At 39.3% G+C, this 58922-nt stretch overlaps 1 protein-coding gene across 1 annotated transcript; it reads right to left on the reverse strand.

Moving 5' to 3' along the window:
• Positions 1–397: 397 nt before the first annotated feature.
• DYNC1LI2 (dynein cytoplasmic 1 light intermediate chain 2) lies at positions 398–51028 on the reverse strand. The gene is made up of 13 exons (XM_036749466.1): positions 50910–51028; positions 50061–50134; positions 48253–48369; positions 43347–43577; positions 34314–34483; positions 24819–24912; positions 22546–22681; positions 16489–16600; positions 14930–14989; positions 11341–11382; positions 10569–10686; positions 8882–8998; positions 398–3575 (listed from the first exon to the last, which is right to left on the reverse strand). The coding sequence occupies exons 1-13, from the start codon at positions 51014–51016 to the stop codon at positions 3472–3474; spliced, it is 1482 nt and encodes a 493-aa protein (XP_036605361.1). The 5' UTR covers positions 51017–51028; the 3' UTR covers positions 398–3471.
• Between the last annotated feature and the right edge of the window lie 7894 nt (positions 51029–58922).

Consider the following 58922-nt stretch of genomic DNA (forward strand, 5'->3'; position numbering starts at 1 on the left):
AACAAGAAAAGACACCTCCAGCACTGGAGAGGGCAGCCAGGGATGTTGTGTAAGTCAGATTTCTGTGACTGCAGGAAGAAGGAATGTGACAAGAGGGATGGCGTGTGGGAATTCAATTTAGCTGGTAATATGGTAATTGTTCTGGAGGTGAAGTCAGAAGTCCTGGGCTCAAACAACATCACCAATTCCATGTGAGATCTTAAAGCAGGTAACAGAACTCTAGGCCTTAATTTCCTCATTTTAAAAATGATAAGAACTAGATGATCTCAGTTACCTGCTTAGGTGTGGGTGGGGCTCTATGACCTCTGAGAGTCCTCTTCTAACTCTAGAATGTTATTCTCCTATATAATCTTACTCATCCCCAATCAGATATGCAAGAAACAAAATCACAAAGTAATGCCAGCGGTCTGGATTCGTGTTTATTGAAGCCAGTAATTAGAGACATCTCCATTTTGCCAGCACTAGAAAGCGAGATTCCACATGACTGCATACTGCACCTGGTTAAAGCCATACAACTGGATTAAGATTTGTGGCTGATAATCTGCCATTCTAACTGTAGGTTAAAAAAGATTGATGAAACTTAGTGTACAGGACAGTGAATTACAGCGTGTATATTGTTAGATTCATGATGTACAGAGCAGTCACTTCCCCCTTAATTAAATAAAATATGACACTTTAACGTTGGTTTTTAAGATGCCAATCAGAAACAGCGCAAGCTTTAAGTGAAAAATAACAAAACTTACGCATCTTGTCTGCAGCGTTCTTGTGACAGGCCAATTCTAGGCCTTTCTCTATGACTCATTTTCAGCTTTAAACAGAACAGCAGATGTAACCACTAGAATGCGCATGTGTAAATAGTCACAGAAGAATTTTTAACAGTCTACCACACAAGCATATTCTGCAGAGAAAATAAAGTAAAGGCTGCTTGCTACTTGGCCTTTGGTTCCAATGTTTGGCGATACCCAAAACAGGAAAACAACAGGAACAAAAAATACTTGGCAGTTGTCCAAAGCTGGCTGACTCTGGCAACCACCGAGTACACCAAGTTACTGACAAGTTTCTTCTGACACTAGGAGTAACTCACTTGCAACAAAGAACTGGCATAAAACGGTTCCATGAGAAATCTTCTTTTACAAGACTGGGACAATAAGAGCTTTTGCTCAATATTTTCATCAATCTTATGACAAATAATGAAGATACATTAGATTGATACAGAAAGTGCTTATCAGTCAAAATGACAAATAAAAAACCAAAATACCATTGTGCTAATTTTAAAAACCATACTGCAACAATAATAAACATATGTATTTCCAATAATTCCTTCTTGCTGCTAAAGTTTTCCAGATACTGCTGGGACAGGAAGTAATGACTACTCCTGGCATGGTCAGAGCCTTTCCAATATTCACTTGCTCCCAGCATGTAACTCTCTGGAGACATCCTACATCAACCTTCAACCCACAGTCAGTTCACAAGTGTTTACCTAGGCAACTTTGTAACTTGAGGCCACAGTACAATTTTTTTAAATGTTAAAAAAACAAAAACAAAAAATATACTGTATTCCCAACAATATAAATGGCACAAGAAAAAGGCTTTTAGGTTAACATTTGTCAAAGAGGCAAGTAAATGCTCTTAGTTTCTAGTTAGCAGTGTTGAGACAGTTACAAAATACAATAAAGGTAGGTCTCCTGACAGAACAGGATTCAAAATTATTCCTGGATTCCTATTAGTGGTCAATATAACATGGAAGGTATAAGTAATGATATATATGCATATATATATATATATATATATATATATATATATATATATATATATATATATATATATATATCACACACACACACACACACACATATATATACATATATATGGATCAAGGATGTTATGCTCAGACATTGTAAAAACTAGTAAGTTCATCTCCATAAAAAGTAAACGCAGCATAATTAAAATTGTGGTTTTTTTCCCCCTTCAGTCAGACAACAAAAATGCTTTGTCCATGGAATTCATGGTAGTGTTTTTATATTTAAATGATCCTTATCACTCATGAAATCTGAAGACTGTAGGCCATCTCCTACGTCACAAATGATGTTGTAATGTGATTATGGACTTGAATATCTCTATATACACACAAACACAAACATATTTTTGTGTGTGTGTGTGTGTGTGTGTGTGTGTGTGTGTGTGTGTGTGTGTGTGTTTTATGTTGGGAGATAACTGAAAGCCATCTTTCCATAAGAAAAATGCTATGTTTTCAGGAAAACACCAAAAAAAAAATTATCTCCATTTCCAATGTGCAATATTCACACAGATTCTCCATCTTAAATAGCTGCAGAGCAGACTAGTGAGTTGGGGTGAAATCTTTCAAAGAAAACCTTTGAAGGTTTCCACTAACCATAAGGCAGGAATCCATGCTAGCTTGGTAGCCAGAGTGCAATTATTAAAAATCTCTCTAAGACATTCTGTAGCATATTTCATTATGGGAAAATGATATGCCACCCATTAATCTATTAATAGGCCAGCCTGTTGGTATTTAAAAAAAAATAAAAATAAAATAAAAAAACCAAGGCAGTAACTATTAGAAAATACAATTTAAAATTAAATAATTCCATAATTATTCACTTTAAACTAAAGCCAAACAGTGACTGTCTGCATTACAGTGCACATTAAGTCCAAGTACCTTCTAAGCCATCCCACAATGTGCCAGGCACTTGGATCTAAGCAAACTGGAGTAATTTTCCCCCTGCATCAGGTACACTGAAGGGCAATCCCACATTTTATACATCTTTTAAAAACTAAAGACATGATTCATGACAAGAATAATTCCCAAGATGTTTAGTGTTTAGTTTAGACTTTTCTCTAATTTATCTTTAACAATGATTATTAGACTCCTACTGAACACACAGGGTTTGGTAACACTGACTGTCCTTCTGTATTCCTCCATCTCATCCACATTCGGTTTTCCTCCAGGCATCCATTCTTGTCCTCTCTCGTTAGGCCTTCTTCTCCCTCCTGGACTCTGCTGCCACCTGCACCTTCTTTCCAGGCACAAAGGAATTGGTTAACACACAAGTGCTTGGACTCTAGCAACTATCTGAAAGTTGGTCCCTCCTTCTGTCCTTGCACATCACCATTAGCTTCACTTGGATAGAAATTCTGCAGTTAGTTCCTTGGTGTTGCCCACGTCAAAAAAATGTAGCTTCTCCCGCTTCCCACCAAGGCTATCCTATCTGAACTCTAAAGGGTTATCTGAAACAGAGGGATTTTTCTAGGCAAACTTCCTGAATGTGCATTTTACACTTGGACAAACCAAAGAAGTTGGTTGGTTGTGTATATGTGGTTTTTTTTTTTTAAGTTCAATCTCCCCTGCCCCAAGAAAAACTGATAGCATGGGCTGTATCAGAAAAAATCCTGGTCTTGTCAGATCAATATACAGAGTTATTTGGTCATTAACACAGGTATGTTTAAGTACTATCAAGCTTCATTTTCTGTCGATGAGTTTGCTGTTACCACAGAGTCAGGCTTGCGAGTCATTCGGTCCAGCTCTTCTTGAACATTTGTCAAAACAGTCTTCTGTCCTAAAAAGTAATGAAAATAAAGTATTTTAAGTTACTATTTTAAAATAAACAACAAGTATAACCTTGGAGAGGAAGAAAAAAAGAAATCATAAAGGGAATTCTCTTCTCCTAACAGTCTTTGGTAATGTTAATAGGGAAGATAAGGAATCCTAACTCAGCTCCCTCTGAATTCTAATCCCAAGGTAGTTTCTGCTCTTCACTGCCGCCAATGACACAATGTCTTCTTTTTTTTTTTTAAGTTTGTTCAAACATCTTTATCATCAGTTTTCACCACATGTTGTCATGTCCTTTTCTTATCAATGGACACTGAACACCAACTCCATCCACATTATCAGATGCTCAATATGAGGCCAGCTAGAAGAGTATAATAAATGCCACAAACGCTGCCCTCAAGAACCCAAAAAGGAGGCTCTGATGTGTATACCACTTAGTGTGACACAAGGCAGACTGTCTAAAAAAAGCAGGGTGGTATACATTCCAGAGGCCCTCCTAGATCGTGCAAACAAAGCATTAGAACTGAGGAGAGAAACACAGTTGCACTTGCAGCTGCTCACAGCTTGCCTTGGATGCTGTTTCCCTAGCATTTGCTCAGTACGGGCTGTATCAACCCCTCCTCTTCTCTCTACTTCACCTCCATTCTTCCCTCTGCCTGCACCTGCAGCACACTGGACAGTTAGCACCTCACAAGCTCCCCCAACAATCATTCCCTGCCCAGCCACATGCATCCAATGACCTGTTCCTGTAGCAGCGGCAGTACAAACCTCAAGTGTCCTCTGTCTCAGGCTCTGGATACCTAGTCCCCAGGGGTAGCCCAGGATGCCACAGGGACAGGCAGACACTCCCTTCCTGCAGAGAGAGGACCCTGCCTGCACCTAGTCCTCAGCAGAGGAAGAATGAGAGTAATGGTTCCTGTGCACCTAGCACCACCCTCAGAAATGTGGAGAAGCTCAGGCTGCAAGGTGAAATGCCTACTTGCCCAGAACAGGAATTCTTTCAGGGCCTCATCCACAGGGGAAGATGGAGGAGATGTTTGTTCCACAACCTGGGACAGACAGGACATGCCAGGAAGAATTATAGGAACGGGGAGAGGTCCTCCGTGGGCCCAGAGAGCCAGGCAGGCCCAGGAACAGGGAAATGCTTTTTGGAGAAGCAAACTCCATGGCCTCTGCCAGAGTCTCTTTTGCACTGCCCTCAGGAGAACAAAGGAGACTAGTGCTGGGCCTAGGAGGAGTTGCAGCAAAGTGAGTTCAAGAAGAGCAGGCACAAAACAACCGGAAACTGAGGGGATGCTCATCAATTGGGAAATGGCTGAACAAGCTGTGGTATATGACTGTGATGGAATATTACTGTATTATAAGAAAGGACAAGCAGGATGGCTTCAGAAAAACCTGGGAAGACCTATATAAACTGAGGCAAAGTAAGTGAACAGAAGGAGAACACTGTACAAAGTAAGAGCAATACTGTACGATGATCAACTGTGAATGACTTAGCTACTCTGACCAGGACAATGATCCAAGATAACTTCAAAGGACCATTTATGAAAAATGCTATCCGTCTCCAGTGGGTACAGGGTGAAGCAGGCTTTTTTTCGCTTTATTTTTCTTGCCTTTTTCCAATAGGTTTTGCGTGCCTTCACATGTATGACTGACACAATATCGCTCGCCTTCTCAATGGGTGGGGCAGACAAGAGGGGTAATTGAGAACTCCAAACTTAAAAAATAAAGAACGCTGAAAAGAAATAGTTTTGGAGAGACAAGAAGCGCAGACACAATGGCTGCCAAGACTAGTGGGAACCAGCACGAGGAAGGGGCAACAACCGCCATCAGCGAGCTGGGGGCTCAAGGAGCCGTGCTTCAAATATGCTCCTGAGATTCCTTCCCCCTCCACCCTCTTCCAATCTGACAGCTACCCAGAAACCTCACCACCCATCTCGCAACTGCCCTTTTCTCCCCGAAACACTGGCATTGGGGGATCCAGGCTATGACCTCCAGGGACCACGTCCCTACCGCCCAGACATCAAGGAAGATGGTGATTTACTAGCCTAATTGAAGCAAAGCCCTTTGCATACTGTGAATGGGCCAATAAGGCAATTCTTCCATCTGGGGCTCCATGTCTTGGGGAGATATCTTTTTTTTAAAAGCTATAACAGCTATTAAAAGCCAAACATAAAGATACACTGAGTTTAGAACCTGACCTTGAAACCAAAATATCACAGTGTTAAACCAAGATTTTTAAAAACTTAAAATATTTCATTGTTGTCTCATCCTTTTACATTTCTATTTTTATAAATGTTGTATAAGACACAAAATGTATTTGTACAGTAGTACTTGTATATAATTTACGTGTAAATATACGCCTCTGGTGGGTGTACAAAAAATTGACAGGGGTGTTTGGATTTCACTGGTAAAGGTCACAGGAAAAAAGGAGAGATCCAGGCAAAGTGTTTGAGGAAAATAGGAGGAGGGAATAATCACTTTCATTGGTGAATATGTGTGTAGGGGGGAAGGGGAACATGTGAGGTTTGGTGGAAAAGGTGGCAGATGAGAAGTGGGCCTTGAGGACTTAACTAACAGAAATAAAGAGGGAGTGTATTCCAAGGAGGGAGCAGGAACAAGATCTGGAAAGAGCTAGGAATCATATGGGTAGAATGAACAGTGTATGAAGGGGAACAGTTAGGCTAAATAAGTAGTCTGTAAACAGTCAGTGGTGGCCCTTAAATGCCAAAGGGAGCTATTTTATCTCAGAAGCAACAAGAAGCTAATGGTAGTTTTCTGAGCAAAGGAGTTATATGCTCAAAACCGCACCTCCAAAGCCTATTTTGGTAGCTGGGCAGACAATGAATTGGAGAAAGGAGACAGCGGAGGCAGGAGAACAGAGACATATACTTGCCCAAGCCTGAGGTGGGGCACCTACTTCTTTCTCCCATTAATGTGGGTTCAGCATACACTGGGCTGCTTCCCTCATTCCCTTGGTCTTGATCTGCTTCCCAGGCCTCTCAAGTTACAATAAATACATGCTAAGCAAATGAATAATCTAGAAATGCTTCTGTTTCAACACCAAGAAAAGAATGACATAAACAAAAAAGGGGTTGTCAGATGAATGAACTGATATAATGGACAGAGCCCTGGACTCAAAAGCCACATGATGAGTCCTAGGCCACACTCAGCCAATAACTAGCCACGTGGCCTTGGCACACCACTTAACATTCTTGCTCTATTTCCTCTTCTGTAAAATGGGTGCCCTGGACTAGAGAATTTCCAAGGGTCTCTTTTAGTTTTGACATCCATATTTTATATCCTGTGGTTCTATACTTTGATCTTCAAATATTCTTCAGGATACCAAATAAATGGAATTACTTACAAACCACCCTATGTCTGTAATATGCTATTTGAGAAAACAATCACTTTTAAACCTAAAAGGTCGTTATCATTAATTAATAACTTTTTCCCTCAAAAATGTGATTTTGGTATATGGGTTTTAAGTTATGAGAAGGGAATAGCTGTTATGATGCCCAGATCGCAACAGATTCTACTGGGGAAGGTACAGTAGTACAATTTTTATGTGCAGGGTCAAAAATAATACAATGGCAAGCAAGTTTCGAAATGGCTCTTCCGCTTGTAAACTACACATGTAGAATAAGCCACTTTCCTTCTCTGAGCCTCAATTTCCTTTCCTGTAAAATGAGGTATTTTTTTTTTATAATTTACCATTTGTTGCTGGATTAGAAACAACTGGCTTATTTTAAATAATTACTTAAAAATTAAAGATCATAGAATTATCTTTAACTTTAAACAAAACAGCTTTTTAAAAAAGGTCAAAGAATTTAACAAGCATCTGTTTTCCAGCTTAGACTTGTGTGTGAAACATTAGAGGTGGATTTTTTCCAGGAGACATGGTGAAAACATTAAGACTAGTCTGCTGAATTTCAAATGCTTTTTCCAAAGTAAACAGACAGCAATTTATAAAAAAGAAAAACACCCCCAAAACTTCAGTGTAGACTCTTCTACCCAAAAAACAAATGAAAATAGGTACAAATCTTGGAGTATTATAGTGGATAAAGAGTGCCTGAGTTGGACCTGGATTCACACTTGAGCACCGAAACCTATTATCTGTGTGACCTTTGGCAAGTCACTTTCTTTACCTGTGCCTCAGTTTCTTCATCTGCAAAATGAAGGGATTGGACTAGATAGTTTTAAAGTTCCTTCTAGGTCTATACCCCAGGAGACTACGAAAGCATCTTTAAAACCTTAAAGCATTCCAGTGATATGAACTATTATTATTACTTAAAACTGAAAAGAAAAATGATTACATATCCAAAAGAGTACTCAAGATTATTTAAATCTGCTTTCGGGTACAACCTCCTCAGAAGCTGCTGCTTTAAGGGAGTAATAAAGGGACTGCTGTTTTCCTTCCTATCACACTCTTTTCAAATGGTTTCTGTCAGCAAATACCTAGAGATGTAATATATTCTATTCCCCTGATGAGAATAAAACTTTTTTAAGATTTCCAGAGATGATTCCACTACTTCAGTAGCTGCTAGGATAAGGTGGCTTTTGTTAAAGGTGTATCTATCTCAACTAACCCAACAGGTTCATTCTTGAGAAGATAATGTAAATAGCATTTCAGTGATTAAAATCATATTTCGGGGCAGCTAGGTGGTAGGGGCAGCTAGGTGGCACAGTGAGTAGAGCACCAGCCCTGGAGTCAGGAGGACCTGAGTTCAAATCCGGCCTCAGACACTTGACACATGTACTAGCTGTGTGACCTTGGGCAAGTCACTTAACCCCAATTGCCCTGCCAAAAAGCAAAAAAAAAAAAATACTTAAAATCATATTTCAAATGCACCCAATTTAGGTGCAATGTATTGTAGTGGAAAGCATTCTGAGTTAGGAGTCAAGAAAACCAGAGTTCAAAGCTCAAAACTCAAACTGTCCTTTATTAGTGTGTGGAAAAGTCACTTCTCTGAGGACCTCATTTTCCACACTGCTATAAAACAAGAAGTTGTAGTAGATGATCTCTAAGATTACTTTTAGCTCTAAGTCCTCTGATCTATGGTGAATAATTTTATAAAAGGCATCCTTTAAAAAAAAACAGGACTAATCATTGCCAAATTAATCATTTTTGTTAAATTTGGATTTTTCTTATGTTGAGTTTGTGTAAAACATAATGTGTCACTGAACACATACAACCGGATGTGGTCCAAATAAAACACTAAACACTCAACGAAACAAAGCCCGACACCCTCACACCAAACCAACAAAAATAGCCCAACCTCAAACCCCAGATAAAAGGAGACCCTTTGGTACCTGACTTTTTGGCTGTGCCTTGGACTCCCCCAGCTCCAGGACTCCCAGGAGAGCCAGTCTTTTTACTCAAGAGGCTATTAAAGAAGCTGGCCAACACTCCTTCACTTGCAGCATTATCTAAAGAAATTCAAACAAAAAACCAGAGAAACCTGTTTTTAGCTTGGAATTTAAACATCTGAATGTACAAATTCTTTAAAAGTCCAGTTCTGATCTATGTTACACAATATGTCTCCTAGTGCGAGAGCAAATGCATATTGGGAATGATTATCAAATGCCTTCTGTGTGGATGGCTACCTGTTTGTTGGCTATGAGCAAAAGCAGCTCTTGTGACAGGGACAGACAGAAATGTGGCAGGTATGTCAATTCTTTATTGGTTTTCACCAACAGCCAAGCACAGCCAACACTGTCACGCATAGGAAGCAGGGCTTTTCGATCTTCAGGAGTTCTAATGCCCAATCATAATTGGATTTTGCTAAATTCTCTTATGTATGACACAAATGCACACACAAGGAGAGGCAGTGATGGACAACAGAGAAGAACACTGAGTATGGAGTCAGTGTCTGAGTTCTATTTCTGCCATCTATTAACCAAGAGACTTTAAACAAGTCACTTTGCCTTGAGCCTCAGTTTCCTTATCTGCCAAATGGGGATAGTGATATTTGTCCTACCTTCTTCAAAGGGGTATTTTGAGACTCAAATCAAATTGTCTGAGCCTACTGTTCTTATCTTTACAAGGAGGATAATAATGCTTGCACTATCTATCCTTATGGGAGTGTTGTAAGAAAGTGCTTTGTAAATATAAGCTATCATCCTTCTATCTGACCTAGGGCAAGCTTCATTACAGCCCGGAGGTGATCCTGGGCTAGAAAAGGTTGGAGTACAGGTCTGACAACAGACTCTGTATTTGTCGTCCAAGGCACAATCTAGCCAGTTTGGAGAGCCTTGTTCTTGTAATGAATTTTTTGGTCATAACAACATATGAAAGACACCTTAACAAGGCATAGAAGGGTACTGATCTATATCCATAGAGCAAGCAACCACACAAACGAATGCATGACCTTTGAAATCTGGAAGTTGGACTCCTCCAACAAAAAATTATAAGGGTTCTATCGCTATGCTATGAAGCTCCTCAGCATTTCTTCTGCAGCCAAAAGAACTGTATATAAACCATATGATCTTGTCTCCAGTCCCACATAACTAGTCTAGCATTAAGCAAATTTGGCTATACTGTTGATTACCAATAAATTCATAACCAAATATTAATTATTATCCAGTAAGGTGTTGCTGGGCATGGCCATGTACACCTATAATCCCAGTGACAAGCGAGGCTGGGGCTGGTGGGTGGACCTCTTGAATTGGGAGACTGAGTTCCAGTGGGCTATGGAAACTGTGCTTCTGCATTAAGCTTGGCAACCATCTGGGGGGCTTCAGGGAGTGAGGAGCAAACCAATTTTCTTATCACATGAAAGGCTGAATTATTCCAGGATCTTCCAGCTACAAATACTATGAATTAGAAACAATATTTTGTTTTCAGATTAAATGTTTAAGGCCAGCATAAAAATGCAGCAGAAAATGCATTGGATGTGGAGTCAAGAGACTTGGGTGTTAAGTCCTGCTCTTCTCATTTATGAAATGAAAGGACTGGACCAGATGGCCATGAAGGTCTAGCCAATTCTGAAATACATACTTTTAATATTTGGATCAGGCTTCTTGACAGATGTGATTGGTGAGGCACTGGGGACATTGGTAGGTCCAGCTCGGCCCTGTGTCCTTGGAGAGCCTGCAGGTCCTCTAGCAGGAGATTCCTTAGACCAAAGAGAGGTTATTAGAGTTAACAGAACTTTGAAAGGCACAGAGATTACAGAGAATGCAAACTCTGAAAATGATTAATATTCTTTTGCATTTTAATTTTGGAAATTATACTTCCTATGGGATTTTAGTCAAATCACTGATCCTTCCTGGGCCCCAGCATCCTCCTCATCTGTAAAATGAGGAGGGAGGAATGGACAGCCTTGGAAGTCCATTCCTGCTTTAGAGCAATGATCCTGCAACAATGATTCTATAATCAATACAAAAAAAGGTCATTTTAAAAGGAGGTGTTTGTTATGTAGTTAAAAGAGAACAGGACTGAGAACCACCAAGTGACCTGAAGTCTAGTTCCTGACCTGATTCTAATTAGCTGGAATTAAATTTTCTTATCTGCCAAATGGGAAGAATAAAACTTGTCTTACATAGCTCTCAAAGGAATATTGTGAGGATCAGATCAGATGAACATGAAGGTGCATCAAAACATTGTTAACTCCTAAATGCAAAGTATCAGAACTAATGACAAAGTCTGAAAAACCTAACATAATAATTCACCTGATCAACACCCTTACCTGTAATTTTTGTACTATTTGTCTACTGTTCATCATATTATACAAAGGATTTTTCTTCATTGTAGCAAAAACAATACTCACTGATGCTCTTGTAGGAGTGGCTGGCTGCTTGGCAAGGAAGGACTGCAAAGAGAAGGACTTTTCATAGTTTACTATCAAACTATGTTGCCATTTTAACATAAATAAAACAAGTTAACTCCTAAGAAATGTGCTTAAATGAAATACATTGAGCCCTGCACTGGAAATTCAGGAGAGCTTTGGGATTCTAGTCTTGGCTCTGCCTCCAGGCAAGTCATGCCCCTATTCTGAGCCTTCGTTCCCTTTCACTAGATAATTCTCGAGTCACTGCCAGCTCTGTCACTGGGTCAGAGACTTGCTGGAATTCCTACAGGAGCTGTACTCTTCTTGTTTCCAACTACAAACAGTTTCCAAAGGAAAACAGTAGTAATGAGGTGTGAACTGCACCGAATCAGGAGGCCAAGGGCCAGGACTGATCTCTTCTCATCTATAATACAGAGATGACAGTATCACCCTCTATTTCACTGGGCTGATGAGAGGAAACTGTTTGTAAACTAGGAAGCACCATAAAAAGATGAGCTGTTTATTACTACTTTAAAACAACACACAACCTTCCTTTATCCATGTGAGAAGGACAGCTGGAGAAGTCCTCAAGCCAGTTTATCCAGCAACTACCAGTAAGCAACATACTGCAAGTATCCTACAGCAGATTCTCATAAGATAAAGGGAGAAAACCAGAAGGAACTCTTTCCAGTTAATCTCTTTGGGCCATATGTTTTTGACTGTAGACTCTAAGTTTTTCCTAAAGGGTTAGTAATCATACATAATGCCTTCTTTCTATTACAAGTGGAATTTAAAGACTGAGCAACTCAGAGCCTATTTATACTTCATAATTTATGCCTGGGATCACTGATCATAGTAGTTCAATACCCTTTTTAAAGTGGTTGCATATCATATAAATCATTAAAAGGCAGCATGGAATAGCAGAAAATATAGTGGTTCTGGAATCAGAAGTCATGGGTTATAGTCTGAGCTATGCATGACACCAGGTGACCTTGGGAAATCTACACCTTCCTTCAAGGACTCTTGATTTTGTCCTTGTGGGTTTTGTCCCTCCACAGAGAGATAGCAGTGCTGATGTACAAATCTTAGCAGATAGTCTTCCTAAGCTGCTATAGCTGGGATAATCCACTACTTTGGGGTCACCTCTGCACTAAGGAGCCTTGCCTCCAAACTCACATTACCCTGGTTGTCAGAGATAGACACAAACTACTTGAAGACTTTCCAAGTAGGACTTGCCAGACCTTACAGCTTTTGGGGGCCCAGAGGCACCTCCACACTAGAAGAAGGGCTTGCAGAAGGACTGCTGGAGTGGAAAATTTTGAGAAAGCAACAAGATTGGATGATTATAAATGTCAAGTGTAAATTATTCTAATGGGATATACAAAGCCTTGAGCACTTCCTAATACTAACTTCTAGAAACTGCATTCAGGACTTTATATATGTAAAATTGTACTGTTCGCCCTCTGCATAAGCCAGACATTTTCTGGTTTCTTTTAATGCTTAATTTAAAAAGTTTTAAAATATTTAGTTTTTGATTTCTCAGTTGTTATTTGAGTTTCTTAAATATATAAGCATAACAACTTGCTAACTTATACCACAAGACAATCACAAGTAGTAAAACTGAAGTTTTCCCCTTTATGAGGGTTAAATCCGAAAAAAAGAATGAAATAAACACCAATCTTAAAAAGTTGAATGATAATGAAGTCAGTGCTAATTTAGAAAAGCACTCAACCTTAACTTACAAGTCTACTTTGGTAAATATTAAATCTTTAACCAGAAGGACTCATTTTACAAGTCAGATCCTTATTGATTTTTTAAAAGATTCTTCCTTCCTATTGTTGGCAGGATCTATATCAGGTACAGGGTTTAGATAAAGATAGAAAAGGCAAGGGGTATGTAAAAACTTAAATTCTCTCAAGTTTCAAATGAACTACGAGTTCCTAATTTGATGGTCTTCTTATAGGTTTGCTCGATAGGATTAGAATCACATAAGGTTTGACCTGGCTTTCACCATATGAACTAATTATTTGAAAAGTAAAATTTAAGTGACCGTACTAAGCTGTATTGAGATCTGTTTTGCAAAAGATTTTAGCAGAGACACCTAAGAATCTCTACAAGTTAACCAGAACCAGAGAAGCAATCCCCTTCAGAGCTGCTCTGAGAACAGGCCCATTCCAGATGTCCAAGAGAAGAAACCAGACAACTACATAGGACATCTGAGATCCAAGATGAAATGTGCTAATTAAATGGATATTTAGGGTGGGTTACCAGGATACAAGGGGACAATGTTAATTAATGCTGATGATCATTATTGTATTACTTTGGCTTTTTGCTTCACAGTATCTATGGTTGCTGAGTTTTCTTAGTTACCTTGGTGACATGCAAATCTCCCTCTAATATTACTCCATGGTTTTAAATATTCTGACTATAGCTTGAGTTTTGATTAATCAATCTTGCTGTTCTTATATTAACCAGTCAGGGAAAACTGTGACAGACCTACAAAAGATTCAACAAGTTATAGCAGAGACACAATTACTCATTTCAAGTGATCCAGTGGAATCTTCTTGTTCACATGGCTGTAGGGGAACAGCCTGTTACCCACCTTTGGTAAATGGGCCCTTTTTGCCCTGTCTTATTATTCTTTTTAGACTTTGAATTAGTTGCTGTGTTAAAGCCAGTTCTGACCTTGCACCAGAAAACCTTGTTAGTGAACCCTATTGGTAACAATTATGTTAAAGATCTTACAGAATCAGCTTATAGATAAACGATCCGGGGGAAACAGGTCTTCCACTGAGCAAAGGGGAGAATTGAGAAAAATCAAACTGATTCTGATTCCATTTTGTAATATCTGTATCACCCCCAATATAGTGTAAAATTGCCTGAGCCATGCTTCTTTTTCTCCAAGTTCAGAAGTTCAGCTTTCTTATCTGAGCTAAACTGTCCCATAAATCATCTTAATTCAAAGGAATATATTGTCTCTACATATCTTATTGCCCATGTAAAATTAAGGGAGAACTCATCTCACTAACAAGCCCTGCAAGATGCAGGTGAGCACCAGAAAGTCTGCTAACTCTGCAACACTGGCTGTCCTTCACGAAAGTCTGGACTGTTATCGCTGTGACTCTACCTAACCATGCAGTGGGATTTCTACAGCCACAAGGTGAAAGGAGTTATTGCTATTCCTGCATTCCTGACTTTCATCCAATCACACTGTTTTCCACCATCTATGATACTTCAGATTTTGTAACCAGTCATATTGTCTTATGCTTACTGTTATTTGTTCCCTTGTACTTCCCAAAACTATATGAAGGCTAGTAAGCCCTACCTCACAGTCTTTTGACTGACTGAGGTATTGAGAGACCCTTTTATTGGTAACTGCTAGCCTTACCAATAGATTCAATATGCTCAGAACTCTCTGCCTCAGTTTACCTTAATTTCAATTGTAACAGACTGTGTAAGAATTTCAAGGGTATAATACTGAAAATCATAGATGACAGTACTCATGGCCTCTACACCCCAGGGAAGTTGTGAGCTACAGAAGGTGACTATAATGCAAGGCCAATTGATTTAGAACTCTCAGTGCCATTACCTGCTGCTTCATTAGAAATACTTGCTCATCTTCTGCTGCCAATTCTTTATCATGGACCAACTGGGAAAAAACATGTTCCTTTTTAGTTAAAAATGCATAAAAATATTAACTTAGTATCACAGAATTTTCCAAAAAGAACACAAAGTTTAAGTCTTACTATGCATCTGGGAGTCACCTTACACATAAAGAAACTCATACCTTCAGCCAAAACTTACAGGAGCTTCTCAAATGAAATAATCTGAAGGATGCCAGGAAGCTGAAATAATGGACTTACCAGTAAAAAACGGCAATGTGGAGAGAGTAATGGAATCAGGAAGAGCCAGGTTCAAATCCCAACCACGACCAGAGGCAAGCCTAAACCCATTTCCCCATCTCTAAGACGAGGATGATACCTGCACTACCCACCCTTGTGTTGCCGTGACAGTCAAATGAGGTAATATACATAACGTGTGTTTATAAACTTCAAAGTGTTATCTAACTGATCGCTATTATTAAATTCACGAGAGCTGCTAAGACTGAAAAGGTCTAACACATTCTGGATAAAACATTTACATTTTATGCAATATCAGAGAATTTCATTTATAAATTTTTTAAAATTCTGAACTTAACCAACAGTAAAATGAAATTAATATTTCCACATACAGAAAGAGGAGAGTACATCAAACTGCCAACCTCTCCTGTATACAGCTTGCTGAGAATTACATTAACAAAGCTACAAAAAAGAGCTGAGGCAAGCATGAGTGAGCAAAAATTAAAATAGGTTTTTCTTTGGTGCAAAATTAAACATCGGAAGAGCTCCAAAAAAGCCTAAAAGACTCACTCCCAGATGCTTTGGGAGGCAACAGCATGATGTGGTGGAAGAGTCCAGAACTTAAAGTCCAACGGTGACTAGCCATGAGGCAGAGACACCTTCAGGTTCCTCGCCTATAACATGATGAACTCTTTACCTTTCACTCTGCCTATCTCAGGAAACCATCAAGGAACATTATATAAAATTCGAGCTATTGCTAATGACAAGAATCAACTTAATGTTTTCTGTAGTCATATGAATGAAAGAATATTCAAAGCATTCAAAAACTTGTCAGAAATAGGGCTTCCAAAAAGCGTAATACTGATAAAATCTTGTATTACCAAAGTAAACATCCTAATGTTAGCATAGAAAAGGCCGACTATGGAGCTCCAAAAACTGGGAAAACAATTTATCCTGCAACATATTTAAGCACTGTTACTCATGAGAGGCCAAATGTATTTCAATACTAGTTTGAGTTTAAATATTTATTTTTATATGAAGTAATTGTGGCTAATGATTATGACCTTGAGAATATATCTGGTGGGTGAAAATACTGAATAATATCTCCAAGTTCAGATTCTAATTAGTAATTCAATTTATAACTGGTACTGAAGTCCAAGTCTTATTTAAATTTCTTTTGAAAACAAATCCCACTAATTTTATTCCATAACATCACAATGTATAAGAAACCAAAAACTTAGCAGATAAATTTCTTCATTGAAATATTTCTTTGACACCATGCAAAACTCTTTAAGATAAGTTTTAGTACCTTTCTTACAGGAGGTTTTACAATGAAGTCTTCATATGTATCATCTGGTTTTACTGTTGTGAAATTTTCATGTAAAATAGCTATTTTCTTTTCATTGTCCCAACCAGCAGGTCTAAAAGGAAAAGAAATAGGGAACAATTTGCTGTTTTGGACATAATTTAACATATTAATGAGATTGAGAAACATTATATAAGATTCAAACTCCCAGGACTAGTACTTGTTACCTAATAATCACTGAACTTTTGATATTTTTAGGAACCAGAGAGAGTATTTTTCAGTTTAATTCAACAAATATTTATATGGCACTAAGGAAATAAAGACAAAAATGATGTTGTACCTGCCCTTGTAATTATATGAAAGCCAAGTTCCTAACCAAATGGGGCTTTGCACCCTCAGAGGACAGTATTTTACAGCGTAGCCTATATAATACAACCTTTGGAGATCAAGTCCAGGCTCTACCTTTTACAGAGGTTTGAACTGAGGTCCAAAATGGTCATGTGACAGCGATGGAATCCTAGGGTTGGAAGACAGCTTGTTCCATTGTGAAACGGATTCAAGTTTTTGGCACTTTTTCCTTATACTAACTGAAAAGCTTCAATTTTAAAATGCCTCCTACATCTCTGGGAGAACAAGGCTAATCATTCTTTCCCATCATAGCGATCATATCTCCCCTAAGTCTTCTCTTTTTAAGCTTAAATAACCTCAAGTTCTGTCAGCCATCAGCCATTCCAGATCCCTCAAAATGAACATGGCAGGTGTTTTGTGTCTGATGTTACAGAAAATAATGTTTTCTCCCTAGGAGGTAAACTAATGACACAATAAGTTTCTTCACTTCAATGATGAAAGTTAAGGAATGAATTACCAAAAATTACCAAAAATCACACAACGAAGGCAATGATACAAAAACAGCTTTAGAATTGTGCATTTAAGGTGACAGGTTAAGACTTGATTGCACTAGTGTGATTTCCTATGCAAGTTACAAAATCACTCTCCTTGCTTAGAGGTTTAGGAAGACCTTTACTTATAATCTTCCAGGTTGCTCTACAGACATAAGCTGTGACTTCTTTTTGAGACAGCAGTACGGTTTGGCGGAAAGGACACCAGAGCAGCAGTCACAGGACCCAATCATTAACCCATGAGGGGCCTCAGTTTCCAGATGATCTGTAAGGTCTATTCCAACTCTAAATCCTGGGATCAAATGCCTTGTTCCAAATCACATATTTCAAAGGTATCAGGGTTGGGCACAGACTCAAGTCTGAGTCCCAAGAATGGTACCAGAGCATCTCCCTACTATTCCATGATTGAGAAGTACGATGCCCTGAAGTGATAGCAATATAGAGACCCTACAAACAAAGAGTGACCCATCTAACCAGACTTAGTCAATATCTTGCTGATGGGATCAAAGGTAACAATATGAAAATTCATACTTACAATGGGCTTAATAAGTAATTTTCTTACTCTTCAAAGAAATGAGATACTATTAAACAAGACTAGACCGGCCTAACTGGTCCTCTGTATTAGGCTTTCATCTGTCCTGTGGTAGATTAGGGCAATTTAAAGGAGGCAATTGCACTTAATAATTATGTACCTTTGCTGTGGACCTGGAGAGATTTTATGTCTACCTTTTCTGAACTACAATTTTAAAAATCAGCCCAGAAGTGAATACTGGAGTGTAACTAGATTCATTTCAATGCAGACTGTCAATTAACGTTCACTAATGTAGGTGCTACTTGTCTTGCCTGGCACAGGACCTGACATAATGCTGTGTATATAAAAGAGTTTAGTGCATTTTTGTCATTGATGGTAGACTTCAAAGAACACATGAAAACAAACATAACTTACTAAAATGTATGAAGTTGTTAGGTGGTCAAGTAGATACAGAAGTAGGTCCAGTTCAAATCTGGCCTCAGACACTTCCCAGCTGTGTGACCCTAGGCAAGTCACTTTACTTCTGCCTGCCTCAGTTTCCTCAACTGTAAAATGGGGATAATAACAGCACCTACAGGGTTGGTGTGAGGATCAAATGAAATATTTGTAAAGTGCTTAGCACAAGTAGGTGCTTAATAAATGCTTATTCTCTCTCTTTCAAGGTAAGACACAAATCTCTCTAGAGGACTATTTCATTTTCATCATAAATATGCATTAAGTATCAAGTGACCCATGCATAGCCCTACTGAAGGTCCTAACGAACCAGGGAGAATACCTGTAAATCCTATCAGCCAGGACTGTACAATCTGGCCTGGACAGCTCTCAAATAAAAGTGCAAAAAACCAGATTAACTAATACTCAAAGAATCAAAACCATACATGACCCAAAGGGCAAGGGAGAGATACAGGTGGAGCTAAATAGACCACACCCTATTACTAATGACAACTTGTGTATATGAACACACTAATATATGACTGAATAAGAAACCCAGTAGTCATTGTGACGGAAAATAGATAGGCAGTCCAAATGCTGCAGTGGTGCTTGTGAAATATTAAAAGACCTAGAGAAAGGCCTCCATAGTCTACAGAGAATTTATGGGAGAGAACAGAGACAAGAACTGCATAAAATGAGATACACTCAAATACAGATAGAGGAAGAGATTTTGAGATGGATAAACAAAAGACAAACACAATCTCCAAACTTCATTTGTACATATTCCATCTCTCACTTCTATCATTTTCTATCAGCTGTCAGAAAGCAACAAGTAATTTAGTCAATTTTGCTCCCAAGAATGGAAGCATTTCTTTAAAAGGCTTAGGGAAGAAAAGAATGACCACTTTGTAATCTGTTTTAAAGTCTGGTGGTATAAGATCACCCCTACATTTGCCTTTGTTTCAGCATGGTTCAGAATCATTTCTCTACAAAAATTTCATTATAACTTAATTCAATTCTATGAAGAGTCCTCACAGTCCTTTTTTGGGGGAAGAGGGGATGAAGAATCAGCAACTATGATTTCATCAGTATAGGGAATAACCAGTTAAGAATTTCCTTCAAGTGATAAAGATCAGAAGATGTAGAAGACTGCTACCAACCTTCTACTATGCCATGCTCTCTGTAATGGATACTGCATTAAATATGTAAATAAATTAAGGGGACATAGTCATTATTAGTGCATTGATGAACACTGAATAGTCCTTCAGTTATTCAGTTCTTACTTTATTTCAGTTATCATCATTTTGTAGTCATCCTTATACAAGTTATAGATCTCTAGCCTGAGGAGGCTCATTCTCATGTTTCATAGATTTTTTTTTAATAGGAATGATTTTTGTGGATTAATCATATATCCTATAACACTGCAAAATTTTTTCATTTTCTCTGCGAATTTTCTGGCCAAGATAACTGGATTGACTAGACATGCCATTACATAACCTGCAAATAATATTTGGAGCTTAATTTTACAATGTTAATCCCTTATTTTTTCCTGTCTTATTGTAACTACTAGCACTTATAAAATCGCCAAAGAAAAGTGGTAAAAGTAGGTATCCTTGTTTTTAATTGGAAGACTTTTAATGGTCTTCCATTAAACATTATGTCAACAACTGGCTCGGATCTCTTATTATGCTGAGGAAAAAAATCCCTCTTTTCCTTTTCTTTGTGATGTGTTTTATTTTTTATGAATGATGTTGACTTTTTATCATAAGCTTTTTTCTATTGATAGAAAAGTTCTGAAAATATTATTTTGTTTAATTTTTACAATTATAGATTTATAGCTAGAAAGGATCCTTCTTTTTTTGAAAGGAGGAACCTAACAAGGGGACATGCCTAAGGTCACACGAGTAAGTGGCAGAGTCAATATTCGAACACAGGTCCTCTGACTCTGAATCTAAAGCTCTTTTCACTGTACCACACTGTCTCCTCATGTTGTTCATTTTTTCTGATTTTGAAACAGCCTTGCACACCCAGCACTGGGTTATAATAAATCATTTTTAAGTGTACTGCTGTATTGTATTTGCATTTATTTAGCAAGGCAGTACAGTGTATTGGACAGAGCACTGGAACTGGAAATCAGGAAGATCTAAGTTCATATCTCACCTCTGGCATTTACTAGCTGTGTGACTAGAGGCAGTTCATTGGCACCTAAAACAACTCTTTAAGATTCTGAGCTGGACAGTGGTTGTAGCATGTGTCAGTGGACAGAATTCCTACGCAGATTAAATCCCAGGTCCTTAACATATCACTACATAACAAATGTACTTAGGAAAACTGGTTAGCATTTCATAGAGGAATGGATTTAGAGCCCCGTCTTATACCATAAACCTCAATGAATTCCAGGTGAATGACAAACAAAAGAATAACATTATTTATCTCAATCAATCATTGAGAGAATATGTCTATTAAACAAACAGAAAGAATTACTAGAGACAGACACGTTTGATTACATTATAATTGTGCAAAAAGCTCAACAAAAGAAAAACAGAGGGACAAAACACATTCGTAGTAAATTTAACAGGTAAAAATCTGACATCTAAAATATATAAGATATTGTTAAAAATTTACATAGGAAAACTCCCAGGCTAATAAGGACTAAATGGTCAAAGGATCTGGATAATTTTCAAAAGAATGAAACATGAATTGTTAATAATCTCTTGGAAAACTATTTAACCCTAATAAAAAAAAGGTGATGAAAATAAAAACTAACAAGTACCACTCTTACTCATCAAATTGACAAAATTAATTAAGAGCAACAAAACTCAATGTTGATATGTCATGGAGAAATAAATAGTCATTTAGTACTGGTTGAACTGTAAATTAGCAGAATGGTGGGGGGGGGGGTTGCGGAGAGACAGCAATCTGCTAGTACCCAGCAAAGTCACAGAAAATAATCGTCATATTTGACTCTAAAATTCCACTGTTGGGAATAGATCTTGAAAGTGTTATCAAAAGCAAAAAATGAGATCTTTTTTCAAAAATTTTCAGTGATATCATTTGTAATTTAAAAAAAAAACCTAAAAGCAACTTAAATGCACAACAATAGAGGAATGGTTAAATAAACTGTGGTAAATAAATATAATTGAATGATTATATAATTAAGACAGACTATGGGATAAAGAAATACAGACTTTTGGGGCAGCTAGGTGGTGCAGTGAGTAGAGCACCGGCCCTGGAGTCAGGAGGACCCCAGTTCAAATCCGGCCTCAGACACTTGACAAACTTACTAGCTCTGTGACCTTGGGCAAGTCACTTAACCCCAATTGCCCTGCCTTCCCCCCTCAAAAAAAAAATAAAAAGAAATGCAGACTTTTATGAAATACTGCAAAACAAAAAAGTCAAACTAGAAGATGATAGCACAGACTATGACCCCTGAAGAAGAAAAGTGAATAGGAACAAAAGGACGAAGAATCTTAAAGGAGACTAAGAATGTGATTGCAAAGACATTTTGTACACTGCAGTTAATTTAAATGTACACAAGGTACAAGGCAAATTTAATTAGTTGTGTTGACGTTTACTATTGTTTTTAACATGTCACCTTTAAGGGCACAGGCGGGCAGAAGAATGAATCACCCTTGGAAAGCATGGAGAGAGAAACTAATCTCTTGGCTGACCCTCAAAGCAACTTGCTCCTAAATAATAGAGTGCTTTTTAGTTATTAAGAACTTCACTTACAGTATCTTATTTCATCCTTATGATAGCCTTGTGAAATCAGGAGAGCAAGAAACACAGAATCAAAAAATCAAGAACTATAAGGGCCCTGACAGAAACAGCTTGTCCTTCCAGGGTCACGGCATAGTAGAGCTGAGATTTGAACCTGGGTCTCTTGGATCCAAAGTATTTTTCTATTCTACTATGTAGAGGATTAGCTTCATTTTACAGATAAGGAAAACTAAAGATCAAATGAAGGGAATGGCCCCAAACAGCTGGTTACTGAAAAAAAAAAAAAGCCAGGTCTTCTGCCTCCTGGTTTAGGGGTCTGTCTATTATATCATATTGCCTCTGTGTAGCGTAATAGCAGGTAAGATAAAGATAAGTAAAAAAAAACAGACCACTTGAGAAATCTAGGAAAACACACACTTTATAGGGATAAAAAGATTTAAAATGTAAAGAAAAAACAACATCTTTAAGTGAACTTACATAAAAACTGCATCCTTTTCCACCACTAAGGCAGGTGTGGTGAAGTGAAAACCGTATGTTTTATGTACAATATACTTGTACAACAAGTCAAGGTTCTTTTCTTCCTTAACTGATGTATAAATCAAGGCAGCTCCATCTATTCAATTTGCTTAAGGAAAGCTGAGTCAGTATGAATGTTTAAATCAAGCATGCACAATCAAAACCCAACCAAGAAGAAACAGGCCTAAATTATTAATCCAGATGCACTCAGTGAGACAAACACTGGAACTTTTGAAACATCGAAAAGGTAAAAACAGCATAGAGTCATAGAACATTAAATGTGAAAGTGAAAAATCATCTAGCCCAACCCTTTATTTTCTATGAGAAAACTAAGCTCTAGAATGAGTCACAGTCATCCACTGGGGGATTTGTAATTAAAATTCAGGTATTTGGGATCCCAAATCAGAGTTCTTAACTATATCCTGGTTGCTTGTCTAAATATCAAGAATCTTCTCACTCAGAATCCTAATGTTAAAGTATTGGAAGGTCTTTAAAGTAATGCAAGGTCCAGTTTCTAGTGAACAAAACATGTATATATATACTTCGACATTCCAAGGATCCATGATTTTATCTGTGGCTGTACTATATGCAGACTGCAACACCTTTTCAAACTAAATAAAGTCTTTATGAGTTTACCATGTTCTTAAAATTCTTGACCTAATGGCTAATTTTATGGTGAAGAGCTTCTGGACTTTTAGTTCATAAAACTAGTCCTCAGAAAACATGCCATTAAAAGGACTACATACACTACCCGTTTGGTAGTGTGCCTATTCAAAAGCTGGAGCTTCAATGGGTATATCCCCTCAAGAATTCAGTCACCTCTATCCCATAGTAAGGATTGTAAGTAGTGCTTCAATGAAGGAGTAACAAAATATGTAAGATCTGTATATAGTATATATAAAAAATATAGTGTATGTATTACATGCAAATAAATGATACAGCATAGAGATATGTAGAGTATAAACAGCCCCATTAAGTTTCTTTTTCAAAGGAATTGCCAAACTTAGTATATTAGCTCAAATTCACTACTTGTTGATTTTTCTGACCATTTTCCTACTTTTTAAATCTCATAAAATTCATCAGCAGAGAAAAGAGCCTTGCACACCACAAACACATCTGGTATATCCCTGACAGGACAAATCCATCATATGCACAAAAATAAGAACAGTTTTCAAATTTTTGTGATATAAGACTATCAACGTATTCCTTTTACATCTCCCTTATGTACCATAAGCTATTCAAGAAGGTCTAAGCCTATTTAAGGAAGCTTCCTGGTAGAGCCCAGTCACCTAATGTAGTTCTGGAGCACCACTTGATGGATTTGTAAAGACCCAAGGCTGGTGTTACCTCTCAGTGTCTCATGTGTAGGTTGACCAGAGATTCCCCCTACTAAAGCTGAAAATTATGTTCTGTTTGACAATAAAAAGCAACAGAGAGCATTTAAATAGGGCTTTCCAATTTCCAAAGCACTTGGGGTTCATTAGCTCATCAGATCCTAACAAGATCTCTCTGAAGTACACTGAGCATTATTCTGTCCATCTGAGAGATGAAGAAGCTGAAGTAAATGGACTTGGCCACAAAAGGATGAAATGTCAGAGCTGCATTCAAGCCCAATTCCACATCTGCTGATAATTTAGACCTGAAATTAAGTCTGATCTTCCCATTTTAAAAAAGGCCAAGTTTAAGTTTTAAAAGACACCTAATCCAAATAATGTTTGGCAGCAGAACTGTCAGGTCTTTACTTCCAGTTGACGTGTCAGATCACCCAAAGTGTACTATCAATAAGGTGGGCTTACCACAGGTATGAATAGAATGCCTCCATATTCTTTAAGAGACCCTAAATTCCTCTTTTCCACCTTTAAGAGGGCCACAGTATTTCCCATTTCTAATGTGTTGTACAGTTTACCAAGTGCTCCCCTCACATGGAGAGGACTCCCTGAGGTCTGGAGCAGAGGTATTATTATTCCCATTTTATTGATGAAAAAAATCAAGGCTCAGAAAAGTTACACACCTAGTGCTACATTTAATTTGGGGGGACCCATTATTTTATTGGCATAGGAGAGTTCTGAAGAGGAAATTCTCTCTACCAATGAAGATCAGCATCGGTTTTGCAAATTATGCAACAAAAACATTTAACCTTACACAATTTTAAGTTGTGCAATTTTGAAGGGCCATCTTAGAAAACAAAAACAAAGAGGAAATAGCAAAAATGACACCACCTTAAGTGAGGATACATTGTAAGCAGAATTTACGAATGTGCGACTGAATGAAATCAAAGTGCTCTTCTCGATAGTCATGTTCTTTCTCTAGGACACTCACTGCATCACACTAGAAAAAAAAACAATGAAGGCAAAGGGTTAGAACAGCAGTTTTCAATTTTTGTGGTCCAAGGACCTCCTTACACTCTTAAAAGTTATTGGGGACTTCCTCCAAAAATCCTTTTGTTTATGTAGGTTATAGCAATTGATTATTTACCACACTGGTAGTTTAAATATCTTAGTATTACTGTGAAAAAGTTTTGCCCTCATGGCCTCTCTAAAAGAGTCTCAGGGAACCCCAGAAGTACCTGGACCACACCTTGAGAACTACTGGGTTGGAAGCTGATTCTTACTAACACTCATGAGAATAATCCATTTCAAGTTCTAGTTCCTTGTCATATCATTGACTAGCTGCTGATAAAAAATATCCACATTACTAAAAACCTTGCTATCCACAAAGAACCAAACTAGATTAAAGAGAAGGCTGAGCTAGATGATTTCTGAGGTCTCTCACATAAATGGGTGACCCTATGATCTCATCCTTAAAGTGAACTGGCACAGTGAAAGATCTGATATAATGGTGGGTGCTTTTTTTTCTTTAACCATTGAATCAAGAATGCTATTTTTAGGAAGTCAAAGATTCTACAGTTAAAGCCAACCTCTTACAAACAGCTGAGGTTACATGTTCTGAGAGCCTTAAAAGAACTGGCCCTCCCATGCCCCTCATAAATATATTTACAAGCCCAGCACTTAGCATAATAAACTCTTAATAAATGCTTGTTCCTTTATATCACACACACACACACACACACACAGAGAGGCATACCATGTATAAATGTCTATATGTATTTTATTTTGAAATTCCTTTAAAAATTACAAATTTAAAACCATACAATTCATACTAACTTTAAATAAAAAGACATTCTCAAAGGCATACATCAAAGCTATCAATGTCCTGATAGCAGATTAGTTCTGACATTTTACTATTTCTTTTTTGTTTGGTTAGTTCCTTCTGTTCCTTTCTTTAAATTCAAGATTATTTGGAGTTTTGTTGTTGTTTAAAATTGACTTTTACAGAGTTTTTCTACCAAAGGAGGAGAATGTCTTTTGTACTTTTAAGGAATAGATTTCTCCCCCTCCCCCTATCAAACTATGTTTTGAACATTCAAATTGTCATCACATTACACAAACGAAGTATTATCTACAAATATATTTAATTGGTATTATTTCCAATGGTCTTCCATTAGAATCTTCCTCTAATATCCTATCATAGTATGACCTTGATCTAGGATTCTCAAACACTCAAAGATCTGGAGGGTGCTACCATGTGGGAAAGGTTTTGAGTAATGGATGGCAAAAGACTTTGTATTTTCTGTCTGGGCACCAGTCAGGTTAAGTATGGAGATGCTCATCACTAAATTTTTTGACCACTGGAACTCATACAATTGTCCAATGCATGGAGGAGATTAAAAATTACAGCAGTGGAAAGAGTTACCAGGATAAAAGCATAAATTTGTAAAGTACTCCAATAGTATTTCTAATTTTACTTAACTTTAGCTTTGAGTGCCATTCAACTTGTATCTGAAAAGAATGCATTGCACAAAGTCAACCAGGTTTTTTTGCTTACAGACTTCTAATTAATCATTCCATTTGGGTATCATTCTGTTAGGAATCCTTCCTAGGCCAGAAGTGCAGTGAGGGATTCACTTATCCAGCCCCACTAACACATAGTCCCTGACCTGCTGTACTCATCCTTCCTTAGGCCATCCAGCGGCTCCACCGTTCCTGGGGGCTCGCCACATGAATGCTGAACTTAGCTTGGATGCCCAATGCAGCTCAGAACTACCAAGTTCAAGAAATCAACTAGTTTCAGACTCTCAGTAGCAGGGACTATAGTATATTCCACCACACCAGGCTGTTTTGATCCTATTCTCACAGGAGTATTATGTGATTTTATATTCATCTTTTACCCTTATCTCCATTTTCTGCATGTGCTTTTCGAAAATTCAAGTTGGTCAATGAGTTTCCTATACATTCATATTGGCATCTTTAGATAAGTTGTCATTTTCTTCTTAATCAGAATAATTTTTTTTTGGATCCTCACATTTTAATTTTAAGCAATTTTCATCCTTCCTGGGCTGTAGAATTTCAGGCCATGAAATTCCTCAGACCCTTTGAAATCTATATACTTTGAAATCTATCCTTTCCTACTATTTTTGTTCTATCCTTTCCAGAGCAAAGATCATGTTCCTTGGCAGAAAAGACAGAAGCAAATTAAGGGTAAAGCACATGGGCCGTATCTCCATCATCTGTTAACACTGTTCCACCTGAGTTTTTGCACACCTAACGCTATTCTTATGATTCTCTACCCTACTTTAGCATAAATCCTATTACCTACCCTTGCTTCCAACTTCTCCAGCCTTTAAAAATTCTAAGTTGACCAATGATTTCAGTGCACATCCACATCAGTTTCCTTAGCCAACATCCTTTTACATTCGAATTCCTGGGATTACTTTCCTCACAAAATTTTAGTCCAATGACTCCTACCTATTCTCTCTGAAATATCTGAAATTTGCTTTGCCAAAATCTATAGTGTACATCAAACTATGCTCTATCTTCCAATCCTGATACAAATTCTGATATGGAGTGATCACTTTCTCCCAAGCTTCCCATGATTCCTATTTCAACAACCAGTTTTTCTTTACTGATGGAAATTGGGTCTAATGTAACAGTTCCTTTAGTTGTTTATTGTTACAGCAAGTCAGCTACTGTGCTTTTGGTAGAGAGGATATTCTAACAGATGTCCAGATAACAGAAGTCTCCTATCACTACTATATCATAGCTCTTTGTAACAGGATGATGATGTGTTTTCCAATTCTATATCTATTTCCTCTATCTAGGTGTTTTTATAATTTGGCCTCTAAATGCTTTATTCAACTTAAACTACTTTCTCCAGAATTCCCAATTATGTGACTGCCAAATCCACTGTTCTTTTTTCAATCATCTTCCTTGAACCATATGCAGCATTTGACGCTGCTGATCACCCTTTCCTCTTGGTTACTTTTCTCTCTGGGTTTTCATGACACTGTTCTCCCTTAGTTGACATTCTGTCCGACTGCTTCTTCTCAGTCTCCTTGGCTGGATCATTATCTATGTCCAGTGCCTTAACTCTGTATGCTCCAGGGCTCCATTGTGGGCCCTCTTCTTTCTAAAAAATCCTCTCTTGAGGAATTTAACAACTTCCATGAGTTATCATCTCTCTGTAGATTATTCTCAGATAATGCATAAGCCCTAATGTCTCTCTTTGAGTGTCATTCCTATAGCTGCCTGACATTTCTAATGAGATCTCTTGATTCACACATGCACCACTACAATGGAGTCCTTCATCACCTCTCTCCTGGACTATTTATTGACAAAGCCTCCTTAACTGTTCTCTCAGCCTCCAGTCTCTTTTCTTCTTCAATATATCCTCCACACTGCAGCTAAAGTGATATTTCTAAAGTACAGGTCTGATTAGGTCACTCTCCTAATTTGAAAGCTCTGCTGGCTCTGTTTTGCCACTAGGAGGCATACAAAAAGCCCTTCACAATCAGGTCCTAGCCAACCTTCCCACGTAATCGACATTACTCCATCTCCTGCACTCTATGCTCTAATCCTATAGTATAAAATTCTAATAAAAACATTCCAGATATCTTCAGTTGCATATTGCCTTAGAAAACCACAAATTAACATTATCTACATTATACTGTATTTGTATCACTTTTGTTAAACCTTTCCTAATGACAAATGAATCTGGTTCTGGGGCATTCAGGAGTTCTGCAGAAGGCTTGTAGCCTGGGGGCCAAGACTTTGACACCTAGACAAACTGGCCTCCTTGGTGCCCCTCATATGGCATTCTCCTTCCCATCTCTGAGCCTTTACAGATGCTGTTTCTCTCTTTCTCACCATTACCCACCATATCCAGAATGTAGCTGAGAAAATGCATCTTCTTTGCAGAAGAGGTGTGGAACATTTCATCTATCATTAGTCATAGTAGATGTGTCCCTTGGCTTTGATGAGCCATCTTTTACCTTCCTTTTTTAATCTTTGTTACAATGAGTGGTTTGCTGAGTAGGGAAGGAGAGGGATATATAGGGATATATATTGGGAAAGAATGCAATGTGAAAACAAAAAAGAATCAGTAAAAATATTTCTAAAAAATCCCTAATTTCCTTCAAAATTCAGCTAAAGTGTTCTTTCTTCCATGGGTCTTTCTTGAACTCTTCCATCTGTTAGCACCGCCTTGTATATACTTCAGATTTAATTTACATTTATTTATCTATACATATTGTTTCCCTCAAGTAGAATGTCAACTTCTTGAGGGCAGCAACTTTGTTTTTTGTATCTGTATCCCCAATACTTTATCACCATGCTTGATATGTGGCAGGCACTTAATAAACACATGATGATTGGTTTACAGTCTACAGATGTGACTGCCTCCTTAATCTTAACCCAGATCCTGCCACCCTGCTCCTCTGGATTTTTCTTAACATATAAGGTTATTCCACAATTCTACTTTACCCATTAATTTTGAACAATTTCGAATTTTTCAGAGCCATTGCCCAACCACGGTTCCCTCTCACGGAGTTTCAAGGATACCTATGAGGTAAAAATTTGCTTTCATGTAATAGTATTTCTACCTCACTCTGCTTGTTACTGACACTTTGTGCATTTGTAGCTGGACGTCAGAAGCCATAGGCTTTAGGGCTGACTCCTTTACTTGGATTATTTCCTGGGAACTTTGGGGGTTCTCTACTGCTGTTCTTCTCATATCCTAGCTACTCTCATTGACATTTAACTTCGTAGAGATATGAAGGCAGTTTTTTCCTTGGTCCTTTCTTTTCGATTTAAAATCCATGGACTTAGTTTTGCAAATTTCTTCAGGCAAACACATCTTTACCAGTCTTTGGACACTCCATCCCCACCCAAGAGCCCAGCATTCCTGTGTTTTAACCATGGTCCGTCTATTTTAATTCTGGTTTTCCCCCTCATATTATATAATAAGACACCCAGTTATTAACCAGCAGCTTTCCATATCTGCTTCTCTCCTCTGAAGTGATTACTTTCTCATCAACATCAATAATAAAAATTTCAACTAGACCAAGGCCTTCAGTCTCTTACTGAAGACTTCATAACTTAGCAATGTTTTCCAGATCCCTTTTGGCAGTATCGCTTATGACCATTTAAATGACCAGAAGTGGGAAGCACTCGTCAGTTGGACTAATCACATTCTGCATTATAGCTTGACTCTGCTGCTGTTTCCAGATAAAATGGAGCTACCTCTGGGTCTCTCAGCTGGGAAGTTGCCAATCACCACTACTCTTTTGGCTTTGACCTCTTCCCTTGGGGCAGCGGGCGGCACATTAGACAGACCACTGGACTTGGAGTCAGAAGACCTGGGTTCATTCCAGCCACAGACACTGGCTGTGTGACCCTGACAAGTCACTCAACCTCCACCTGCCTCAGTGTCCTCACCTATCCGTAAAATGTAAATAATAAAAATTCCTACTCTAAGGGTTGTTGTGAGGATCAGACATTTCTAAAGCACTCTGCAAACTGCTATACATGCTGTCATAATATTATCACTGCTATTATTATATGATCTTTTACATGATAGAAACTGTGTTATCTACATCATTATTCTGAGGAAAAGAAACAGCTGCTTCCTCCCCTGAAGTTTTAGCTTCCTCCTCTCTGGAAAGAAAGGTCTATTATTGAACATGCAAGCAGATGCCCAGCTACTCAAACACACTGCCTGTGAACTCCTATCTCACCATGATAGGGTCAGAATTTAGCCATGTGGTTTGATCTCAGTTACAGGCTATCAGCAGTGGCTTTCATGCTTCTAAAAGTCCTGGTCTGAGCTGTGCCTAAAAGAAAACTTCTATCCATAAGATCAATATCCCACTTAAGTATTTTACACATGAGGATTTCAGTCTCATAAATATTTCAATTTTCATTTTAAACCTTGAAATACCATATAAGCACCAACTACTATAATTTTATTCTGTTTGAAAATGTGTGTTCTTATCCCAAAGAGATCATATAAGTGGGGAAAGGACCCATACGTACAAAAATATTTACAGGAGCTCTTTTTGTGGTGGCAAAGAATTGGAAATCAAGGGGTTGCCCATCAATTGGAGAATGGCTAAACAAGTTCTGGTATATGAATGTTTGTGCTGTAAGAAATGAAGAGCAGACAGACTTCATAATAACCTGCAAAGACTTATATGATCTGATGCTGAGTGAGGGAAGCAGAACCAGGAGAACATCATACAAGATTACAGGCACATAGTATCTGTGATGACTGACTTTGACAGACTTGGCTCTTCCCAGCAATGCAATGTTCTCAGACTGCTCCAAAAGACTCATGATGGAAAAAGCTGTTCATAACCAGAGAAAGAATTATGGAGTGTGATTGCAGACTGAAGCAAACTATTTGTTCTCTCTCTTTGTTTAGTTTCTTCTTTCTCATGGTTCATTCCATTGGTTATAAATCTTCTTTAAAACTTGACTATTGTGAAAATAAGTTTAATGTGAAGGTATATATAGAACCTGTATCAGATTACATACTTCCGGGGGGTGGGGGAGAAAACTGGGAACTCAAAAACTTGTGGAACTGAGTGTTGTAAACTAAAAATAAAAAATAAATTAAAAAAGAAAAGAAAATGTATGTTCTTTTCCTTAAGGTGGGTATTTTCTGTTTGGTTTTTGTATAATTCATAATATACTATTTCTAGCAGGGTCTTTTTTTCCACTCAGAAGTTTTCTGGGGGCTACAAGGGCAGAGAGACAGTAGTAAGGGAGACAGATAAGAAATATTCTATACCTTTGAAACATTCAAGGATACTCATGCAACTTTACGTGCGTTTCAGTGATGACCAATATGCTCAAGCTTAAATTTGCTGAACTGGAACTTCCAAGGAGGCAAAATTGCTTTCTATACTTTACTTTTTAGATGACAGAGGCAAGACAGAACTGAAGTTCTAGGACTCTTTCCCAGGCAGGGACACTCTGCCCTCCTTGGACCTTTCACAGCATCTTGTTTCTATCTGTCAATTAAGTACTGGTGTTCCTGCTGCATCTTCCTGGTTATATTTTAAGCTTTTTAAGTAGAGGCACAAGGCCTTACATCAAGTTGATGCTAAAAAAATTTCTGATGGCTGTCACATGAATATGGAATTACTTATAACACTTCAAAGGTCTGTGATTTGTCAGTAATGAAAGAATACCCCCTTGGCTTAGATAGTCTTTGAAAACTGTCACAGACAATTTCTGTGGCATCCGCAGTGATAAATATCTCTAATCTTAGCAAGGCTGGTTTCTAAATAACATGTCCTATAGGACACATGTCCATCAGAGTCCTGCATTGGAGCTCTTCCCCTCATAGCAGGGTTCACCAGAATTTGAACTCTTGGCAAGGCACTCAGGATCTCCATCATCCCACAGTGAAACTTCAAGGAGGGAGTGGGTACAGACAGGTTGAAATGAAGAAGAATATTAATACTAGATTAAATTAACAGGAAACTTCATATTACAAAAATACTCTTCATTTGAAATGGGGATTCTCTAAGGGGGTTGTGCCTCAGTGAATTTAAAACATTTAAAACAAAAATTGATTTAAATAAGATTTTTTAGGGAAATATCTACTGAATAAAATGAAGTCTGCCAGGACTCATAAGTAAATCAAGCATGTGGCATAAACCACTGCATGTAAAGAAACAAGAACAGTTTTTAATAGTTATATCATCTCCTGTTAGAGTTATGCAGACATCTAATAATAGAACTGTCCAACTGTAGAATGGAATAGTCCAAGCAACGATTCCAAATTCTGTAGGTATTTATATTGTAAAATGTGATTCATAATTTGAACAGGGCTCAGACTAAGATTCTACCCATCTCTGTCAAATTAAATTGGAATTCTGATTCTATAACTGACTTATTTTCTCAGTTGCAAATACAAACATACTGAAAACTTAAAATATTCTTGAGTATTATTATTATTACTAATACGATTAAAGGCTCACATTTTTAAGCACTTTAAGGTTTACAAAATATTTTATTTACAAGAAATCTTGTTAAGTCCCATGGTGCAAATATTAACTCTACTTTACAGATGGGGAAACTGAGAATCAGAGAGACAAACTGAATTGTTCACGATCACACACACAAGAAAGTATCAAAAGCTAGGTCTTGAATATAAGCCTCCTGACTCCATGACTCTTCCTATTGCTCACACAAAGCTAAAATCCAATAGCTTGCTACCTGAAAAGATAGCAAAGAATGAAGACAAAGAATGAATTGGTCCTATCCTCCAGCACTTTGACCATATCGCTAAATGGCTATCTGTCTCCACTTCCTCTCCTCTCAATCACTTCTCAATCCTTTGCAATCTAGCTCCCAACCTCAATGCTCAAATGAAACAGCTCTCTCCAAAACTACTAATGATCCCCTAATTGTTGAATCCAAAGACCTATATTTAGTACCTCATCATTCTTGACCTCTCCACAGCAACATATGACACTGGACAACCCTGACCTCCTGTAACTCTCTTCTGCTTTGGTTTTCTTCCTATTTATCTGACCATTCCTCAGTTTCCTTTGATGGGTCTTTACCCATTATCAGGGCTCCTAACCATGGGTATCTTCCAAGGCTCAGTCCTGATTGCTCCTTCTTTCTCTGTACTCTGTCACAGGCGACCTCATCAATTCTTATAGGTTTAATCATCACCTTTATGCAGAAAACTCCTGGATCTTTATATCCAGAGAAAAATAAGAGGCGGAAAAAAAGATGTGGTTCCTGCCTGTAAGGAGTTTACCTTGTACCAGGTGGACTTCACTAAGGATAAGTGAAAATACTCCTGGACTCTATTCCATTAATAACATCAACTTGAGCAGGAGTAGTTTATAGGGCATTTGTAGAGTAGCATTTTACAAAGGGCTTTCAAACAAATTCTCTCATCTGCGCTTTATAACAACTCTACTGTGAAAGTGGAAGAACCTGTATTATTTTAAAGATATGGACTGAAGCTGAGAGAAGTTAGCTGGATTACTAAGGTCACAGAGATAGAAGCGGCAAAGCGAGGACCCAAAGCCAGATCACAGAAGCACAGAACTCCCAGGTCATTTAGTCCAACTCCAAATGGCTACCCAACTGTCATCTGCACACTTCCTGTGAGAAGGAACTCACCGGCTACTGATGCAGTCCATTCTAGTTTGGCACAGCTCTAACAGTTGAGAAATCCTTTGTTATATTAAACTGAAAATCATTTTTTCTGTAACTTCTAGTCATTGGTCCTAGCTTATATTTCCACCTACAGTAATTCATCTACTTGTATACAAAGTCCCAAATTAAAATGTACCCACTGTCAGGTAGTATGTTTTCATTGGGAAACTACAAAAGCAAGTAACACTTTAATCTAGCTGTGCTCACCTTTGTGCAAACTACCAAGACCGGGATCCCAAGATTATGTGTGAGCATGTTGTCTCCAAGTGGCAAGGTAACATTTTCACCATCTTGTGCTGAAGCTAGAGGTCCTCTCCTCTGTGGTGAGCCTTGATAGCCTTCCTCAGGTTCCACATACTCTTGAAAATCCTTCACAACTATAAAAGACAACACATTTCTAACAATATATTAGATGTTTTTTAAGTAGCAAGCCCTGGAAAATTAAATCACCTCTCCATTCCTTCCCACCTCCCAAGAAAATCAAAGAAGATTAAAGGATGTCAATGAAGACTGCAAATTTTAAATAATCTAGTTAGAACTCTATCATTTCGGAGCAATACAGGCATTTTTCCAGACATCCTCATTGCAGCTCTTTCTGAATACTTAAAAACATACCATCCAGTGGTTTCCCACAGCGTGTATTTTAAAAGTCAACGAATCTCAAGAAAAATTTAAATAGTTCAGACTTTCAAAATACCATGGATAATTAAACTGCTTAAAAAGTATCTTCATCTTTAAAATGACTAAAATACCTGCAACTCATTTAAACCATACCAGTGAGAAGTTCTACATGAAGTTTGCTATACAGGGAAATGGAATTAACCACTGCTAAACTGCTACGGTATTTATATACTATAGAACAGAGCTGAACGTGCCTATGTATCATCCCTGTTGTATGAAAATAATGAGATGCAAAACTCTTAGCCTACAATACTGCGCTTCCTCACCTGTCACCTGAGAGGGCTGGACAACGACTCCTTCTAGCCCTAAATCTATGATCTACTGAGGCCTATTATTTAAAGTACTATTCTTTGTAATTTGCAGTAACCATATAATAAACTGTCCTGTCATAAATATAGCATTTCCTTAGAGTAATTTAACCAAAGTGAGAGAGTGTTGTGCAGAATTCTCCACTCTCTCTTCCACTACAGCTTATTAAATAAGGGTAGAATTTTCTGAAATAGTTGTTATGGGGAAATCAAACCTATGATCTCAGCCTCCTTAGCACAGTGCTTTAACCAAAAGAACTAACCAGCCACAGACAGGAAATAGCATCATTATTTAGGCTCGGTACTCCTTGATCTAAATATGGAACAAAGGGGGGGGGGGGGAAGGATGCACACCACATCATGAAACTTTAGCCTTAGAAGGAACGTTAAAGATCGTCCAGTCCAAAGCCCCCATGGTACAGAAGAACTAAGGTTGGAAGAGGGGAACTGACTTAGCCAAAGTGACACAAACTAGAACTGATCTAGCTCTCAACCACCAATCCCATGCTCTTTCTACTACACCACACTCCTCCCCTCTCACGCCACAAAGACAAGTTGCCAAATCACCCTTTCTTTCTATGGCCATCCAAAAAAGGGATCTTGATCTACAGATCCCTGTAATCTATTACCTTGATAAATGTCATAGGATCCAGAGCTAGAAGGGGCATTAAAGATAATCTAGTCCAATCCCTTCATTTTTCACATGAAGTAACAAAGTGAGAAAATAAAATCAAACAAATAATTTCAAAAGGGCCCCAAAAGAGTTAACATTGCTCCTTCTTATTCAGGGGACAGATTTTTAAGACTTAAAAATGCTAATGTGACCAACTGTTGTAAGCCATTATTATCCTATCAGCTTTGGATAGTTTAATTTGCAGAACACTGCTGTACATGTGAAAAGGGGGCTGTACATGTACATAGGGGGCTGATCAAATATAAACTGTTTCCAAATTGATGAAGCCCTCTGGACAGCACTGCAAATAGTGTTTTGTCTTTACACCTAATTTATAATGAACTTCATTCAGTGATTTAAACTTCTAATATAAATGACCCAAGAAATATTCATGGCTGCAGTGACCTGAAAAGCAGCAGTTTGACCCAAACCTGAAATACAAAGCATTCTAATGTGTCCATTAGGATCATTAATGAGCACCAAGGAAAGATTGGTCTTTTTGTTCCTTCTAAAATCATAACAAAACTGTAACTACAACAGATAGTATTAAAAAAAACATTGTCCCTTAGAATACTCAACAGCAAGCAACCTATGGTTGATTTCATGATGAAAATATGAAATGAAGGAAATTTCAACCCTGAAGAAAAATTCTATTTGTTATGACAATAATTTGCACGTAAAGTGTTAAACAAAAGGTGGTGGTGATAATATTACACCATGATTGTTTTATATTTGTTTAGCATTTTCAAAGCGTAGTCATACATGTTTTTTCCTTCTCAACAAGCCCATGAAGTAACCAAAGAAAAGCATTATTATCCTGTCTTATGGAGAGGCAGCATGGTAGAGTAGATAAAGAGATGACCTCAGAGAAGAGCTTGAAGTCGGGAGCTCGAGTCCTCCCTCAGGCTATGTAACCCTAGGCCAATCACTTAACTTCCCAGGGCTTGAAGCACCTAAGGCAGTAAGTTTCAGAAAAAATGTCAACTAGCATCAGTAGAGAAAGTCTAGACTAGAACTTGACCCTTAACTTCATCCTCTTGCCCTCATACCACAACGCCTCTCGCTAGAGTAAGGCTCTCTCCTCTTTCTCCTACCAAAGGTTATCAATACGCTTAAGTGAAGCAGTTTCATTTTATCAAACTGGTGAAACGAATAACACTTACTCTAGCTTTGTGTAATGTATTACAGATAATTCAACAGAAACAGACCCTGTCAGGTTACAATCACTAAAGTTATTACAATCATCATGGGAAATGGACGGGCTCTGCACAACACTTCAAAAACATCAGATTACCTTTAAACAGTTTATGACTGCTTTTTCAGAACTTGGCTAAGGCCTATAAATGTATAACACAGTATCATTTTAAGTTCATATTAAGATAGAAATCAGAATCAGCACTACCTTCAAACTAGAGCAGGCTAACCCACTCTGCTTATCACAGCCTATACAATCTAAGTTTAGAAAAAAGTTCAGTACAGCTATAGCTTTGATGGACCATTTCTAGAATGAGATGAGATGAGAGGTGTCCACACTTCCAAAAATGAGAATGCTTAAGAACATAACTGAAAGTGCCTCCATTATCTACTGGTTCATATTAGTCAAAAGTCAGAATAACTAACTTCAGTCCTATTCAAAGAATACCAAACCACTGTTTATACCTGAGTAAGCAAAACTTCTGAAGTACTTTGGGCAGTGTTTTGGATTCTATGTTGGAAGAAATTTTAATCAAATAATTTTGTGGTAATTTGGTGAAGCAGCAACAAGCCTGAACATTTTATGAGCTTTAATCAAGCTGGGTTCTCTGATCCTCAGAATGCTTCCATTGCTATCTGGAGACTTAGCAGTTTAAATGAGAAGAATCTCAATTATATTCCAGTTTTACAAGTCTATATATTTCAGAGAACTATGTTGAAGTGCAACACAATTAACAAGGAACACTAGAAATCCTATAACTTTTTTTCACATGAAGAAGCTTTTAAACTCATGTTCTATCTAAATGAAGCCCTTTCCATTCTGCATCCTGCCAATAAAGCACATATGAAATTAAATGTCATCTAGTAGCCAACCTAGTCCCCAGGCAACCAATGAATTCCCACAGAGAATATGGGAAAACAGGTAACTTCTCTGACACTTTTCCAATCTACTTATCTTTGGAGGGTTCTGAAATTTCAAATTACTGCCTGTACTTTAAACCCTAAAGTGACCTATAGACGCAGATGTGATTGAAAATAATAAATAATTTAATTCTGGTAAAGTGTTTTACACATATAACTCACCAAGCACCGCCAAATGCTAAATTATTAAAACCCCACTGATCATAAAAGTCCTCACAAAAGCACTCTGGCAGATTACCTTTTTTGTATAGCATGGCTCTTCTACTGTCCTGCTCTATGAACTGGACCAACTGTCTACGCTGGATCTCAAATTTTTCATCTATAAAATTTGGAGCTGGACTGTGACTTCTTGAAGTCCCTTCTAGTTCTGAAATTCTATTTTATGAATAGATTCTATCTTTTCTGTCTATTCAACTTCTTTGTCTACTGGCTAATTCACAAAGCACAAGCCTATGTCAGCCAGATTCAAATAGAAAATATTCTGTTTGACTTTTAAAGCCCTTCATAACCTGGTCTCTTGCTACTTTTCTAGTTTTCTTACACCCTACTCACTTCTATGGATTCTATGATTCCAGTGACACAGGCCTCTTTGCTATTCTTCCCACAAGACACTCCATCTCCCAACTCTGGGCTTTTCCATGGCTGCCCCCCAAGCCTGGAATTCTCTTCCTCATCCCCACCTTCTAGCTTCCTTGGCTTCAAGTCCCAGCTAAAATCCCACACTCTACAGGAGCCTTTCCTGATCCATCCCACTCAGTGCTAGTGCCTTCCTTGTTTATTATCTCAAATTTATCCTAAACACATCTTACTTGTGCATAGTTGTTGGCACATTACCTCTCCCATCAGACTGTGAACTCCTTGAGAGAAGGGTCTATTTTTGCCTTTCTTTGTAACTCCAGTACTTAGCACAGCACATGGCACATAAGAAGCACTTAATTGCTTGGGAACTTGCTTGATCCATTCAGCCACACTACCTATCATTCCAAATCTCTCCTGTCTTTTATGGTTAAACTCCTTGAAAAGGCTGCCTACAATTTATGTCTACAACCTGTGCCTTTGCTGCCTCTTATTTCACTCTCTTAATTCTCTATAGTCTGGCTTCTGACCTCATCATCCAACTGAAACTGCTCTCTACAAAGTTACCAATGATCCCTTAGTTGCCAAAACCAATGGCCTTTTCTCAATCCTCATTCTCCCTGACCTCTCTGCAGCCTTTTACATTATCAATCACTCTCTTTTCTTTGATATTCTCTTCTCTCTAGGTTTTCAGGACATTTCCAGGTTCTCTAAGCAACTAAGAAGCACAGTGAAGCTAGGTCTGGAATCAGGAAGACCTGAGTTCAAAGCTGGCCTCACACACGCACTAGTTGTGTGACCCTGGACAAGTCACTTAATATACCTGCCTCAGTTTCCTCAACTGTAAAATAGAGATAATAATAGCACCCTACCTCCTAGGGTGGTTGTAAGGATCAAATGAGATATTTGTAAAGCACTTAGCATAGTACCTGACACAGTGGGCACATAATAAATGCTTGTTTCCTTCCTTCTTTCTACCTATCTTGGACTGCTCCTTGAGTCTCCTTTACTAGATCTTAGTCCAAGTCACATCTGCCTATAGAGTTTCCCTCAGAGCCCTGTCCTCAGCACCCGCTATACTATTTCACTTGGTGATTTCATCAACTTCCATGGATTCAGCTATCATCTCTATGCTAATGATTCTCAGATCTATTTACTCAGTCTTATCTCTCTCCACTGCACACTGGACATCTTTAACTGGATGTCCTTAAACTCAACATGTCTAAAACTGAACTCAAACTTTCTCCTCAAGCCTTCCTGTCTTCCTAACTTCCTTATTACTAGTTGAGGGTACCATCTTCCTTCTACTCAGGCTCAAAACCTAGGCATCATCCTCTATTTCTCACTCCCTTTCATCCCCCCCATGTCTAACAGCTTGCCAAATCCTATCATTTCACCTTTGTGACATCTCTGGTATATACCACCCTCCACACTGTAGAAGGCCCTCATCATCTTATGCCTGGGAAACAGCCTGCTGTTTGGTCTCTCTGCCTTAATATCTTCCTACTCAAGTCTATCTGCCAAAGAGATCTCCCTAAAGTGCAGGTTTGACCATGTTGCTCCCCCGCCCAAATAAGTTCCAGTAACTCCTTACCATTTTCGAGACCAAATATAAAATCTTGTTTGATGTATGAAGCCCTTCATAACCTTTCCAGTTTTCTTACACCTTACATAGCCCCCGGTACTCTGACCCAATGTCACTAGCTTCCTTGTTGTTCCTCAAACAAGATACATCTCCCAAGTCTGGGCATTTTCACTGAAATTTCTCCCTGCCTGGAAATCTCTGCCTCCTCATCTCTACCTCTTGGCTTCTGTGGCTTCAAATCCTAGCTAAAAGCCCATCTCTTTACAACCCCACCCCCATCCCACCCTGCCCCCTTAATGTTAATGCATTCCCTTTTGTTTATTCTCTCCAACTAATCCTCTATATATCTTATTTTTGCACAGTTGTTTACTTGGTGTCTCTGTCTTAAACTGTGAACTCTCTGAGAGAAAGATCTACTTTTGTTTTTTTCTATCCCCAGCACTTAGCAGAGTGCCTGGTACACTGTAGGCATTTAATAAACGCTGCTGAAAAAAAATTAAAAAAAATTATAAACGCTGCTGACAACTATTCAAAATTGTCTCCATCCTTTAAGGCCTACCCTGAATTCCACTTCCTCCATAAAGCTTCTTCTGATCTTTTTTTCCATTACACTCTTAAAAGTGCCTATAGTCTATAACAGGTAAAATAGTTTTTTTATACACTCATGTATTGTTCCCATTGTTTCCATATAATCTTGCTCCTTGGGGGATAGAAATCCTATCTTATATGTCTCCATATCATCACTTCCATTTTAAAGGTATGTAAACTGACAAAGACAGGTTAAATGACATGGTTACACAACAAGTCTCAGAGGTCCCAAATTAAGTCCTCTGTTACACTGCGATATATTATGGCTTTAGGTCACTTCTGGGTTTCAAGTAGGGCCAACAGGTAAACATTCCAAAAGATACTTGCCCTGTCCTCCGGGTCTGGCTTAATTAAGCAAGGGATGACCCAGAAATACAACTTAGAAGCAAAGGGATCTTTATTGTAAATACTATCTTTCAATCACTTTTCCTTTAAAAATAGAAAAGCACAAGGAAAAATAATGAAGATACTATAGGACAATTCAACATCTGGAACAACCTCACTATTGAGATGAAATAACCAGCTGGTAGAATTAAAGCTTGTCCTGGGAAAACATCTAATGCACACCCTTCATTTTAAAGTTGAGGGAACCGAGACTCCGAGAGGTTAAGTAATTTGTTCAAGACTGTCCAAGTGATTCTCAAGTCTTCTCTAGCCTAAAAAAACCACATTATTAACATGCAACTTAAGACTAACAGACAGGTTAGCACACAAGGCAAACAAATTGTCATCCCAAATGTCTGATACATTGGGGGCAGGGATGAGAACAAAGATTAACCAGAATTAGAATTTATGGCACTGGACAGGACAAAGAACACCCCCCAACATTATAAACATTTGCACATAGATACAGCATGTCAGAGCTGGAAAGGACCTTAAAATCACCTAGTCTGATCTCATTATTTTAGAAAAAGAGACTGAGGCCCAGGAAGGTGGGGAGGAAGAGTTGTATGCCCAAGGTCATACAGCTAGTAAGTAAGTGGCAGGGCAAACCTAGGTCTCCTAATTCTTACTCTGGGGATCTTGCTGCCTCCAAGCTTGATTTAAGCTGTTTTAAAAAACAAAACAAACCTCAAAATGAAACATCTTTGAAATGTTATCACACTATAAAAATGAGCTCAGAATAATCAATTTATCACAATAAATCAACTCACTTTTCTCTGTACCATATTATATGTTTATCAGCTACGAAATTCCCCATGTTCACAAGTAGTTTGCTTTAGTGTGTCTAATTCTAGGGAAAAAATCCTCATTATCTGTAAAGGTCAGTTGTTTGATACTGGCTAGCTCGACTGCATAGCAATCAATGCAGCAAATACAATGGAGAAAACTTACAAAAGACAGGTTGAAAGGCTGAACTATAAAGCTCCTAGTGTCTGTGGGATACTTGAACTGACATGTGACAGAAGGCACAGGCAAAATGAAGAGCGTGACAGGAAGACATGGGATGTGGAATTTGATTTGAAAAGCAAACCTAATATTCAGGAACCATCATTCTGAGTGTTGTTATAATGCACGAGTTAGCAATGTGAGGATACTGTACACCATGCCCAAAAGGGCCCTCATTAATTCACTGGAGTGATGTCATACTGTGGAAATAAGCCAGTTTGAGCAGAGCCAACCCTTGTCAAAGACTGTTGCTGCTGCCGCTGCCACTCCTACTCTTCTGGCAAGTGGTCAGATGCTCATGTAACTGCACAGAAGCAAGGAAGAGGAAAAACAATCTTCTGAACCACATATATTTTAAAACAAAAAACAATCCCTCCCCTCCCAAACTTCCTTCAAATTTGAAAATCACGTCCCTTATTTTAAAAGAACTCTTATTTTAATAAACACAATACAGCCTACCATTTAACAGAAAATGGACCTTTAAATGCTTTAATTTTTAATTTAAGCACTTGGATTCAGAAGCAAATCACTCTAGCACTGGCTTATGTCTAAATTCTCTGACAGAATTATGCTTTTAATTTCTACTTGTTTTCCGGCAGGTTAATGAAGGAAACTAGTTTTCTCCTGCCAAACAATGTAACTCCTAGAGGGAGCTTCTGGCTATACTGACCACATTAGAATTCACAGACTCAAAGACTGTCAGAACTATATAGGACCTTAGCAATCATCCTTACTTTACAGGAGAGGAAAAAAAAACTCCTCAAAGGGAAGTGGCTATCTCATAAAGCTATTATGTGTTAAGAGTTGAGACTTGGACCCAGGTCTTCTAAGTGAAAAACCAGAGCTGTTCCCACAACAAACTAAGGCCTGCTAAAGAGTTCTTTCTGAGGCCACACATGCTAACAACAAAAAAATCCATAGATCAGATCATATTTAAACAAGGAAAGCCATATTGTATCTCCTTCCTTTTAAAAAGCACACAAAAAAATGACTTTAATCTTCAGGTCAATGGGGAAAGTAAAGAATACCAGTCAAACTCACTTCATACAGAAAGACCACTCGGGGACATGAGGAGAGCCTTGAAAATGTTCTGAGACCCTAAGCTGAAAAGAGCTGAACTTTCAAAGAGCATCTTCAAAGAAGAGAATGCAATCACTCATTCAATAAACATTTATTAAGCACCTTCTATGTGCTTACTTCTTCAAAGAGAGGATCTTGAATTTCCAAAATATTATCCACCTATTAAAATGAGGGCCATTCAAAAAATCTACCATGAAAATAGGTCCATAATTACACTCCAATGAAGAAAAATGCATTGTACTTACACTTTTGCTCCATGTCTCTCATTTCTTCTGGTGGGATTTTCATTTTATCAATGTGTTCCCGCAAAACACTGGCCCATTTCTGTAACGATTCCATAACAGTCCAAGGCCTAGACATATCCGCTACAAAGATGACTAGAGTCTCTTGCAGGGTTTCTGCAGAAACAGCAAACTTTAACAGGCCTTTATGGTACAAATCTCCATCCAGGATCCACACATTGCAACGTGTGTGATCTGTGGAGAAGAGAAAAAATGTAACCATTCAACACTCAAGTTTGCTACCACTGTAACTGCATCCTAGAAAAGTTATCAGTAGGTCCTTAATGTCAAAATTAAAAGACACTGTAACTAGAAATGCTTTATTTACAAAGGAAACTGTAACTAAGAACCATGCGCACATAAACTGCTTCATCCCTTAAAAGGAGGGATAAAAGAGAATATCTATATTCTCAAAGCAACCTGAAGTGTGTACAACTTAACAAAAAATACTAAACCCTTTGCTACTTTTATTAGAAATTAAGGTTTTAGGGGCAGCTAGGTGGTGCAGTGAGTACAGCATTGGCCCTGGACTGAGAAGGACCTGAGTTCAAATTTGACCTCAGACACTTAACACACTTACTAGCCATATGACCTTGGGCAAGTCGCTTAACCCCAATTGCACTGTCTTCCCCCTCCAAAAACACCCCAAAAAACAAAACAAAAAAAGCCCAAAGAAATTAAAACTTTGTTATAAGGGAAGGCTATATTTGAAAATAAATGTGATGTAAAAACAAAAGATATCAAGAAAAAAATGAAGAACGCATTTCTTCTTTCAAATCTAAAAGGTAGAATTTGATGAATGAGATGACAAATGCTGACATATTTAGGTTGTACTATTTCATACATTATCTTATTTGATCTTCATAAAAGTCCTGTTAGGCAAGAGGTAGACCCATTTTACAGATGAGAAAACTGAGGCTCACAGTCTTTCACTGCCAGTAAGCATCAAGAAATCAACATGCTAGTATTTGCCAATAGTCCCATTTTTGTAAAATAAAATGGAAATTTAAGATTCCTACTCAACTTTTTAAAAAAAAAGCCTTATAATTATGGGGTATTTTAGAAAGCGCTTTCATATAACATTTTATTTGACCCTCACCTCAACTCTGGGGCTTCCCTACCCTATGTTTGGATGAAGAAGCTAAGATGGAGAGGAGGTAAGGAATTCTTTGGCATGAAGCATCAGGATGCATAGAGTGCATCCTCCTCCACTGAAACAGAAGCTTCTTGAGAACAGGAACCTCTTTTTGTCATTATATCTTCAGTGTTTTGCACAAAGCGGGCACTTAATGTTTTCTGAGTGGAATGGGCAGCCCTGTTCCACCCTTGCCCCCTCCCAGTGCTTCACCCCCATCACCCCACCCCCACCCCCTGATCCAGCATTTCCAGTTTGCAAATTTTACATTATATATACAAGCTACATGGCCTTGCTCTCCCCTCCTCTTTATCGCAGGTCCCTTCAGAGCTCAGCTCAAACATCACCTCTGTGTTTGCCCAAGGTGTCTTCTGATGTCTCCTTCTCTTCTGCCATTACTGTGGTCTCCATACCCCTTTCTTCATCTCAGATTATTTTGTATTTATCTATTATTTACATTTTGTTGGACATATTGTTTACCTTCAGTAAAACATAAATTCTTTGGGAAAAGGGACCATTTAATTTTTGCCTTTATGAGCCCAGTGACTGGCACAGCATCAGGCAGAGAGAAGACATTTGTCAAATGTTTTGGAAATTAAATTAAACAATCAGCTCCTAGTCCACACATCCCCAAATGAGTAGGCCAAGAAATGCCTCTGGTGAGAACTAGAGCCTGTCTTTCCAAATTTGTCAGGGGGATGGTGGGGGTGGGGTGTTGGAGACTAACAGTTCTTACCACAACACAATCAACTTCAAACGCATATATTTTAAATCAAAATCATTTCATTATATGACTATATCACTAAAGTAAAAAAGGTTAAAAGAGTTGCTTCTAGTCAGAATAGTGCTTCAAATAAAGACACACTGAAATCTAATTATATACCTCAAAAATCTATACTAAATATTTATTATAACTCACATTTATAATGGCTAATGCTTTTTTAAAAAGTTTTTTTCTCACAACCTATATGGTAGGTAGTAAAAGTATTATCCTCATTTTACAGATGAGGAAAACAAAGCTCAAGGAAGGAAAAACATTTGCCCAAAGTCAAACAGCTAGCAAGTCAATTAAGCCCAAGCTTCTTGATTCAGTGCAGAGGAAAGACTGGATTCCAGTCCCCATAAACTTGCTGAGTGACCCAGGATAGGTCACCTAAGCTATCTGTAAAATAGAAACAAAACCTCTCTCACAGCAATGTAGTGAAGATCAAATGTGGTAACCCATGTAAAAGCACTCTGCAGTCATAAAGTCCTAAGTATAAACATAACTGATGTTATAAGTCATCGGCATGAAATGAACTTTGACAACTCCACAAAGAAAATTACATCCACCTTATTATTTGAGAAATAAGAAAAAAAGTTAAGAAACGAAAAGCAAAAGACAAAGTCTTCGTTTGTTCTAAGGCTGCCCTATCTCATCCATGGCTGAAATGCAGCTGTAATTCATGTTACATGAGGGGTCTCTAAAAGTGGGCAAACAAATCTGTTCTTGATTCTTGCAGGAGAGGAGGGTTTGAAAGGACTTTAGCACTGAAGCCAATGTAACTACCCCCAACGTTCTAATTTGTGTGCTTAAAAGGGAAATTTAAAGCATGCTGAAGGAAGCTAGAAAATTCAAAAGGTGAGGGTTACAAGTTTAAACACTGATTTAAAAAAATATATTAAAAAGTAAAGGGAGTGTGGTATGGTGGAGGGAGAACTGGGAACCAAGACAACCTGGATTTAAGTCCGGCCTCTGAGGTAACGGTTATATGTTGCTGTTTAGGCTTGTCTTACTCTTTGTGAGCCCATTTGGAGTTTTCTTGGCAAAGATACTGGAGTGGTTTGCCACTTCCTTCTCCAGCTCATTTTACAGATGAGGAAAATGAAGCAAACAGGGTAAAGTGACTTGCCCAGGGTAACCCAGCTAGTGTCTTAACTCAGGAAAATAAAGCATCCTGACTCCAGGTCCAGTGCTCTATCCACTGCACTACCTAGCTGGCTGTTTAACCTTGGACCGATCACTTAATATCTTAATATCTAACCTAAAAGACCACTGAGGCCAATCTCCTTCATTTTACAAATGAGGGAACTGAGGTCTAAGGAAGTAAAATGGTGTGCCAACATGTGTTCTATTTCACTTCATATCAACTTTCTTAGAATTTTAAATGGTCCTGAGCAAGATTTTATTATTTTTTGTCAATGTAACCCAATTCAAAGAAAAGTATTTCATTTTTATTGTGATCTCTACATTCAGATGAACCTTCTCACAAAAAAAAAAAACCAACCTGAAGATGATGACATTTCTTCATTTAAAAGCCAAAACTCTAACCTAAATCACAGCAGACACAAAAGCAGGGAAGGGAGTTCACAAGTAAACTTCAGTTAACCCTAGAATTGCAGAATTTAAAGTGGTACAACAGTAGCACATACATACCTTCTCCTACCAGCAATCCAATAAATTAATGCTGAAAAGGAGCATTAAAAATGTTTAAAAAATCCAAACTTCTAATATATCATTTCAGGAGTTCTTCACAGGAAAATAACAGGCTACCAGACCAAGATATCAAGGCAGACTCCTGAAAAGATCCTATCTATATCCGAATTTAACTAAGCTTTAATTTCTACTATTAAATAGAAGTCTGTAAACACAGGAGTAGATATATTTTCTGTTTTCTGTACTATTTTTTCAAAGGATAGAAGGGGCACTATTTAATACAAAAAATACTTACATTTTCACATGTGAATTATCGCCCTCACACATTCGGTATTGCAACCAAAATGTCTCTTACTTTCCCACCTTTAAAATTTGCTCATGTTATTCCCCACACTTGGAAGAGCCCCTTATTCCCCAACCAAACTTTGCCTGTTGAATTTCTACCTAGTACTCAAGGCCAGCTCAAATGCTACATTCTCTAGGCATCCTTTCATGGTTCTTTTTCATATGCTCCTACAGCAATGTGAGATCCAGGCCCCAAAGGGGTGAGTGCTCACACTGCTTAGATAAGCTGGGAGTCACCAATTCTAAATCTTTCTGGTGAGATGGGGGACTACCAGGCCTTGCCATCTCTCCCTCTTCGATGGCACTGGCACTAGATATTGGCATCTGACCTACTGATACACCCTAAAGACCCCTGGGCCTTACCGTGTGACTTACTCAAACTCTTAGGACTCTTTCCCTCTGCATTTGAACTCTTCTTTCTCCAAATGCAGTGTGTGGATAACCAGTGTCGGGTGGAAGACTTGGGTTCAAGCCTGCTTGATCGTGTGATCCTGGGCAGGTCACTTAACCTGTCAGTGGCCTAGACTGGGAGTGTTGTTCTCAAATAGAAATGGGGGCCACTAAACCATAATAAGGATCCCTGTGCATACATACAGACTTAGAAAACCATATATTAACATGATCTATGCTCCATTTTATTTTGTTAAGTATTTTCCAATTGCATTTTAATCTGATTCAGGCTGCTCTCAGCAATGTTGTGGGCTACATGTTTGAAACATCTATTCCAGGGAATTCTCTAAAACATACCAATCTGTACTGGGAAAGTAAATGTCTTCACAGGGAAGTTTCCTATACCAAATGCAATGGCTGGCCCAGTCCCTAGCCTATTTTCCTACAGTTAGAGTGTGAGCTCCTTGAAAAAGGAGATTCTCTTGCTTTTTCTATTTGCATTCCCAGACATAGCACAACACTTGCATTGGCACATACTAAGCACCTAAAAAATCCTTTATTCGTGATGGGTTGGAGCAACTTACCATCTCTATCTTCATCATGAATGTTAAGGTATAGATATTCTAAACCTCTTCCTTTTTTGCTGTGCTCTGCTCCTTGTAGTTTAGCCAAGAGTGTTGTTTTACCTGAACCATCTTCACCTATAAATAATATTTAGAAGAAAAACATAAGAATGTAATTACTCAGTCCACAGAAACCATGCTGATATTCTAAAAGAAAAAGGTACAGCTTCCAGATTTATACATATATCTTGATATAATAGAACCCCTTTAAAAAGGTGGTTTCATAGTGCAAGACAGAACTCAAACTTATGTTAACAAACTGTAATAGTTATGTTTTGGCAGGACATGATTTAGACATGGCAGAAACATGAACAATAAGGAACTATAAAAAAAAAACTGGAGTAAAGGATATCATCAAAGAACTATATCATCATAAAAGAGCTCGTCACCTGGCAAAAGGCATGACCTAAAGGGCATCTTAATGTCAAAAAAAGAGTGAATAATGGGTAAAACCCCACCTATGGTGAACTTATGGAAAGACAGGGACAAGACTGTCTCACAGGATGGGAAGACATAGATGGTCTATAATGTGCTCTGTTGAATGGAACATGGACATCAATGAGATCACAAATCTTTTTAAGAATTTTGGACTTGAGAGAATTTTAAACCTGGAATATCAAAGATCATCAGATCTAGCCCCTTACTTTTGCAGATAAAAAAACCAAGGCCCAGAGAATGTGACTTATAATGTCACACACTACCTAGTCAAAATGGTAGAAATGGGTTTAAAATCTAGGCTTTCTGATTTCCAGTTCAATGCTCTTTTCTTTACTTCACACTGTCCTCACCTATCCAAGGATTACCTAATTCTCTGTAATAAAAACCCAAGTTATAACCTATTCTTTCATGTGAAAAATAAATGAATTTGGCTCTACCTACAATCTGCAAAAAATGGTAAATGAAGAGTCAATGAATAAGTTGGGGTCAATAGCTTACTAGCAAATATGTTAAGATGGACAATTACAAAGAAAGCAAAGTTATGAGACACAGTAAGTCTAAAATGACAACCTTAAACTTTGGTATTTAAACAGTAAGGTCTGAGCATGACAGCCAACGATCATCAAGAGAAAATTCAGTCTATGGCAGGATAAAACCCAACATTTGCTTTCAACTTCAGTGTATCTTCTTCACCAGTACTATGAAGGCTGGGAAACTAATGAAAATAATTACAGAGCTAAGCAAAACTACATGTCTCCAGCAGACTCTATAATTATCTCCAATTTATCCTGTCTATATCCCGTTTGTATGCAGTTGTTTGCATGCTGTTGCCCCTATTAAGAATGAAGTCCTTAAGAGCAGGGGATGTTTTTTGCCTTTCTTGGTATTCCCAGTGCCTGGAAAACAGCAGGTACTTAACAAATGCTTGATTAATGGAACTGACTTATTTTGTTACTCTTCCTCTCCACTCACTTTAATGATCTTTGCATTGTAAAGGAATAATTCTATACTACCAGAAGGTCAGAGTGTATTTAAAACAACAAAAAAGGGGGAACTGCATAACCTGGAAGAGTCAGGAAAAAACTATGGTTAGTTTAAAATCTATGCGCATTTTATCAGTTCAAACAAGGAAGTTTCAAAGACTGGTAACCACACGAGGAAATATCACAAAAGCCCTTAACACTTCCTTATGTGCAAAACCCAACTCTGAAGATCTTCCCCAGCTTCCGACAATGGCTTAGGAACACCTGGTTCCCGGCTCGCACCCGGCGGTCAGGTGTCACAGTAACAGGTGCACCCACCCTCCCCACCCTGCTCCAGACACCACCTACCAAAGACGAGGATGTTTTTGCCTGCCGGTAACTTGGACCTGGAGCGGGTGGAGACTTCACTCAGGATGGAAGACCTGCGGAGGACACAGCACAGCTGTTAGCCGAGAGCCCTGACCCAAGAGACTCCACGAGGTGCCCAGGTGCTGGGCTTGGGGGTGCGGGAGGATGCGGCACGGCCCAGGTTCGCTCTGAGAAGTCCCGGGCGTGCTCCCGACAACGTCCGTGGTGGTTTCCCTGGTGGGGAAGCCCGTCTCCTAACCCCAACGATGTCCTGGGGATGACAGAGCACTACAGGTCCGTGAATCATCGCAATGAGAGATGCCAATTGCAGAGATCTCCGGGGGAGATGAAACGCTGGCCTCGGGACCCCGGGGGAAAGGGGGAAAGGCAGAGGGAAAGGAGGGGCTGGAGCGAGGAGGACAACGACGGCTGGGGTTTATGTAACACTTAAAGGTTTGCAAAGCTCTTCACGGACGTGCTGCTTTGGTCCTCCCAACGAGAGCTCCGGGAGGGAGGTGTTGTTACTACCCCCATTTTACAGAGAAGGAAAAGTGAGGCAGGTAGAGGTGAAGTGACTTGTCCAGGGTCACACAACCAGCAAATGTCAGGTTGGATTTCACCTCAGGTCTTTGTGACTCTTAGCAGAGAGAAAAGGAGATGAGAGAGGAGAAGGGGACGGAGGGGAGAGAGGAGCCCCTCAGCGCCGAGCCGGGAGGGAGAGGCGGGCGGAGGCTGCCCCACCATTCCGGCCGTCCCGCCCGGTCCTGCGGCCCCGCCCCGCCCGGCCCGGCCCCAGCCCCGGAGCCGCGCTCGGCTCTTCCTCACTCAGCCCGTCGGTCCTCCACTCACCACAGGTTCTGCCCCTCGTCCTCCTCGCTGGGCAAGTCCCCGGCGCCCGGGGCGCTGGTCCCCTCAGGCCCCAGCAGCAGTTTCTTCTCCACCCCCACCGGCGCCATCTTGCCAACTGCAGCCACAAAGAGGGCCTTCCCCCGGGCCCGCCGAGGACCCCGCGCCGGCGGGGTGGCCGGAGCGACGCCGGTTCCCGACACCGAATTACCTCATCCTTCTGCGGCCGCCGTGGCCGCCGCCCTACGCCAAATCACCCGTCGGTAGAGACGCCTGCCTCCCTGGACAGCTCGGCAAAACAAGCGAGGGCCGCAGGGCGCGCGCCTTAGTGTCAGGCAGTGATGAAGACAGCTAAGAAAGCGAAGGCTTGGCTCCGTGACACCTTGAGGAGCCGCCCTGAGTCTGAGGAACGGTAGCGCCCTCTCCTGGCCTAAAGGAGGATGGCAGCCACGACCGCCTGAGCTCTATTCTGGTACCCAGGCTCCTCCGCCCTGGGAGAGAGCGTCATTCAAACCCAGGGCTCTCCGTGACCGCAGAAGGTCAGCCACAGGGTGCCAGGGCTTGCAAGAGACCTTGGATAATATATTGTTCCCAGAGCTCAAAGGAATCTTCGAGATCCCCAAATGGGGAAACTGAAGTCCGAGAGTGGGGAAAGGACTTAGCCAGTATCACAAGGGGCCAGTGAGAAAGCCAAGAATAGCTTTGTTCAGATCGTCCAACTCAGAACCCAGGGCTGTTTCTGTAAGAGGGTGAAGATAATTGGGGTCCCTGATTAATCTGATTGAGTTCTCCAATCAGCCCACTACTGACATTTATACAGGGCTTTTTAAAAAAAATTTTTTTTGCAAAGTGCTTTTAGTACATTATCTTATTTGAGTCTCACAACAGCCCTGGGGGGCAGGTACTGTGGGTGGAGTTATTTCTCTTTTACAGATGTGGATTGACTTCCTCTTCCATTCCAGGAGACTGCTTCCTCTGTCTTCCCTACCCTCTCACTTCTCTTCAGTCACTCCCTGTCTACTATTTGCTTCTCTACTGGCTGGAAGCATGCCTGTGTCTCCCCCATTATCAGGGGACCCTCATTTGATCCTTCTGTCCGTGCTGGCTGTCATGTCCTGTCTCTCCCGACTATTGTGGCAGCACTTCTTGCTCTCTCCCTAATTTTCTGTAGTCTGGCTTCTGAACACATCTGGCCAAGAAGACTCTCTCCAAGGCTGCTAACAATCTCTTGATTGCTGAATCTGATGACATTTTCTCAATCCTCATCCCTCTTGACTTCTCTGCAACTTTTAACATTATCAATCACCCTTTTCCCCCTTGATGCTGTCTTTTCTCTTGGTTTTTGTGATGCTGCTCTCTCCTGGTCTTCTTCTGTCTGACTTCCTTCATGATCTCCTTTGTGGGATCATCATCCAGGTCACACTTGCTTGTTGTGGGTGTCTCACAAGGCTCCATCCTGTGCTTTTTTCTCTTCTTCCTCTGTATTATTTTACTTGGTGATCTTGTCAGCTCCCAAGGATTCAACTGTCACCTCTTAGCTAATGATTCTCAGATTTACTTGTCTAGCCTGGATGTCATCCCTGTGGATGTCATCCACTCTTCATTCTCACCTCCCCCCCCAAACCCCATGTACAATGTTTCAAAAACCTTTCAATTTTACCTTTTAAACATCTCTTGCATATGCCTCCTTCTCTCTTCTGCCACTGCCCTGATGTCTGATGTGGGTCCTCATCACCTTACACCTGGACTATTAGAGTAGCCTGGTGGTTGGTCTGTCTGCCTTAGGTATCTCCCCATTTTCATCCATTCGCAAGTCAGCTGTGTAAGAAATGGGAGGAGTTTTGTTTCCACAGAACTAAAGGTGTACTTCCCTCCCCTCCCCCACCCCAGCTTTAGCAGAAATCAGGCCTCAAGGTTGGTCAGGTGAGAGGTCAGAGGCTTGTATGCATGCGCATGCTTTTTGAGAAGGCAGTCAGGGGAATTAGAGAGGCCAAACCACTTGAATCAGTTCAAGCTTATCTAGGGTCTGGTCTTGGTCAAGAATCCAGGCCTACTGATTTGCATAATTTGCATATGTTAAAGAGGGAAAGTAGGGGAAGTAAAAGAATGTAGTTTAAACCTAAACTAAGACAAGGAAAATCTAATTAACTTTACTTTTGCTTCTGTATCCTTATTTTCCTACCTATATAAACTGTATAACCTAGGAAAACTATGTAAAAAAAAAAAATAGATTGTAAACTAACCATAACTCTAGCGGGAGTGGAGGGAATGGTTACCCTTGCTCCTGCAACCGTATTGGTGTGAGTGTTCCAGTAAGCACTACACCTACTCCCATGAGGAGAGTAATAGGAATGCCTTTCTTCTACCTGTTCCCTTGGGGAACCCCGTGGTCTGTACAGCCTTCTTAAGGGGGTATCACTTGGGTCTTCTAGCCCTGTACCCTGTCTCAGGAGCTATTCTAAGGGGCCATCACTTGGGTCCTTCTAGGGTCTGACCCTTGGAAGCCCTGTGATCCCCACAGATTAAGGGGGGGGGGTTACCATTTGGCCTTTACCTGGGAGACCTGCAGTCTGCACAGCCTTCCTTAGGGATTATCACAGGGTTCTTCCTCAGGACTTTGGCCCTGCCTAGGAAGTCTAGTGATCCCCAAAACCATGTTTTCCACATTTCTCACAGCTGTCACAGTGATCTTCACCAAGTCCAGGTCTCATTACATCATATACCAGCACCCCTCAATAAATTCCAGTGACTCTCTGTCACCATCAGGATCAAATATGAAATCTTCTGTTTGGCCTTCAAAGCCCCTCATAACTTATCCCACCCCTACCTTTCCAGTCTCCTTAAATCTTAGAGTGCCTCCCCACAGGGTAGTTATCAATCCCGTGACACTGGCCTCCTTGCTGTTCTGAAAATAAGACATTCCATCCCCTGACTCTGGACATTTTATCTGGTGCTCTCTCTCATGCCTGGAATGCTTACCTTCCTCATGTCTCTCCTGGCTTCTCTAGCTTCCTTTAAGTCTCAGGAAAAGCCCCACTTTCTATAGGAAGCCATTCTTGATTCCCCTTAATTCTACTGCCTTTTGTCTGTTGATTATTTCCAATTTATATAGTGTACTCCATACAGTTACTTGCATATTGTCACCTCATTAGACTATGAGTTCCACAAGACCAAAGACTGTCTTTTATCTTTCTTTGCATTCTCAGCACTTAGCACAGTGTCTGGCACATATTAGGTGCTTCATATGTTTATTTCAGGGCGTTAGGTGGTGCAGTGGATAGAGTGCCAGGCCTGGAGTCAGGAAGATTCATCTAATATTGCTGTTACTATGCACAATGTTCTCCTGGTTCTGCTCACTTCACTTTGCTTCAGTTTGTGTAAGTCTTCCCAGGATTTTCTGAAATCATCCTGCTTGTCATTTCTCATAGCACAATAGTATTCCATCATAATCACGTACCCTGACTTCTTCAGCCATTCCCCAATTGATAAGGCATTACCTCAATTTCCAATTCTTTGCTACCACTAAAAGAGCTGTTACATATTTGCATACATGTAGGTCCTTTTCCTTTTTGTTTTTTATCTCTTTGGGATACAGACCTAGTAGTAGTATTGCTGGGTCAAAGGGTATGCAGGGTTTTATAGCCCTTTGGGCATAGCTCCAAATTGTTCTACAGAATCAGTAAATCAGTTCACAACACCAGTGTCTCAATTTTCCCATATCCCATCCAACATTTGTTATTTTCCTTTTCTGTCATATTAGCCAATCTGATAGGTATGGGGTGGTACCTCAGAGTTGTTTTAATTTGCATTTCTCTAATCAATAGTGATTTAGAGCATTTTTTCATATGACCACAGATAGCTTTAATTCCTTTGAAAATTGCCTGTTCACAACCTTTGACCATTTATCAATTGGGAAATGTCAGACATTGCTTTCTGTGATCACTAAGATGAAACTTGGGGGGTTAGGCGTGGCTGCCAGGAAGTTAGACTAGGGTTTGTCCTGATGTAGTGCCAGAGGTTGGGTACATTTAAGGGAACTCCCAAGAGGTCCTCAGAAAGTAGCTCCAGGTCAGTGTTGCCAGGACCACAGAAGTGGGATGCAGGTAAGGCAAGATTTATTCAACACATGCTTGTGATCAGAAAGAACTCAAGACAACTGGAGTGAGTTATCTCAAATGAAGAGGGATACCAGAGGTTGGGGCATATGGGAGAACTTTTCCCAGTCTGTACTCAGGATTTCGTTATGGTTAGATCCTCATACCATGTCAACCTTACCAATTTGTGGGCGGTTCCCATCTTGAGGGAAAATCTTTGGTTGATATGGGAGAGCAATAAGGCAGTACAGGGCTCAGATCCCGACATGCTAATTAGGCAGTCCTTAGGTGGCAGGGAAGGACACCAGTAGTGATGGGCTGGAATGAGTAGGGTGATTTGTAGACCAAAGGTCATCTTCCTGAATTCAACCTGGCCTCAGACACTTACTAGCTATGGGACCCTAGGCAAGTCACTTAACCCTGTTTGCCTCAGTTTTGACATCTGTAAAATGAGCTGGAGAAAGAAATAGCAAACCACTCCAGTATCTTTCCCAAGAAAACTCCCAAATGGGGTCACAAAGTTGGACACAACTGAAAATGACTAAACAATGTGACATTTATTATTGTACGGCTAGTGGAGATGATATGGGGTCAGAACACTTGTTTCTTGGCTCTTGGGGTTATGCTATTTCCAACATCCCAGGTTGCCTCTTCAAAGACATCCTTCTATATTCAGGCATATAATGCATCTATCATCCCAACTAGTAGCTTTCCTATTAATGTTCCTAGGAAAGAGACATCATTCTATTGCTTTATTTAAAAAAAAAAATTTACCCCATCTCACCTGTGAGCTAGAGCTCTATATATAGTTGGTGTTATGGGAGATACTGAGGCATAAAACACAATTCCTCTTCTAACTGTGACCCTTCCTTTAGTAAGCTTCAATCATGATGTGACCTAGTTAAAAACCAGTTCTTTAGTGGCTCCCCATTGCTTAAATGACAAAGTCAAAACTCTCAGCCTTGTCTTCAAGGCATTGCAAGACTTGATCTGAAATGATCTTTCTCCCCTTATGTTATAGTTTTCTTCTATACATATTTCACACTCCAGGGAATCAGATTACCCTGTTATCTGAACATACCTAGACTTTTCTGGACTCTGTGAAAGGGAAACCCTGGGTTTTAAAACTCAACCACTATTTTCTCCATCTGAAATGCCTTCATTTTCCATTTTCCACCTATGCCTCATTGGGTTGCCGGAAATCAAGGGCTCTAAAATTTTAAACTTGCTATATGTGAGAAATCCTATCCATCCTTCAAAGTCCAGGTCAAAATGCCACCTCCTCACTTGCTAATAGCTACTTAGTCAAGAGTTAATCCTCTAACTGAAGGTCACAGGAGACAGAACAGACTGGTTTTAAAAGTAATATTGATGAAGGAAATAAAACGCTGCTTATGAAGTTAAGGAATCCACATTCCTGGTGTGTTTTCAGGTAGGAACATTTTCTCCTTTCACCCTGATTTAAACAGCAACCAAAAAACAATTATAACTTATTATGTCCTCCTCCTTAAAAAGGGAAAATACTTGTTTTGTTACTATTGTTTCTAAAACCACATCTCTACATATCTATATCTGCATCGAGATATAGCAAAATATCTACATATATATGTACATACATATATACTCAAAACTAATATTTCTTATTTTCAAAAAATAAGTATTAATATACAACAGGTTTCTAAAAAATTCTTTTAATACTGTCAACTCTTGATTATTCGTCTTAGTGAGCCAAGACTAAAAGTAGTTTTCCCCCCAGCTATGAAATGACTGTGTAATAGGGGACTGGCCAAGGACAGACTAGTCCCTGATGTAGATATTCAACAAGCTTATCTCTGAGCATGCCTAATGGAGGGCCCTGCTCCTCTGGCCAACAGCTGGAAGTCTGTAAAATTCTATCTTTCTTTCTTGAATGCAGGAAGAGAAGAAGGAAGAGTGAGCTGCTCTGCGGGAGTTTTTGTATGAAAAATCAGTTCCACCTCAGAAGCCAATCAAAAATGTCCCCCTCTTCAACACATAGTAAGTGGACAAAAAATGGTCATGGGATACCTGCACGTGCTCCAAAGTCTAAAACAAGGTTCTCCATTACACATTCCTAGAGGCACGTTTATCAAATATTCACAATGGGGGTTGCATTAGGGACTTGGCATCCCCCTCCTTGCGGTAGGCAGGTGACTCTGGGTTCTTGAAGTCTTAAGACTCTCCTACTTCTGTTGAAGGTACCACCATCCTTCCTATCTCCCAGGTTCATAACTGACATTATCCTTGCTTCCTTATTCTCCCTTACCCTACCGCATCTTAGCATTTTTACCTTCACAGCATCTTTCACATCTGAGCCTTTCCCTCCACTCACTCAACTACTTTAGTTTGGGTTTTTATCACCCCTTGCCTAGTATTTCAACAATCTGGCTAGCAGCTGTTGTTGGGGTAACACAAGCCCAACAACAAGCACGCTACCAGCATGCTGCAAAAGCCCAGGTTCTTTTGATCTGCTTCACTAAGGAAAGCAACCTTAAGGGGTTGACAAGTTTACTTTAATCCAGCATCACTCACTTAGTTCAGGGGAAAAAGCCAGCACCCTGAACTTGAGAGAAAATTCAAACAAATTACAAACATCGACAGACAGACCAAATACAATTCATAGTTACCAACATCTACATTCAGCCAGGGAGCTCATAACAAGGGCTGGCCCAGAGTCACTTGTGCCACCGTGGCTGTTGCTAAGAGCTCTGAAAAAGAGAAAGCCAACCCCTGGTTTTATATCTTTTTCAGGGTCAAGGGTGAGTCACACATGCAACTCACCCATGTGACCTAGAATCGTCACAGAGAGGTGACTTACACCCACATGGTCTAAAAGCCTCTGATGTCCCAAACATGCCACTCAAACCCATGTGTAAACTAGGCCTTCCCCTGAGGCAAGGAAGTCACCAAGGACTCTCAATCTAATCAAGGAAACAAAGGCCAAACTCTTCAAGGGCACTTGATTGAACTGAGTGCTAAGAGCCCATTTTGTTTACCAACACACTTAGATCACTGCAAGCCTTGCCTGAATGGTCTCCCCACCTCAAGTCTCCCCACTGCAGTTCTCTACCAGCGCTTCTTAAACTGTGTGTCGAGACCCCACATGGGGTCCTGAAAAACTTGGCAACGGTAAAAAGTTTGAAAGTGTGATGATCAAAAATTAATTAAAAATCAAATGCAAAATGAATCCAAGGTGTTTCTGGCAGCGCTTGCCCATGTTGCATCGAGCAACTTCACTGCAGCCTTGGTTCTGAACACAAAGCACGAGCACTTTGCACCAACACCACCAAAACAGGAAAAGAGGTCTTGAATGGAGAAAGTTTAAGAAGCCCAGCTCGACACTGCTTCAGAAACAATTTCCTTTAAGTGCAGATTCAACCATGTGACTCCTCTGCTCACAACTCTAGTGGTTTCATATTGCCTCTAGGGAAGAAAAAACAAACTCCTTTGTTTAGCTTATAAAGCCGGATACAACTTGGCTTCACTTTATTTTTCTAGCCTTATTGGATATTATTTTCACTCTTGCATTCTGGGAGCCATTCTGACTGCCATTTGACCGGCTGTCCCACAGGCCTGGAATACACACCTTGTTTATTCCCACTTCAGAGTCCTTTTCTTCCTCTAAGATCCACATCAAGCACCATCTTCTGCAGGAAGCCTTCCCGGATCCTCCCAACTGCTAGTGATCTCCTTACCAATATTTAACTACTTTGCATATATTTATAAACTTTATATTGCTGCCCTATACATGTTTAAATGCACTTGTCTCCCCCATTACAATGTAACACCTCCAGAGTGGAAATGGTTTCATTCTTAAGTCCTCAATGCTGGGCACGGCATAAGCACTGATTAAATGCTAGTGGACTGATTGAAGGATTGATGGATTGCCACTGAGGAAAAGCTC

This window comes from Trichosurus vulpecula, chromosome 3, assembly GCF_011100635.1.
Source record: "Trichosurus vulpecula isolate mTriVul1 chromosome 3, mTriVul1.pri, whole genome shotgun sequence".
NCBI classification, from domain to species: Eukaryota; Metazoa; Chordata; class Mammalia; order Diprotodontia; family Phalangeridae; genus Trichosurus; species Trichosurus vulpecula.

What these genes read in the sequence shown, in the direction of transcription:
- DYNC1LI2 (XM_036749466.1), bottom strand. Translation starts at nt 51,016, where the DNA reads ATGGCGCCGGTGGGGGTGGAGAAGAAACTGCTGCTGGGGCCTGAGGGG. An exon ending in GACGAGGGGCAGAACCTGTG is followed by an intron (nt 50,135 to 50,909) that starts GTGAGTGGAGGA and finishes TGTCCTCCGCAG; the next exon opens with GTCTTCCATCCTGAGTGAAG. An exon ending in GAGAGACATGGAGCAAAAGT is followed by an intron (nt 34,484 to 43,346) that starts GTAAGTACAATG and finishes TGTCTTTTATAG; the next exon opens with TTGTGAAGGATTTTCAAGAG.